This window comes from Hyaena hyaena, unplaced genomic scaffold (genome assembly GCF_003009895.1).
Source record: "Hyaena hyaena isolate Hyena2069 unplaced genomic scaffold, ASM300989v1 scaffold_228, whole genome shotgun sequence".
NCBI classification, from domain to species: domain Eukaryota; kingdom Metazoa; phylum Chordata; class Mammalia; order Carnivora; family Hyaenidae; genus Hyaena; species Hyaena hyaena.
In genome coordinates, this window is record NW_024080860.1 from 2,057,688 (window position 1) to 2,128,336 (window position 70,649).

Consider the following 70,649-nt stretch of genomic DNA (forward strand, 5'->3'; position numbering starts at 1 on the left):
AGCCAAACACAATGAGTGGCCCTTATTTGGAGCCTGGTTTGAACACACCCGTTGTAAAAACACTTCTAAGCCCATCAGGGAAATTTGATTATGAGCTGGATAGTGGACGATATTAAGGAATCGTTGTTCATTTTATTAGGTATGATAATGACATGGCAGTTATGTGGGGGTTTTTCTCATCCCTGATCTGTTAAACATATGTATGTACCGGTGAGATGATATGATGTCTGGCATTTGCTTTAAAATACTCCAGAAAAAGAAAATGACTGTAGATAAAATGAGATTGAAAATGGCTGATAATTATTGAAGCAGATTATGGGTATATATTTTACACTGTCCATTTTTTTTTAAATGTTTTATTTATTTCTAGGAGAGAGAGAGAGACAGCGTGAGCAGGGGAGGGTCAGAGAGAGAGGGAGTCACAGACTGAAACAGGCTCCAGGCTCTGAGCTGGCAGTCAGCACAGAGCCCGACGCGGGGCTCGAACCCACGAACCGCAAGATCATGACCTAAGCGAAAGTCGGACGCTTAACCGACTAAGCCACCCAGGTGCCCCTACACTGTCCATTTTAACAAGTTAAGAAGAAGAAGGGAGAGGAAGGAGGGAAAGAAAAAGGAGGAGAGGTCTGTGTGTTTCCTTCCCTGTTAAAGGGTTTAGAGGCTCCCCTCTGGGATGGAATATTCTGGTCACCAGCTTGCTTTGTTTCCTTGATCAAGATTCACTGGGAAGCCACCAAGTGACATACTTTTCACCTTCACGATGGCCCCACCAAGGCAGTGGTTCAGAGTTGAGTCCTGGCATCACTCAGCCTCCATTCAAATCCTGGAGGGACTCATACAAGTTAGACTCTATGCCTTGGCTCTACCTTCCATAAAGGAGAAATGAAAGTGTTAAGGGTACCTACCAAGTAGGTTTATATATACAATATATAATATATTATGTATTAGACTTATATATCACATATATTTGATCATATATATCATATCATAATATATTATATATGTATATATAGTTGAGGGAGAGAGTGTGCCCTCATGCACACACACACATGCAGAGAAGGGACAGAGGAAGGGAGAACATGAGATCATGACCTGAGCTGAAATCAAGAGTCCGACAGTTAACCGACTGAGCCACCCAGGCCCCCCAAAAAGATCTCTTTTCAAATCACAATTCACCAAACCTCTCCGGCCTTTATCTAATAACTGGCTGATGACAGGGGAGCTGTGGAGTTGACCCTTTCTGTCTCGTTTCCTGGGGACCTCGCGTCTGCCTGTCCCATGGCACTGGGTGGCTTCTCCTGCCGTCCACATAGTAGAGAGCACGCGTTTGATTAAGATCCGCTCCGCTGTCCTGTGGCCTGGCTTCCCATCCAGACTGCAGCCCAGCTCCACCACCACCCAGAGCTCGTGAGGGACATTTAAAAGAATGGTTTCCTGACCCAGGAATCTTCACACATGCGCACTTGTTTACTGCGGGACAGGTATTGAGCCAATCGGCTCACATGTGATGGCACTATACGGCATGATCAAGCCACGCTGCAGCTCCCCCATGGCTCTGATTTGCAGTGCTCTTAATGCTCTTCTTTGCCATCTGGCATGCCCATGGAGAAGGACTGGGCCACGGAACAGTGCTACACTGGAGTTGGGCCAGGTTTGCCCATGTACAAAGTCTGACAGGGATGGAGCCCTGCTGGGACGGCAGGAACTGAGCAGAGCCCCTTGGGTGAGTTAGCACGTCTGTCCTCATAAGACTTCTACAGCTCAAGTCCTATTACTGTGGCCATTTTATGGGCAAGAAAACTGATGCACAAGGCAGTTCAGTAACTGGCCCAAGGTCCCCATCTGGGAAGCGGTGGAGCTGAGCTCTGAACTCGGGCCATCTGGCCAGAGAGCACAGCACATCCATCTCTGCCTCGCACAGCTGGGGACAGCAGCGCTCCAGTGGAATGTTCTCCTGATGACCACTGAACTGATAGCATCCAATACACACTGTCGTTGTTGATAATGATGATGCTGTTTGTTTGCTCGTCGGGTTTGTTGATCTGTCACTTGGTCTGTCTGCCGGTTGGTCAGTTGGTCGTTTGGCCCGAATAAATTCATGTCCAACTACGATGTCGGCCTGTGAATTAATGTCAAGCAACTTCATGTTCACGATCTCATTTTATCTTTCCAGTAACCCCCGACATCAGATCACTATTCCTATTTTATAAAGTTTCAGACAAGACTCGCCCACATTTCTAAGGTTTAGGCAGAGTCCAGAAAGCCTAGGTTGCCAATGGCTACAGAGGAAGCCTTTGGCTCACAGACTAAGGAAACATGACTGCTGGCCCCAGGCATCCACCAAGAGATCCAAAGACAGAAGATGGGAACCAAAGTGAGCGGGGATCTCCCAGAGGCGCCGAAGGGATGAAAGCCACGGGCAACCTGCCTGTACCCTTGTCTCATTGCCTCGCACTATCCTGACCTGCAGGCACCATGACATGAGGAAGACCATCTTCCCCTTCCCAAACTAGCTGTGACGTTTGATTAGACAATGGTGGTAAAGTGCTTTGAAGAGATGATGTAGGAAATACTGTGTTTGCCTCTAGATTAATTCACCAGGGGACTTCAGAAGAGATTAGGGCCAACAGAATGGGTCTGCTCAGGTCTCTGGGCTGCTTTGTGTGAGATGGAATTGTTTCCGCAAAACCAATCTCCCAGAAGGGCTGTCAAAACCGCTCAGCTCTGTTCCACACCCAAGCATCTCCTCTTTCTCTCTGGCCGGTCACCCAAGGTACAGGTCAGGTCGATCAGACTGGTGCGAGAAATGTGGACACGTACTTTGACATCAAAGTGTGCCTTTGGGCAAAAACAATTACCAAACATTTTAGAACATGATTCCAGGGGCGCCTGGGTGGCATGGCTCAGTCGGTTAAGCGTCTAACTTGGGTTCAAGTCATGATCTCGTGGTTTGTGGGTTCGAGCCCCGCCTCAGGTTCTGCGCTGGCAGCTCAGAGCCTGGAGCCTGTTTCAGACTCTGTGTCTCCCTCTCTCTCTGCCCCTCTCCCACTCATGCTCTGTCTCTCTGTCTCAAAAATAAATAAACTATTAAAAAAATACAATAAAAATAGAACGTGATTCCAGTACGTAAGTTGTATTGAGAGGAAAGAAGAAAATGAGATTAATAGAGGAAAACTTTCATCGAACCAGACAATCAGGAGGAAAGGAACATCTCAGGGCATTCTGTCCAACCCATCCACAGTCAAGTCCATGCCTCCCCTCCCAGACTATCTTCCTAATGAGGTTGAGTGGTCAGCCAATGTCTCAACACCTGTACCTGCTTGTCAGTCAGGTTCTGTGTGAATTACCAGCTGATGAGTAAGAGTAGAAACACATCATAGAGGTTAGCCAACGTTTTTAGCATCAACATCCCTATCCCAAGCCACAGGTATTGATTTGGAAACAACTTTGAAAGTGAATTTTATGATATACACTGCTGATGAGGCATAGGGAAACAGGGACTTTCATGCATCACTGGAAGTACAAAATAGCACAGTCAAGTCAGAGGGCAGAGTAGCTCTACTTATTCATATAAAAGATGCATAAACCCAGGGGCGCCTGCAGGGCTCAGTCAGTTGAGCTTCCGACTTTGGTCCAGGTCCAGATCTCACAGTTTGTGAGTTCGAGCTCCACGTCAGGCTCACTGCTGTCAGCATGGAGCCTGCTTCAGATCCTCTGTCCCCCTCTCTCTCCGCCCCTCCCCTGCTCACACTCTGCCTCTCAAAAATAAGTAAGACTTTTTTTTTTTAAAAAAACGCACATGCCCTTTGATCCAAGAATCTCATTTCTGGGAACTTACCCTACGGATGCGCCAGCACAAATTGGAAATGAGATCCACAGCGTGTTCTTCGTGGCAGCACGGTTTGCAAGGGTATTGTGGGAGGCCACAAGGGCTCCATCAAAACGAATGTGGTTGATTAAGTGTGGTACATCCACACAGTGGAACACTAGACAGCAGTGCAAAAGGAGCGGAAAGCTCTCCCTGGGCTGATATGAAAAGATTCCTGGGTTTTTTAAAATTTTTTGAGAAAGAGAGAGAGCACACAGGAGAGGGGCAGAGAAAGGGGGAGACGGAAGAGCCGAAGTGGGCTCCGTTTTGATACCATAGAGCCCCATGTGGGGCCCGAGCTCAGGAACCGCAAGATCACCACCTGAGCCAAAGTCGGACGCTTAGTCAACCGAGCCACCAGGTGCCCCTAACCGTGTGTTTCTGATGTTTTGACATCTAAGGTCTCGCTGACCCTGGAGAGACTCCCCCTGCCAGCACTGGCTAATTCTTAGAAACAGGAAACTATTAGTCGGCTGAGCGTGCCTTTCATATCCAAGCCAACCAATCCAGAACCTATATCCCAGCCAAGCCCTTTATTGGACACTCACACTCTGAACCACTGTCCCTCCCCCAAACACCCCAGGGTTAAGTGCCAGACCACTAGGGACAGCCCCTACACCCCAAAGGCTGCTGAAGTTATTCAAACTAGCTAGCCTAATCCCCTTTACCTTGTCATACACATTAATTCCTGCAGAAACCACAATAAAAATTCTTTTTTTTAATTTAATTTAATTTTTTATTTTTTTTCATAAATATTCATTTATTAGATTTATTTATTTATTTTTTACAAATAGTTTATTGTCAAATTAGTTTCCACATAACACTCAGTGCTCATCCCCACAAGTGTCCTCCTCCATGCCCATCCCCCCCTTCCCCCCCACATCCATCAGTCCTTAGTTTTTGTCAGCATTCAAGAGTCTCTCATGGTTTGCCTCTCTCCCTTTCCCCCACCATTTCCCCCTTCTTCTCCCCCTTGTTCCTCAGTTAAGTTTCCCCAATCCTCCTATACATGCGAACATATGATATTTGTCCTTCTCTGCCTGACTTATTTTGCTCAGCATAACACCCTCAAGGTCCATCCATGTTGCTACACATGGCCAGATTTCATTCTTTCTCATTGCCGTAGAGTATTCCATGGTATAGATAAACCACATCTTCTTGATCCATTCATCCATTGATGGACACTTAGGCTCTTTCCATGTTTTAGCTATTGTGGAGAGTGCTGCTGTGAACATTGGGGTACATGTGCTCCTATGCATCAGCAACAATAAAAATTCTTGTCCACATGTTCCCCTCAACCCCTCTGCCTCATAGCTGCTGCTTATCATCCTGGAGCTTCCCTATAGCCCACCCACCTTGGGGGATAGATGTGCACTGTAACAAACCATCTTTACTTTTTTTCTTATTTTAATTTTTTAGAGAGAGACAGAGACAGAGAGAGAATCTCAAGCAGGCTCCATACTCAGCATGGAGACTGACGTGGGGCTCCATCTCATGACCCTGGGATCATGGCCTGAGCAGAAATCAAGTGGTAGTGGCTCAATGGACTGAGCCACCCAGGCGCCCCACGAAACATCTTTTCTTTTCTTTCTTTTTTTTTTTAATGTTTTATTTATTTCTGAGAGAGAGAGAGAGAAACATGAGCAGGGGAGGGTCGAGAGAGAGGAGACACAGAATCTGAAACAGGCTCCAGGCTCCGAGCTAGCTGTCAGCACAGAGCCCGACATGGGGCTCGAACCCATGAACCGTGAGATCATGACCTGAGCTGAAGTCGGACTCTCAACCAACTGAGCCACCCAGGTGCCCCACGAAGCATCTTTTCAATGACAGTCCTCTTCTAATCTGTTGGCCTCACCATACGTGAGTAATAACAAAGCTTACTTTACATGAGGGTGGCATTTATTCAGAATCATCTTGGTTAAATTTCAGAGTAAAGCCTGGCCCAAGAAAAGAGAATGCACCCAATTTGAAACTGCATTAGGAAAGTAAGACTTTCTGTGAGTGCATAATGTTTACACAGGCCACATGCAGAACTTCTAAGGGGCCCACGGTTGTGGGGCGCCGGGGTGGCTCAGTAGGTTAAGCATCAGACTTTGGCTCAGGTCATGATCTCACTGCTCATGAGTTTGAGCCCCATGTCAGGCTCTGTGCTGACAGCTAGCCGGAGCCTGCTTTGGATTCTGTGTCTGCCTCTTTCTCTGCCCCTCTCCTGATCACACTCTGTCTCTCAAAAATGAATAGATGTTAAATTTTTTTTTCTTTCAATGTTTTAAGGGGTCCAGGGATGAGTCATGGTCACCCCCAGTCATCGTCCCCTACAGTGTCACCTGCCTCCATGATCTGATTTGCTCTTCAATGTAAACAGAGCGTGGAAGGGATGTAAATGAAGGCCTCATTAAGTGGTAAACGCAGTTGGAATTTGCAGCTGTTGTTTGCACATACAGCAGCCTTTATTTTAAGAAACCACAACAGGGGCGCCTGGGTGGCTTAATCGGTTAAGCGTCCGACTTTCGCTTAGGTCATGATCTCACGGTTCGTGGGTTCGAGCCCCGCGTCGGGCTCTGTGCTGACTGCCAGCTCAGAGCCTGGAGCCTGTTTCAGTCTGTGACTCCCTCTCTCTCTGACCCTCCCCTGCTCACGCTGTCTCTCTCTCTCTCTCTCTCTCTCCTAGAAATAAATAAAAAATATTAAAAAAAATAAAATAAAATCTTTAAGAAACCACAACATACTGTGCAGAATTCGGAGCACACTAAGTCGAAAAAGCAGGAAAGGAGCTAACTTGAGCAGGAGTGAAATAGCTGTCTATTAAGAAGTTACGGCAGGAATACATGGTGTGTTAGAGGCATTAATGTATCTGTGATAGAGTGAACATCTAAGTGATCCTTCCTTGCAGAGGTGGGGGGAAGACCACAAAGTTTTAGTGCCCAAAAGGTACACTGGGTGTAGTGGGAGAACACTTGTGGATCAGCAGCATGGAGAGGGCCAGTCCAAAGCATCACAGAAGTGTGACAGAGACCACTAGAAATCAATCACCTACTGTGCACCAAGAATTGCACTGATTGCTCCTCCGTCTCATCCCATTCCATCCTTTCGACAACCGGAGAGGATGGGTGTGCGCCCCTTTTCAGTGGCTGGGAGACTAAGGCTCTGCATTAGTTATCTATCACCACCCATAACAAATCCCCCCCTCCCCCGAACTTAGCAACTTACAGAGACAGCAAACAACTGCTCTCTCATACAGTTTCCGTGGGTCAGGGATGTGGGCGGAGCTGGGCAGTTCTGGCTCAGGATCTCATATGAGATTGCAGTCAAGACGTTGGCCTGGGGCTGCGGTCATCTGAAGGCTTCACTAGACCAGGTGGACCCGCTTCCAAGATGGCTCACTCACACGGCTGTCGGTTGATGCCAGTGTGGGGGCCGGAGGCAGCTTTTCACCACATGGAGCTCTCCACTGGACTGCCTTTGTCCTCAACACTTGGCAGCTGGCGTGCCCCAGAATAAGTGACCAAAGAGCATCGAAGGCAGAAGCTACAATGTCTTTGTATGACCCAGCTTCAGAAGTCACACATCCCTCCATAACTGGTTACGCAGGTCAGCCCTGTTCAGGGCAAGAGAGCTCATGTACCAGGAGGTCAGGAGCACAGAGGCCATTTTGGATATGGGCTTCCACTGGACCCAAGAGTATAAGTGATTTTCTTTTCCTTCCTTCTTCTCTTTTTAGTGTTTATTTATTTTTGAGAGAGAGAGAGAGAGAGAGAGAGAGAGAGAGGCAGAGAGAGGAAGACACCGGATCTGAAGCAGACTCCAGACTCTGAGCTGTCAGCACAGAGCCCGACCACGCGGGGCTCAAACCCATGGACCGTGAGATCATGACCTGAGCCGAAGTCAGACATTTAACCAGCTGAGGCATGTAGGCGCCCCCTAGAAGTGATTTTCTTAAGATCACTGATCTCATTTCAAATTCTACCTTACTCCAAAATCAGCACTCTTTCCACCACACAACCTCCTCTCCAAAGCCCACATGTAGGTCACCCCCGAAGGAAGACAGAGGAACAGAGGATCCTGGTTAAGCCACATCCTGTTGCAGTTTTTGCCAAAAGTTTTATCTTTAGTTCACTAGGAATTTCTTTTTTATGTTAGAGCATAGCTCAGGCTTTCTAAAGGGAATTGATGAAAAATATTTTTTTCTTTATTGATTTTGCCCCAAACCAAACTTGCTGAACCTATAACAATAATAGTAGGGGATGCCTGCAATAATAGAGAACAGAAAATGTCCAGGTTGCAAACCATGGTGTGATCATTCCTGTCTTTGAGAGTTGAACGCAATGTACGTTCAGATCTCTGTATTGTATGAGGAGGTGATTGAAGGGCATTTTTATTCCCTTGAATAACAGGAAATCCACCATTTATTCTTCGGTAATAAAAACTACATGTGTAAGAATTGTGACCATGAAAGTTCAACTCAAATTAAAGATTTTATGACTAGCGGTTATATTAAATCTTTTCAACAATTTATAGAAAGGATTTGAAATATGTCAAATGTGTTCCTTTATGTTTTTTCAAGGGAAAGATTTTATGGCATCAAGTCACAGAGTCAGGAGAGAAATTACTCTTAGATCATCCAGTCCTGGCCCTGCCAGTGGCATATTGCTCCCTTCAGAACCAAAGGCTGGGTATTAAGCCATCTGAGGTCAACCTCTTCTAATTAAAATGAAAGTCATAAAGCAAAGTATTTCAATAATCCGCAGTAATAATAACCGCAAATTTAAACAGTGCGTATATCCAAGAAACGTAAAGTAGTGCACATTTTTTATATCTCTCACCTGGAAACAAAAACTGAAGCCCCATGGCAAGTGCAAGGGAACATTCATTAACTTAAATATTTATAGAGTAAGGGCGCCTGGGTGGCTCAGTTGGTTGAGCATCTGACTCTTGATTTTGGCTGGGGTCGTGATCTCTGGCCATGGGATCATGCCCCGTGGTGGGCTCTGTGCTGACAGCTAGCTCAGAGCCTAGAGTCTGTTTCAGATTCTGTGTCTCCCTCTCTTTCTGACCCTCCCCTACTCATGCTGTCTCTCTCTCTCTCTCTCAGAAATAAATAAAACATTAAAAAATTTTTAAAAAACTAAAATAAAAATCTCTAAAAAATGTTTTTTAAAAAGCAGCAGCAGGCGGCAGGAGGAATGTGAAATCCCCCCCTGGCCAATTTTTCTTTCTTTTAAAAAATGTTTAATATTTATTTATTTTTGAGAGAGAGAGAGAGAGACAGAGCACAAACAAGGGAGGGACAGAGAGAGAGGGAGACACAGAATCCGAAGCAGGCTCCCAGCACTGAGCTGTCAGCATAGAGCCCGATGCAGGGCTTGAACCCACAAGCGATCATGACCTGAGCAGAAGTCAGACCCCCAACTGACTGAACCATCCAGGTGCCCCCCTCTCCTGGCCAATTGTTTCAGGTGTGAAAGGAACAGTGCTGTTTGAGTTTCCTTGGACTTTTGAAACCTTTAATTTTTAAAATAAATACAAAAGAACGTGTACATATTTTATGGCTTTGAAGTGATACTAATGAAATGACCACCTGAGTGGTGCCTGGGCGGCTCACTCGGTTAAGTGTCTGACTTCAGTTCAGGTTATGATCTCACAGTTTGTGAGTTTGAGCCCCGCATCGGGCTCTCTGCTGTCAGCACGGAGCCTGCTTCAGATCCTCTGTCTCCTTCTCTCTGCCCCTCCCCTGCTTGCACTCTGTCTCTCTCAAAATAAATAAATAAACTTAAAACACACACACACACACCTGGGAACATGTAGAAACATGTAACAATGCCACAAAGTAAAGAGCTCCCAGAAAGATTTCAAAAGGACACAGAAATCAGCTTGAGGGGGCTCCCAATGGCCAAACCAAGGACTATTTAAGCATCAAATAAATAGTGATGGTGATAGATTATAACCAAGTAGATAAAACAGGAAGTCAGAAAGCAGGAGTGTGTGTGTGTGTGTGTGTGTGTGTGTGTATGATATAGAGATAGAGATATAGATACACTGATACATACAGATATAGACAGATAGTCACATGACCCAGCAATTCCACTCCTAGGTATTTACCCAAGAGAAATTAAAACATGTCCACACAGTTTTATTTCTAGCAGTTGTGTTTATCATAGCCCCAAAGCTATAGACAGCCCAAACACATGACCATCAACAGGTGGACAGATAAACAAATAATTGTATATTCATACATGGACTATGATTCAGCAATAAAAAAGGAATAAACTATCGATACACACAACATGTGTAAATATCAAAAACAGTACCCTGAGTAAAGGAAGTATGATTCTATTTATATGAAATTCTACAACAGACAAAACTAGCATCTAGGGACAGAAAGTACAACAGAGGTTTCCGGGGACCAGGGGCGGGAGGGAGTTGACTGTGAAGGAATGTGAGGGAACTTTGTGGGGGATGGAAATACTCAGTGTTGTAGGGAAGATGATGGTCTATACATTTTTCAAAATTAGAAGATACTTAAAATAGGTACACTTTAATATACGTTTATGTTTAAATTTACATTTAAATTTAGTAATCAACTATATAATACTGATTTTTTTTTTTTTTTAAAGGACAGACTCTAGAAGGGGGTGCCTGGCTGGCTCAGACCTTAGAGCATGAGACTCTTGATCTCAGGGTTGTGAGTTCAAGCCCCACATTGGTGTGGAGCATACTTTGGAAAAAAAAAAAAAAAACCATGATGGACTTTAAGGCAAAGTATTTGTTGTTCCTTAGTCTTTCCTTAATTGCAGACGTGATGGCTGGAGGCACGGCAGCTACCTTGTGACTATAAGGTAAATTAAACCAAAAGACAGCAGAGAAAAAAGGCATAAAGAAGCTGGTGCCTGAGGCCATTTTTGAGCTGCCAAGGACTCCCTAGACTGTCATTCTCCAGACCGTCTTGTCATTGCAAGAGTTTTGTTATTTCAGTCAAATTACTTCCCAACCAAAATACAAAGTCCTTCCATCCAAATTATTCCCACTCCATCTTCATTTTTCAGCAGCTGGGAATGCATCCCTTCTCCTCCTCCTTCTCCTTCAGAACCCCAAACCAAGAATTCAAGCACATAATCTGTACATTTTGAAATTGGCAGATACAAAGTTAATTATGGCCAGAGGCATCTGGGAGCATTCAAAGGGGTCAAAAGGAGTTGAGAAAACAGGCCGAGAAAGAGCACAGAAGTCTTAAGAGGCACGGAGAAGATGGAGGGAAGAACCCACAGGAGATGTGGATGGGAAGAAACTGGATGGGAAGGTGGAAACCAATTTATGCAGGGGTTTCAAGCATCATGTGTGTCCAGTGTCACAGGCTAAGGAGCCCTGTGCCTGGTATTTTAGGCAGCATCACTGATTAGTGGACATTAACATTTCAATAAGCCATGTCACATTGGGGTTACCAACTATTTTTTAATATGCGATGTTTTCACTTCTCTTAGCTTGTAAATTATACTCTTTCATAATCCTTTAAAATTAAAAAAAAAAAGCATGCATTCTTAACTTATCAAAGTCTAAACTTCCCTGGGATCCTTACTCTTTTCCTAAATATTGCAAGGCGTTTAGAACACTTTAACCCTGGGGCTCCTGAGTGAGTTCAAGACCTGCATTGGGCTCCTCCCCCTGCTTTGAGATTCTCTATGCCCTCCCCTGCTCTCTTGCTCTCTCTCCAAATAAATAAATAAACTTAAAAAAATTAGGACACTTTAATCCTATTTCCCTAGCTTCTGACTTATGCTTAATATTTATATACGCTGTATTACAGTATATGTAACCTATTCATTTTATAACATATATAACATATACATGATAGAATACATTTGTTTATATGGCATATACATCTGAATATGAAATATAATATGTATTTTTAAACACAATAGGACATTATTTTTTCCAACATTATTATTGTTATATTACACAGTCAGTATTTATTTGTTTTAAATGACAGGACTTTTTTTTTAACGTTTTATTTATTTTGTGAGAGAGAGAGCATGAGCAGGAGAGGGGCAGAGAGAGAGAGAGGAAGGGAGAGAATCCAAAGCAGGCTCCATCCTGACAGGCTGTCAGCATCGAGCCTGATGTGGGGCTTGAACTGTGAGATCATGACCTGGGCCAAAGTTGGTAACTTAACCAACTGAGCCACCCAGGTGCCCGTCTCTGGCTACTTTAAAATCTTTTCTGTGAATTTGATTTTCAGAGGTTGTACTCGGTTCATGCTAAGCTATAATTTTCTTTTTGATTTATCTTGCTTGGATGTTAATCAGGCTTCTTTAATCTGCGGCTTGATGTCTTCCATCAGTTTTAGAAAAATCTCGGCCACGAGTTCTTCAGATATATCTCTGCATTCTTTCTCCCTTCTCCTTCTGAGGCTCCAACTAAACAGGTGTCACAGCCTTTCACTGAATCTTCCATATCTTTTATCCGCTCTTTTAATTTTTCTATCCTTTTTTCTCTCTGTGCTTCAGTCTGGATACTTTTTTCTGACCCATCTCCTTTGTCACTAATTCTCTCTTTTGCCTTTCTAATTTGCTGTTAAATTCATTTTTAACCTTTGTTTTTCTATTTGTTTAAGTTATGGAATGTCTACATGTTTTCTTTATTCATAAATATACATAAATATAAAGATGTAATTGTATAGTTTTGGGTTTTCTGCTAAACTGTTCACTCTTACTTTTATCTCCTCATTTGATCTTCCTATTTTGTTTATGTTTATTTATTTTTGAGAGAGACAGAGTTCAAGTGGGCAAGAGGCAGAGAGAGAGGGAGATACAAAATCTGAAGCAGGCTCCAGGCTCTGAGCTGCCAGCACAGAGCCTGATTAGGGGCTTGAATCCATGAACACCAAGATCAAGACCTGAGCTGAAGTTGGATGCTTAACCAACTGAGCCACCCAGATGCCACAATCTTCCTATTTTTTACTTAAAAATTCTAATGTTTTATCTCCTAGTCTAAAGATAGAACATCTGTATCTGATAATTCAATAATCTGAGCTCCTTCTTGGTATGTTTCTATTATGTGTTGTTCATGGTTTTTCCTTTTGTGTCGCTTTGTCTTTCATGTGTCTGATTATCTTTATTATGTACTGGACATGGTACGTCCAAAACTGTATAAATAATTTATGGCCCAAGATGATGTATCTTCCTCCTGAAAGGATCTGTTTCCTTCTCCCAGGTACCTGGGACACTAGCACTTCTGGGTCACCTTCACATAAATACAAGAATAATGAAGATCTGAGGCCAAGCCAACATCTCTGTGAGGACTTGTCTACTTCCATTTTATCTTGATCCTGGGGTGACCCCCCAAACGGGGGGAGGTTCATCAGTGCCCCGTTTCACTTGGCAGAACTTAGCCTTCATTCCATGGCCCCAAGTCCCAGGAGTTCTATTGTTGAGCCTTTCAGCTGCTTGGCTGTCCCCTCTGAAATATGCAAACACAAGAAGGGGAAGTCCAGCCCCAAACATGGGGCTCATCTCCACAGGCCTCCATCCACCTTTGATCCTGGGACTTCTTCACTAGCCTGTTCTTTTCCTGGTACCTCCAGGCAAATGATTTTCTATTTTGTGAGCTTTATAATTTATTCCACAGTGGAAGAATTGGTCCAAATTATCTAGACTGCCTTTACAGGAAGGCACAAAGTCCTCTCGTAATCAATAAATACATTTAAGATGGCAGGGTTTCTTTAGGAAAGCTATTATTAAGTGGATGGTGTTTTAGAATCAGCATCTTACACTCACCTCCTGTCACAGGCAGCCTCTAAGATGGCCCCAAATGATACATACATCTTGGTATTCACACCCTTATGTAATTCCTGCCATTTGAGTGTAGGCTGGACTTAGTGATTTGCTTCTAAGGAATAAAATACAGAAAATGTGACAGGATATCAGTTATAGGCTTAGGTTATAAAGGGACTGTGGCTTCCCTCTCACCTACCCTCTCTTATTCTCTCACTTGCTCACTCTCAGAGAAGCCAGCTGTCATATTAAAAGCCACCCTATGGAGAAACCCACATAACAAGTAAGGGAGGGAGGTCTCTGGCAACAGTCAATAAGGAGCTGAGGCTCTCAGACCAACAGTCCACAGGCACTGGATCCTGCCAATAGCCAATTAAGTGGTCTTAGAAGTGAATCTCTACCCATACCCCCATCAAGCCTTGAGGTGGCTGCAGCCCCAGCCACCATCTTGAATGATGCACAGTGAGAAATCCCAAGACAGAGGCACTACTGGGTCAGGCTCAGATTTGGATCCACAGAAATTGTGAGATATGAATGTCTATTATTTTAAGCCGCTACATTTTGGAGTAAATTGTTACATCACGATGGTAACCATTAGACATCCAATTCTCTTTTTAACCTACTCTGGTCCTGTTTTCTTCTTCGTCACTCCACTGGGACCACTTGTCAAGATTACCAACTCTCATGACAATACGTATTATTGACAAAAATCAATACTGGAGGAACATTAAGCACTAAACCAAGTGGCCAGGTAATCTGGCAACAGCTGTTACTATCTAAAATACATATATCCCTGGGAGCCTAGGTGGCTCAGTCAGTTAAGCATCTGACTCTTGATTTCAGCTCAGGCCATCATCTCATGATTCATGGGTTCGACTCCTATGTGAGGCTTCTGTAATCCAAGCAGTGGAGCCTTGGGATTCTCACTCTCTGCCCCTCCCCCACGATATAAATAAATATTTTTTTAAATGAATAAAATAAAATAAAGTTAAATTAAATTAAAAATCAAATAAAATACACATATCTGGGGTGCCTGGGTGACTCAGTTGGTTGAACATCTGACTCTTGATTTCAGCTCAGCTCATGATCCCAGGGTTGTCCCTCTCTCTCTTTTTTTTTATCTCTCTCTCAAAAAACAAAAAAACTCTCAAAAAAAATTAAATACACATTTCCCTTAACCCTGCAATCCTTTCTGTTCCATAGATTCCATAGAAGTGAGAGTACCAGTCTGTAAAGCCATACATTCAAAATCATTATTGCAGGAATGTTTTTAGTGTCCTTAAAGTGGAACCATGTTGAATGCCCATTAAGAACACATCAGACTAACTGTGGTAAATTCAGTTTCAGGCCCTGAAATAGCCTACAACCTTTAAAAATATATATATATAATAGAACTACAACAAATGACTGAGCAATTTCTGCAAGATATTGTTGAATAAAGAAAACAAAATATGGAATACGACTTAGGATGGGATCCCATTTTTGTAAAACAATGCCCTCCCAAATACTGTGTGTGTGTGTGATAAACTAGTGCCTCAAATGAGCCAAACTTGATAATACTTATTTATTCAAGCAACTTTATTCTTTCTCGCTGCTGTTTCCTTCAAGCTCTCTCCTTAGACTAATTCATTCTTCCCACCCCCCCCTTAGATGATATCTCAGGCACTTTCCAGAACTTATTAGTCAATCCCAGGTAACGGTGAGATATAATCCAGCACTGGTGCCCTCTGGAAGTAGCAGATGTCGCATGCGAATGTGTTACCCACTGGAGAGCTTTGGGGGGGTCCTGGGACATGAAGGCTCTGACTGTGTCCTCCCTTCAGGCATCCAGTAGCCCACCTCCCAGGGGGTTCTCACAGGCAAGATCCAAAATGACTCAAGGTCAACTCTTTCCCACCTCAGGTCCCCAGGAAAATTTCCCATATCCTTTGTAATTCCCAATGCCTCCTCTTTCTTTCCCTACCCTCTTGCCTTGGACTAGATGCCATGGCTCCCCACACCCCAATTCCAGGGGACACAGGTTCTCTGAAGCTGCATCTGTCACTTGACCAAGGTGAGCAAACAGCATGCTCTCCAAAGAAATTCTCTCTCTCTCTCTCTCTCTTAGCTCTTTGATAATTTCCAGGTGATGTGCTAGGTTCTCCAGAAATGAACTAAAATCTGGAACACACTTAAAACCTATTGTCAGCCTTTACAGCCTCTGCCAAAACTGGGATAGTCATGTCTTAGCAGCCTGTTACAGACCAATATGCACATCGAGCTATGCTGAATGGGAGTGTTTAAACGTGTGAAGAAAAATACTGAAGGACACACCCCAGGTTGTTATAAGAGACTCCTTGCTGGGAGTTTACTCCTTAACTCTTCACTGGAACAAAAACTACAAGATAAAGATAAAGAGGGAAGAGGAGAGGTCAAGGGTGAGGTAAGGGCACCAAGCCAAAGGAAAAAAAAGAGAGGAAAAGAGAGATTTCACCAAAAGAGAGCAAGTGCATGATCATATTTAGCCATTGTTACAAAACTACATATATGTGTGGACATATGGGTTTTTTTTTTAATATTTTTAATGTTTTCTTTATTTCTGAGAGAGAAAGAGACAGCATGAGCAGGGGAGGGTCAGAGAGAGAAGGAGACACAGAATCTGAAATGGGCTCCAGGCTGTGAGCTGGCTGTTAGCACAGAGCCCGAACCCATGAACCGTGAGATCATGACCTGAGCTGAAGTCGGACGCTTAACCAACTAAGCGACCCAGGTGCCCTTGCCTGTAGTTATCCTTACTCATTCCCATCCAGTCTGTGCTTTAAAGGTGCTTTAAAGGCACCTCATATGCTGATATCTCCTCCGGTTTATAGCCCTGACCTCTCCCATCATGTACAGAATCTTAGTCCATTTTGCCCTTAACATCAAACAAGTCTCTCATAACTAACAGAACCAAAACAGGACTCTTTATCTCCCACCCCTAAGCCTGTTGCTTCCCCAGCCTTCTCAAGTCTGGAAATGGCAAAACATTCACAAAACCATAGAAGCCAACATCCTGGGAGTCATCCTTACCTCCTCCTTCCCTCCCCCGGGCATGGGATCCATCAGCAACTGCTGCGGGCCCCACCTTCACACTATGTCTCTGATCTAGCTTCAACTGCTGCACCGGCATCCCTCTCTAAGCTGACCGGCACCCTCCAAACTGCCATCTGTAGGTTCACTTTTGTCCCCTTTGTTCCAGATGCTCAGCAACGATGGCTCACTTTAAAAATCTTAAGTCAGATCAGGCCAATTCCCTGCTCAAAACACGCCGTACTGACTTTTCAACTAGCTCGTTTCCTAGCAATCATCGACCTTCCCCTCCCCCACGCCTGCTTCTTGGGAAAAGTAATGTGCAAAACTAGAATCTATGGTTCCCAGATTCCCTTGAAGTTAGGGAGGCCACGTGATCCAGTTCTAGCCAATGAGACATAAGGAGAAATCACTGGATAGGGATTCTGAGAAAGCCACTGTTTTCCTGAGAAAAAGGGAGAATGTAAAGCCATATGTGTTTTGACCCTGTTTTCCTTTGTTCCTGACTGGAAAGCAAGTACCCACAGACAGACCAGCCATGTCAAAGATGTCAGGACAGGAAGGGAGAAGGGATCAAGTTTCTATTGCAAGTAGCCAGATACAATTTCTGGCACAAGCTTCTCAATGCTTTTAGAAAAATTCCCAGTCTTACAAGATCTCTCCAACGGCATACCCTACCATTCTCTCTTAGTCTTCCTGCACCAGCCTCATAGACCCTCTGGGCTGTTTTTGGTACATGCCAAGTTCATTGCTGCCTCAACGTCTTTGCCCTTGCTCTTTGGCTGACATGCTCTTCCCGGAGATCTTGAGATCTCTCACATGGCTTCCTTGAGCCCCTCCCCTCCTCCCTCACTCAGCGTTCTGCGTTAATGTCAGCTCTGGACCAAGAACTTGCCTTGACTATTCCATCCAAAATTGGTTCCTTCATACTCCTTAACTCTTTAGTAATTTATCTTTTTTTTCATAGCACTTACCACTAACTAAAATTGTCTCTGCCTGAGAATATGGTACTTATCTTCTCACTTATTTAATGTCCATCTATTCCACCGGAATGAAAGCTTCAAGGGGTACAGGTATATCCCCAATTCCTGGAAGAGTGCGTGGTATGAAGTAGGCATTCAAAAGGTATTCGTTAAATCAATCCATCAATTCATGACATCCTGCAATTGAGATGCACTCTACCTTACACTTCACTCAGCAGTTCTTTGTAATAAAAAGACCATGTACTATCCTACTAAAAGCTAAAGAGGTGGTGTTGGGTTTACTTTTGGTATTTTTGTCAAGCCAGCACTTTTTCGGGCTAGCAAATCTTGAATCGGCACTCTGGACACATAGACATTTTCATGGCCTCACCTGAAATTCTGGATCGGCTCCGCAATTTAAGTCTGACCTAATGACTGAATTTTGCAGTAGCGCGTCCAGACATCTGCACGGACACTGAACAACGCCGGCCATTGTCCTTTTGCTTTCTCCCAGATCACCCAAAGGACGGTGAGTTGGTGAATCCATTCAGAAACCAAAGACTCCGTTTTTTCCCTCGGACTTTCCCTAGACTGGGCCAGGGCCGTGATCACAATGTGGACAGTATCATGCCAGAATGATAAAGGCGTCAGGAGGCCTGGTCCTACCCAACACCAGTTCACCAGTTACATGGCCAGTCTGGGTTCGCGGGGTCCCAGAGAGGAACACCCATCGGGGCCCCTGAAACCAGCCGCCTCCCTATAAAGAGAGCGACGGGACGTGAGAGCTCTGCGGTCCTCCCGGCTTAGAAGGGAATCTGGATCCAAGTTTTTTGTTTCCCTTCCATCCTCCGCGTAGCCTTGCATGCCCACTAGCAGCACAGAGCGAGGCCTGTGGCGCAAGCCTTTCAACCAGCCCTTCCGCGCGCCCGGCGGCTAGCGCCGCGGACACGCCCACTCCCGTCGGCCCCCGCGGGCCGCTCCCGTCGCCGTGGAAACGAAGGCAGCCAATCGGCGCGGCGGCTTCCGCTCCTCCGCGCAGCCGAGGACTCCGACCGACCGCGATGCTGAAGGCCAAGATCCTGTTCGTGGGGCCCTGCGAGGTGAGGCCAGGCCGGCGGGGGCGGCGGGCGGGGCCCCGGCGGGCGCGGTGACGACCCCGGGCAGTGCCTGGCGCCGGGAGCCCCCCAGGAGGCGGGATCCCTGTCGCACCGCGCCCACCCGGTATGCGCCGCTGGCCTCAGTGGGAGCTCGGCGTCCCCAGACATTGACCCCGTTTTCGTGAGGCCTGAAAGTCGTGAGTAGCATTTTGGAAGCGGAGTCTAGGTCCCACGACTGTCCTTTGCCAGTGAGATTGGCCCTAAGGAACATGCCTGTGGGACAAGAAACGTAGAGAGAGGAAAGTCTGTTACATGGTCTTTGAACCGTTCGCTCATAGTGTGTGTATGGTAGTGGTAGTAGGAATTAAATCTACGTTTGGACGTCAAACACAGGAATAAGATTCCCTTGAACTAAAGCTAAATGTGGAAAACAACAACAACGTGGAAATAGTGAATATTCACCATCTCCTGCACGCATCACAATTGGCCAGTCCTGTCCCACTGTTTTGATTCAGTGGGTGTGGGAGGGGTCTCAGAATCTGCCTTTTACTGACACTGTTCGTCCAGGGACTCCACGTTGAAAATCACTGTAGTATGTGCGTATTCGGAGAGATGTTATTCATCTTGAGACAAGGAAAGTCACCTCAAGCACAACACAAAAATGAGGAAGCCTTAAAAGAAATGACAACGAAGTTAACCCTGGGGAGAGTATCTGCAAAATACATTACAAAGAAAGAATAGGTAGAAAGCAGAGGGAAGTTTCCAAATCAGTAACGAGAACTCAATAGAAAATCGAGCAAAGTCTGTGCACACAAGTACAGCTGGCCAATAAGTATAAGAGCTATTCAGCCTCACGGTCAACAAGAGCACAAATTAAAACAAGAAGATGACTCTAATTTGCCCCCCGTTGGTGCGGAATAAAAAAGGTTAGAACACTGGTAACATGAAGCATGAGGATGCTTGTAGGGAAATGAGTACTTTAGGATTCCGTTGACGGGGCCTTGATAACAGCTTTTTTGGCAATCCAATTATTAAACCTTAAAATGTGCTTAGCTTGCAGGGCACCTGAGTGGCTCAGTTGGTTAAGTGTTCGACTTTGGCTCAGGTCATGAACTCCTGGTTCACGGGTTCGAGCCCCACATGGGGGCTCTGTGCTGTCAGCTGAAGCTTGGAGCCTTCTTCAGATTCTGTCTCCCTCCCTCTCTGCCTCTCCCCAGCTTGCACTCTGTCTCTCTCTCAAAAACAAACACATTTAAAATAAATGTGCATAAGGGGTGCCTGAGTGGCTCAATCGGCTAAGTGTCCAACTTCTGCTCAGGTCATGATCTCACGATTCGTGGGTTCGAGCCCCGCATTGGGCTCTGCGCTGACAGCTAGCTCAGAGCCTAGAGCCTGTTTTGGATTCTGTGTCTCCCTCTCTCTCTGACCCTCCCCCGCTCATGCTGTCTCTCTCTCTCAGAAATAAATGAAACATTAAAAAATTTTTTTAATAAAAAATAAAAACAAATGTGCATAGTTATTAGTGCAGCAATTACATTTCTCAAAACCTACAGTAGCTATGTTCCCTTCCCCTGTCTACCTACTTATGTTCCCCAGAGGCCATGTACGGTATTGAACAGTTGGAAACACCCTAGGTGCCTATTTAGTTCTAAATAAACTAAGGGACTTCTTACTGGGGAAGACTCCAGCAGTTAAAAGGAGGCAAATCTGTGTGGAGTGACATAGAGAAGTCACCAAGACATAAGCTAGTGAGTGAAATAGACAAGTAATCACAATATGCACAGAATTATGAAAAGTAAACCAAGCATATATATCTTCTATTTTTTTTTAATTGGAAATTCTCAAATATATACAAAGGGAGAAAAAACAATGAGCTCCTGGTACTCATCACCCAGCTTCAACCACAAAGTATATATCCACATAGGCACATCCCTCTCTACCCCAATACTCTGCAGATTTGCGAACCTTTCTAGTCCTTTAACATGCTGCGCCCATTCCTGCTTGGTGTCATCCATCTAGTTATTTTCTCTCCTTGGAAGCCTCGGTTGACTGCTTGTCATTCAAATCTCAGTTTAAACTTTCCCCATTCAGGACCGCCTGGGTGGGCTAAGCCTCTGACTTCAGCTCAGGTTATGATCTCACAGTTCATGGGTCTGAGCCCGCGTCAGGCTCTGTGCTGACAGCTCAGAGCCTGGAGCCTGCTTTGGATTCTGTGTCTCTCTCTGCCCCTGCCCCGCTCATACTCTGTCTCTCTCTTTCAAAAATAAATGAACATTTTAAAAAATAATAAATAAAAAAGTAAACTTCACCCATTCCAGCCTTCCTTGACCACCCAGTTCAAAGTCCCCATGGCATTATCCTGTTTGATTTTTAATTTTTTTTCAAAGCTTATCTCTTTTGAGAGAGTGAGTGGGGAGGGTCGGGTGGGGGGGGGAATGAGAGAGAATCCTATGCAGGCTGCCGTCATGGAGCCTGATGTGGGGCTCAAACCCACAAACCCTGAGATCATGCCCTGAACTGAAACCAAGAGTCAGGGACGTAACTGACTGAGCCACTCAGGCACCCCTATCCTGTTTGATTTTTATCATAGTCCTTAGGACTACTTTATCGTATGTGTTCAACAGCACCTGGCAAGGTAGACACTTAATCCCTTAAGTACTTCACAGGCAGCTTCTTCATTTTCCCAGAAGAACCCTTCCCCTCAATCAATTGGTTTTGCCTGACATATATGTTTAAACTTTAAGGGCATAGATGAAATATATCAATACACTTTTAGAATGTTTTATGTATACATTTAAAGGAACATTAAGATATATATTAATTTGGAAATGCTGTTTTATTCCATAGTTGCATTTCATGATAGTTTTTTTTTTTTGTTTTTTTAGTTTTATGTATCCATTTTGAGAGAGAGGGAGAGAGCATTCACCATGTGCAGAGGAGGGGCAGAGAGAGAGAGAAAATCCCAAGCGCAGAGCCCCACTTGGGGCTTGAACTCATGAACCATGAGATAGACCTGAGCGAAAACCAAGAGTTGGATGCTTCACCAACTGAGCCATCCAGGTGCCCCTCATGACACAGTTTTAAAATTCAAGTCACCCCCCCCCAAAAAAATTCAAGCCCCTCTCCTGCACCTTTGACACCCAAGTTAAGTTTATGACTAGAGCCACTTTTAAACGACAATGACAAAGCACATTATCTGAGTAGTTTAGGACATAAGTACTTTTGAATCTGAGTAGGACCCTGTTCCTGGAAATGTATTCTAGCTGGAAGAACCATTCCTATAATATCAGGCCATTTGCTTAATGGTAGACATTATCTACCATCTATAAGTGTTTATCCTATAAATATTCATGATCTCCCCAAACATGACCACTCAACCATGTTATTTTTAAGTGACATTTAATTTGTGAGGCCATAGGCTCGGGAAAAATTCTTAGCACAGTATTAAGCCCCCCACTCTCTGATTCTTTCAAGTGACCTCTACAAGCCCCCAAAACCGGTATTGATCGAAAGTGTTCTAGTTAAGCAGTTGTTCAAAATCAAACACTCGAGAGAGAGCAGGGCATAATTTCAGAGATTTTTACAAGGACTCAAGTGTAAGAGATTCCCTTCTGGCGAATAATTTGGGGGAAGAAAAATCCCTTATCTTATATCTAAGCATATACAATATTTGTCAAATGAATGGCACAAATGTACCAAAAATACCTGAAAAGAGATCATAGTCATTACCTTTGGGGAGGGAATAGAGGGGACAGACAGATGGGTATTTGGGGTGGAGGGCCCAGGAGGGCTGTTTTGTTACTGGGAATGTGTAGGACTCGTATTATCTAGAAGGAGAAGCGGCCCTGTGTGAGAGTGTGGCAGGGCCAGCCACTGGGACGCAGCTCTGACTTTGAACTTCTCTGTGACCTTGAGGAACTTCCTTCCCCTTTCTGGCTTCGTATCTGTGGCAGACTGGTTTCTTGAAGTGGAGAGGAGCGTGGCAGGAGAGAGACTCACACTAACAGCTCCTCTCTGTTCTCAGACAAGTTAACGGAGAGCCAGCCAGGGAAATCAGTGTGGGTAAGGTCACCCGGTGGCAGAGAGAGCATGAGGACCCCAGGTCCCGGACCAGGCCACACCCACCACATACAGAAAGGCAATGAGGTCCTCCCAGCCAGAGAGAGCCTTCTTGGTGATGCCATTGCAGCCATCACACTGGGCCCCAAGCCAGCTATTGGAGGGCCCACTCAGGGTTCACTTCTCTGCTCTGCAGCGGGGCCCTTTTCTTATCTTCATTTCCACAGAGTGGAAAAACCGTTTTGGCCAACTTCCTGACAGAATCATCTGACATCACTGAATACAACCCGACCCAAGGAGTAAGGTGAGCCCTGACAAATCTGTCTCCCCGAGATCGCCGCCCCCCATGCTTAATGGTGGCAATGCCATGAGTATAACATGTCCGAAGGAGAGGTGCTGCTTTTGTTTTATTAGGATCCTGGAATTTGAGAACCCACATGTTACCAGCAACAACAAAGGCACGGCGTGTGAATTTGAGCTATGGGATTGTGGCGGTGACCCCAAGTATGTACGTTTCCTTTCAAGAGGGTTTGCTTCATCAAATGACTCTAAACCCCAGCTGCCCACCAAGCACCTTGGACCAGGGCCCAGCACACTTCCTAGAATGTATTAGGGGCTTGATCAATTATTTGAAAACTTTAAGGATTGGGTTATGACACAATGAGAGTTCATCTGTCAATTAACACTAAGACATTTTTATACATTTTTTTAATGTTTATTTCTAAGAGACAGAGTGTGAGCAGGGGAGGGGCAGAGAGAGGGGGAGACACGGAATCCGAAGCAGGCTCCAGGCTCTTAGCTGTCAGCATAGGGCCCGACATGGGGCTTGAACTCCTGAATTGCGAGATCATGATATGAGCCGCAGTCAGGCGCTAACCTGACTGAGCCACCCGGGCACCCCAAGATGTTATTTTTAAAGTCCAACAGTTGGAAGCCAGAAGCACCTAACATCTACTCTGAATCCCTTGCAGGTTCGAGTCTTGCTGGCCAGCCCTGATGAAGGACTCGCACGGAGTGGTGATCGTCTTCAATGCCGACACACCGAGCCACCTGAAGGAAATCGACATGTGGCACTCCTGCTTCGTCCAGCAGCAGCTCCTGCAGGATGCTCAGTGTCTGTTAATCGCGCACCACAAACCCGGCTCCGGAAGTGATAAAGGGAGCCTGTCTCTGTGTAAGCACACCGGAATTCTCCTTCCCACTCTTGTCTTGAACATTCTGATCATTTGAAACCAGCTGCTGCGTACAATTATTTGGCACCTACGGTGTCCTAGGCATTAGTTTTTCCTGCCATGTAAACTAGAATCACCTGGTCGGAAGACCTGTCTGCTGTAGCATCCAGGCCAGGAAAGAGACACTTTAAAAGCAGGCAGACACCAAGAGGGGAAGAAACCTGGTTTTAGCCACTCCTCAGTACTATTACGGACATTCTTTCTTTTTTTTTTTTTAATTTTATTTAGAGACAGAGAAAGACAGAGCATGAGCAGGGGAGGGGCAGAGAGAGGGGGAAACACAGAATCCAAAGCAGGCTCCAGGCTCTGATCTGTCAGCACAGAGCCTGACGCGGGGCCCAAACTCACATGAGATCATGACCTGAGCCGAAGTCAGACACTCAACCGACTGAGCCCCCCAGGTGTCCCAGGGACCTTCTTTTCTGACTGGTCTTTTTTCCAGAAAAACTCCTATTAGTATGTAACACACACTGCCACAGAGGTGACAAAGTGCTCATGGAAAATGACTCACGATGTTCAGAAATCTCTTCCTTTCTGGTGTAAGAACAAAGAGGACCTGGAAGTGGCCGGTGGAGCTGTTAGTCTATGGCCAGGTGGCAGTGTGGTGGCACTATTTATTGAGCATCCATTGTATGCCAAGCACTATGCTGAGTGCATCAGCAGAAGCCCGTGGTTGAACCTGCATCTGTTAAATCATGTCAGGAAAGACACAACTTTATTTTTGGACCCTAGAAAACTAAACCAATTGGCTTCTGTAAGACTCGGCTCAGCAGGAGCTAGAAATGGCACCTGGTTAAAAGCTCATGCCTCATTATGTTGTTTCCCTTTTTAAGCACCCCCCTTGAACAAGCTGAAGCTGTTGCACTCGAATCTTGAGGACGACCCCGAAGAGATCAGGATGGAGTTCATAAAGTACTTAAAAAGCGTCATCAACTCAGTGTCTGAAAGCCGAGACCGGGAAGAAATGTCGATTATCACCTGACCAGCCTTCATCCGGACTCTTCCACATCATGGAGGGGGTGAGGTCATTTCCCAGGCAGATCTCAAACCTTGTCCAACTGCTGATGCATCCTCCCCATGGCCTTGGAAGAGATTTTCCTTGTCTGCTCTGCGGTACCGTCAGCCAGGGAGTTGACTCCTACCGTTTGTTCTCTGTCCTTCGTTCCGTTGAGAAAATGCTGTTACTGAGTTCTGATTCCTTTGCCCCAGACCTCTCCCAGAGCTGGAAAACTGAGGTGTTTTTCTTTCCTCTTCATAGACATCAAGTTATGAAAATTGTGGAATTGTAAACTGTCCGAACCAAATGATACAATCCTTAATTCACTCAACAAATACTGATGTGTCCTGTTACGCTGTTCTAGCCACCGACTATGGACAGCAGGAGTGAAACGTACAAATCTCCGAACTCACAGAGCTGCCCTTCCGCTCCTCTAGATCATAGTGCGGTTGAGTTCCAAAATTAAGTTTTACACCTTAGATACGGGGGCAAGTTATAGATTCTGCATTTTCTGTAATTGGTCTAAATCCCATGCTCCCATCCTCCTAGATAATGGGGACACCTGGACCACACGTGAGGCCAAATAAAGGTACACTTTATCCTCATTCCTGGGTTCTACATTCGCAAACTTGCCTACCGGCTGAAACGTACTTGTAACCCCCAGACCAGCCCTCAAAGTGCTTTCACTGATACTCAGAGTGGCAAAAAATGTGAACCCCCAGATACACGCATTTCCAGCTGAGGCTGAGCAAGGCCACACTCTGCCTTCTTGTTCCAGCTGTCATACGATAAACAAATGTGCCTGTCACAGCCTGTTTAGCACCGTGACACATTTTTGTGCTATTCGTTAGTGGTTTCGCTGTTTAAAATGACCCCAAATGTGGTGCGGAAGTACTGGCTAGTGTTCCTAAGCACAGAAAGGATGTGACATGCCTTACGGAGAAAAACAAGTGCTTTAGATAAGCCTCATCCCAGCATGAGTGCTGGCTGTAAGTTCGATGTGGATGAATCAACAACATATATTAAATATGGTGTCTTTAAACAGAAGCGTCCACGGGCACCTAGATGGCTGAGTTGGTTGAGTGTCCAACTCTTGATTTCCACGCAGTCATGATTGCAGAGTGGTGGGATCAAGCCCCACATCGGGCTCCACGATGAGATTCTCTGTCTCTCCGCCCCTCCCTCCCTACTCACATGCTCTCACACTCTCTTTCTCTCTAAAATAAAAAAATAAATAGGTTTGCCTGGGTGGCTCAGTCAGCTAAGGGCCTGACTTCAGCTCAGGCCATGATCTCAATGCTTATGAGTTCAAGCCCCGCATTGGGCTCTGTGCTGACAGTGTGGAGCCCGCTTCAGTTCTTATCTCCCTCTCTCTCTACCCCTCCACAGCTCATGCTTTCTGTCTCAAAAATAAATAAAAACTTTGGGCGCCTGTCTGGCTCAGTCGGTTAAGAGTCCAACTTCGGCTCAGGTCATGATCTTGCAGTCCGTGGGTTCGAGCCCCGCATCGGGCTCGGTCCTGACAGCTCAGAGCCTGGAGCCTGCTTCAGATTCTGTGTCTCCCTCTCTCTCTGCCCCTCCCCTGCTTGCTCTCTGTCTCTGTCTCTCAAAATAAAGACATAAAAAAATTTTTTTAATTAAAAAAATAAAAACATCAAAAAAAAAAAACCTTTTAAATAAAAAATAAAGTTAAAAAATGTAAACGGAGTGCCTGGGTGGCTCAGTCAGTTGAGCATCCAACTTCAGCTCAGGTCATGATCTCATGGTTCGTGGGTTTGAGCCCTGCGTCAGGCTGTGTGCTGACAGCCAGCTCAGAGCCTGGAGCCTGCTTCAGATTCTGTGTCTCCCTCTCTCTCTGACCCTCGCCTGCTCACGCTGTGTCTCTCTCTCTCAGAAATAAATAAAACATTAAAAAAAATTTTTTTAATGTAAACAGATGAGTTAAAAAAGATACTCATTAAAAAAGATACTCATAAAAAAAGATCTGCTTGTACACTTAAGAAAATTATGCTGAATTGGGGCACCAATGGCCCAACTGGTTAAGTTGGATGGCTCACTGGTTAAGCGTCCAGCTCCGGCTCAGGTCATGATCTCACAGTTCTATGGGTTCAAGACCCACGTCAGACTCTGTGCTAACAGCTCAGAGCCTGGAGCCTGCTTTGGATTCTGTGTCTCCCTTTCTATTTGCCCCTCCCCTGCTTGCACTCTGTCTTTCTCTCTCTCTCAAAAATAAATAAACATTAAAAAAAATTTTAAGAAAATTATGCTGAAATATGTCTTCTATGTCTAGGTCTTGACTTTAGCTTTCCCCACCTGATGGTTGAGAATATCTTAGCTTTGGCTGATACCTTCTCAACAAATGTATTCTTTCCTCAAGCAACAAGTGACGACTCCCTGTTTTAAAAACCAGCCCAAAGACATTAAATTAGTGAGGAGGGAGGAAACTGTTTTTGAAATAGTAACAGGTTACATATTTTTGATGTGACTTCAAAACTGCTTTATCAGTTAAATAATTCTCTACATTTATGATACTGGCCATTCTTCCTACCAGTTAAAAGCCAATGGAAATGTTGTGTCTGCCAAGTATTCCCACTTCAAAAGGAAAGTTCTCAGTGCTTTGATGTGAGCAACACCTCATCTGTCTTCCTGCACTCTACGGTTCATTCCTATCTAGGCTTTCTGATAGCTTTAAAAATATGCCTCCTTTCTTGAAAGCCTCAGTACAGATTCACCCCCAAAGGCTCAGGTCTTTGGATGGGAGCAGAATTCTAGCTCTTAGACATTCAAAGTGCAAAATAAAAACAACTCACTTAGGGGCTCCTGGGTGGCTTAGTCGGTTAAGCGTCAGACTTTTGCTTAGGTCATGATCTCGCGGTTCGTGGGTTCGAGCCCTGCGTTGGGCTCTGTGCTGACTGCCAGCTCAAAGCCTGGAGCCTGTTTCAGTCTGTGACTCCCTCTCTCTCTGACCCTCCCCTGCTCACGCTGTCTCTCTCTCTCTCTCTCCTAGAAGTAAATAAAACATTAAAAAAAATAACTCACTTACTTTGCATTATTGTCTAACTGGAGTTTTGTGACAAGCACTTTATACAAGAACCATCCTTTCTTCCCTCTTTTGTTTGAATTTACGAAGCCTGGAAAACACCTACATGTGTGTTACCCATATCATGTAATGAAATATTTTGTCCAGAGGAATAAAATTATAATTTTATCAGTATTTAGTGACTTGGTTTCTACTTAAAGAAACCTATTTCAAGTACATTTCAAGAATATTTTGCAAATCTATACTTGGAATTTATCACCCTTTTTTGGGGGGGGTGCAACGGTTAAAAGCAGAAAGTTGTGCTTTGCATTAAAAATACAGTGATGGGGTGCCTGGGTGACTCTGTTAAAACTCCAATTCTTGGTTTCCGCTCAAGTCATGGTCTAATGGTTCGTGGGTTCGCGCCTTGCGTCCAGCTCCACGCTAACAGCTCAGAGCCTGCTTAGGATTCTCTCTCCCTCTCTCTCTCAAAACATATAAGTAAACTTAAAAAAAAAAAAGTGACAATGGTTTTAAAGTATCAATCACAAATTAGATGAACATTTTAAATAGAATGGTCCTTTTTTTGAGAGAGAGCGAGAGGGTGAGTAGGGGAGAAGGGCAGAAGGAGAAAGAATCTTAAGCAGGCTCCCACAATGGACTCGATCCTATGATCCTAGGATCATGACGTGAACTGAAATCAAGAATTGGAGGCTAAACAGACTGAGCCACCCAGGTGCCCTCTAAAAAGAATGGTTCTTATGTATGAGGAAACTAGCGCAAAGCAGTTAGTTAGGTCAAACGTATATGTCGGTTAAGGAGCGTGGGCCTGGACTTGATTATATTAGCCGCTGAAGAGCCCTAAACAGAATAGGGACAATTACTTCGGTGGCCGCGTAGGGGAACACGACTGGGGGCAGGTTGTCTAGGAAATGCAGGGTGTCTGAAATAGAGCATCGAAAACAGGACAAGTTCTGTAACAACGTAGGGAGTAAAATTTGTGTTTGGGTGGACTAGAAAGAAGGCGGCGAGTTTAATCCCCTATCTTCGGCGCGCCTGGTTTTTCGCAGGTGCTCAAGGGAGTGACAGTTAATCAATGACTACATTTCCCATAGTCCTTAGGGCAGCGTCGTCTGCATTTCCCGGAGGGCTGTGCGATGCTCCCTTCGACCCTGAGCGTCCGTGGAAAAGGTAAACAGACGGGGATGTGCTGCTTACAGTTGCTTCATAACCAGATTTCCCATTCTCCTTTCCTCCTCTATCCCTCTTTTCTGTGTCTCGCTCCTCATTTCACAGGCTTCAGGAGCCCAAATACTCGGGACTTGTCTCCTTTAGCAACAGGTCGGTGTTACTGGTTCTGTGCCGCGCAACCAGAACGGAGTGCGCCCGGGACCCTCTGGGAAATGTAGTTCCGTCTTCCCGTGGCCTCTGTTAGGCGTAAGGGTCCCGTCTCCTCGGACCCCAGAACCAAGGCCTGGGTGTCAGGGACACGTGACCTGTCCGTTTGGAAGCTGTGGGGACTGTTCCTCAGGCCCAGGCCACTGACGGTTGCAGAACCCACGAGCCCGGCCGGTCTCCGCGGTGACCGGCTCGCCGAAGAGGCCTCTGGGAATTGTAGTTGGGTGGGAGCCGGGCCAGTGCGCTGAGGTCGGAGTTCCGACAGTTACTCGCCCCCGCGGTTGGAGAACGCTCGGGAGTCGCAGCCAGACCCGCCCTTCCGACAGAGATGGCTTTGCCTCGGCTTTCGGGAGCTCAGGCAGGAGGGCAGCTTCCGGGAAAGGCGGGGTGTCGGCCCCGGCTCCGGGGAAGGTAGCTGGCAGGCGTGGTGCGGAGGCTAGCACAGTGGGCACAGTGGGTGGTAGCGATGAGAGCGGCATCAGAGCGGGGCCTCGAGGGAGCAGTTAGTCCGGTCTCTTCTGCTAGAGAAGGGGGGCGGGGGGGCGAAGCCCAGAGAGAGTCCGTGATCTACCCCAGAGAGAGGGTCAGGCCCTTGTCTGTGTGCTCACGCCTCTCTCCACATCACGGAGCACCGTGCCTGGCACAGAACTGGCTCCCAAATGTCTCTTAAGTGTCACTTCGTTCTAACAGGCAGCTGAAGCACTTCTAACAAATTACAAGATATTTAAAAAATTATTCTTTTTTTAAACGAGGGAAGTGGACCTATAGATTAATCAGCCAAAAGCATCCCTGTAAACTGTTTTCAGATCATGGGTCTAATAACCAATTGTGCAATTTTTAAAAATCAGGGAAATGTGAGCGTTGATGGGTGAAACCAGTTACTGTTTAAAAAGTTTAGTTGAGGGGCGCCTGGGTGGCTTAGTCGGTTAAGCGTCCGACTTTCGCTTAGGTCATGATCTCGCGGTTCGTGGGTTCGAGCCCCGCGTCGGGCTCTGTGCTGACTGCCAGCTCAGAGCCTGGAGCCTGTTTCAGTCTGTGACTCCCTCTCTCCCTGATCCTCCCCTGCTCACGCTGTCTCTCTCTCTCCTAGAAATAAATAAAACATTTAAAAAAAAATTAAAAAAAAAAGTTTAGTTGTGATAAGGCTGTTAGGATTATGCTTTAAAAAGGAAACGTGTCTTAGAGACATCTACAACAGATTTTACGGGTGAAATGATGTCTGAGATTCGCTTGTGTGGCCAGAGGGGAGAAAACAGCAGGAAATGAAAACTGAGTGAGGGATGCCAGAGAGTGCATTGTACTCTTTTATTCTCTGTAGTGATATTGAAAAGGACCATAATCAAGGGGTTTTTGGTTCATTCTGTTGTGTTTCAGAAAGTTTCTGAAATAAGACGTTCAGGAAGAGTTTCTCTGAAACGAACCCTCCCACTGCATAAGCGAGCCTCCTTGAGGACTTCTTCAGGCAAGAATGACCACAGCAGTGAGGAGGGCTGTGTCCCAACACCCCCGGATCCTTCAGAAGCAGGACAGGATTTTGACCATGAACGTGGAAGCAGAGGACCAGTCATAGGGGAAAGAGACCATGGCTGCCAGGTAATCAGCTTCCCAGAAAGCCAGCCAGTCCACACTTCAGAGAGTTCTAAGACCTGGAAGCCCTGAACCTCACCAGGTTCTAAGCTGGCTCCAGGAGCCCCCGCCAGTGGCTGAGGGCACAGGGATGGTCTGCAAGTTGTCCATCCCGGAGCTGCTGGTGCTCAAGCAGTTCACAGCCATCCTGCTCAGAGGCAGTAGGGCTGGGGCAGGGAGGGCACCCCCACCCCCACCCCCAGGCGATGGAAAGGAGGTAGGAGCCATGCTGGAGGGCTCGAGTGAGTAAATGAACCAGGTCAGCAGGTAGAGGAGAGAACTAACTTCTGGAGATAGGGAGGGGTAGGTCTTCCAAAGAAAATGAGGGTCACGTTGGTTTTGACCCAACACCATGTCTCCGTGTTCCTCTTCTCTCTTCCCTGGTGCCTTTGGGGATCAAATTCGATCATTTGATGGAATGAAACATAGGATCATCTCCTAGGTTGATTTGTTTCCTGACATTCTGATTCTCAGTTTTACCACAATGTGCTTCATTTAAGTCATTACTTAAGCCACTGAAATGTAAACCGTACTCTGAAAGACACATTCTTCTATCACATGAGTCGGTTTCACATTTCTGGCTGAGCTGCCCAGTCCTGGGTCTCCTTAGTCGCTGTGTTCTTGACTTCACTGTATCTCTTCTTGCTGAAAGGCCAGCGGAGGCTGTTTTTAGAAAACTTGTTATTTCTGGAGACAACAAATGCAAAGTTTGGAAAAATTCTCCAGCTCAGCAGACACCTTGGCCTCACCTTCGTAAGAGACCAGGAATGAGAACTGCCCGGCTCAGCTAGAAGCCACTGGGAAGAGGTTAGGTTGGATTCAGAAAAACTGAGACTTCTGGGGCGAGCGCCGGGGTGGCTCAGTCAGTGAAGTGTCCACCTTTGGCTCAGGTCACGATCTTGCGGTTCGTGAGTTCAAGCCCCGCGTCAGGCTCTGTGCTGACAGCTCAGAGCCTGGAGCCTGCTTCAGATTCTGTGTCTCCCTCTCTCTGCCCCTTGCCTGCGCTCGCTCTCTCTCTCTCTCTCTCTCTCTCAAAAATAAACATTTAAAAACATTTTTTTTAAAGAAAAAAGAAAACTGGAACTTTGGGGTTGTTCTGATGGCTTCGGAGGACAACCAGACAGAATATTTGAAACTATGACATTGAGGGAAAAGTTCCAGAAGTACAGTCATATCAGTAGATACAAGTTACACTTAATATAACTGAGTTATTTCATTTTTAAAATAACTTCTCAAAACTTGAATCAAAGTAGGGGCACCTGAGTGGCTCACTTGGTTAGGCATCCATCACTTCATTTCGGCTTAGGTCATATCTCAAGGTTCATGCGATTGAGCCCCAAATCAGGCTCCATGCTGATAGCTCGAAGCCTGCTTGGGATTCTCTTTGCCCCTCTCTCTCTCCCTGCCCCACCTGCCTTTTTGTCTCTCTCTCACACTCTCTCAAAATAAATAATCTTAAAACCACCTTGAATCAAAATCACTCAAGTTCTGCACCTTACATGTATACATTTTTTAAATTCTCAACTATACCTTGGTACAGCTGGGGGACTTTCTTTTTAATAAGATAAAAATTTAAAAATGTACATGATCTCTGAGAAATAAGATTATGAAGGGCTTTCTCTTTGAACGTTTTTATTAAGTATGTAACATTTCATTTTTTGCAGTGAACGGGTATCTGTGGTCAGGAAAGACTAGTTTTTAAAGAAATACACTGGGGGGAAGGGGCGACTGGCTGGCTCAGTCAGAAGAGCATGTGGCTCTTGATCTCAGCATTGTAAGTTCGAGCCCTACATTAGGCATGGAGATTACTTGAATAAGATCTTTTTTAAAAAATACACTGGCCAGGGGCGCCTGGGTGTTGTTTAAGCGACTGACCTCGGCTCAGGTCATGATCTCACGGTTCGTGGGTTCAAGCCCCGCGTCGGGCCTGTGCTGACAGCCAGCTCAGAGCCTGGAGCCTGTTTTGGATTCTGTGTCTCCCTCTCTCTCTGACCCTCCCCTGCTCACGCTGTCTCTATCTCTCTCTCCAAAATAAATAAAACATTTAAAAAATAAAAAATAAATAAAAAATACACCAGCAGGAAAGCTCTAACAAGACATTCTCTTAGAAACAAAAAAAAGCACGTAACTACCTTGATCGCCTCTAGAGCTCCCAATATTCATACTGGTCTCCAGGACAAGAAGTTTGCTGGGAGGGAGGCGGCTTCCCACCCCTGCTCGAATCCACCCCCGCAGGAATCACCACATGTCACCAGCTTCAGCCACTTGAGCCACAGTTCGAGTACAGATCTTGGGAGCTCCACACCGGCGGCAGGACGAGGCATGCCCTAGGGAGCAGGTCAGGGTCTTCAACCCTTTTTTCTGGGCACTCCTGTGTTAAAAAAGCAAGATGGGACATACAGCGTATGGCCCTGTGCTGGGAGTTGAGTGTGATCATCAAACTGGCCTGAGACCTTAAGTCCAGAACTCAGTAAGGTCATTGGAGCACAGCAGAGACTCAGGTCATCCACCAGCGCCCCAGCCACTGCTGAGTGGCCTTCGGTCCCTGAAGAGTTACGTTGGACACACTATCGGGCTGTTTTGAATTCTGGCATGGGAGCTTTGTAGCTACACCGCGCTCCATGGTGTGGCTCACGGGGACCTTTACTGACTGTAATCACACCTTTCTTCTTTTCGTCACGTATCCTCTACTCCACATTTGAAGGGAACCCGGGAGACCCAGCCACCCTGGGTATACAGATGGAAGCATGCCCCGGGGAAAGGCAGGCAGTTGGGAATCAAAGAGAACGATCCAACAAAGCATCCATCCCAGCCCGAAGGAGGAGTAGGCAGGGTGGAGGGACTGGACACACTCCTGTCTCTTACTTCAGAGAACAGTCATTACATCACTGTTCGTTTGCCCTGAATCCTCCGAATTCAATACACTGCTTTGTAATGGGCCTGTAAGGGCTCATTGCAAAGCCAAGTGCCACTGCTAGGGGGCTGCTGCCTTAGATCAGCAGCGCCCCCTGATCTTTGCCTGAGTCTGAGAAACCAAGAGCAGACTTTACAGATTTGGACATGTTCCTGGATGCCCACATCAGGAGAACATCATACCCCCTCCTGTGGAAGTGTGGTTTGATTGAAACGCTCCCACACTGAAATAAGTGACACACTGGACAGCTTCTAGAGTCTCCTGTCACCATTGGGATCTGTGGGACACAGAATTAGGGGAGGCCAGACGCCAGCATGACATTCATCTGGTGCCCACTGGAATGGATGGATGGGTTGTTAAAGTATTGAAATGCTTCTGGACTGGTTGGTAAGTCCAGCTGCTGCTGTGTGTCCCCAGGTGACCTCCCAGCCTCCTTGGCCACCCCAGCGACTCCTCCCTGACCCTTGGGACCTTTCTAGGGTCTGGCATCTAATGGCTATCACCTGCTTGCACCAGAGACCCCTAGACCTCAGATGAGACCAGCATCTCCAGGAGAGATCATGCCCTGAGCCAAAGTCGGACGCTTAACCAACTGAGCCCTCCATGCACCCCTCATTACCATGCATGAAAAAATGCATGATTGGGGCCCCTAGGTGGCTCCGTAAGCTGAGCATCCAACTTTGGCCCAGTTTATGATCTTACGTGATTCGTGAGTTCGAGCCCCATATAGGGCTCTCTGCTGTCAGCATAGAGCCCCCTTTGAATCCCCTGTTCCCCTCTCTATTCCTCCCCTGCTCATGCTCTCTCTCAAAAATAAAACATAAAAAAATGAAAAATATAGGGGCACCTGGGTGGCTCAGTCGGTTAAGCATCCAATTTCGGCTCAGTCATGATCTCGCAGTTCACGGGTTCAAGCCCCGCATTGGGCTCTCTGCTGACAGAGAGCCTGCTTCGGATTCTGTGTCTCCCTCTCTCTCTGTCCCTCCCTCTTTGGGCTCTATCTCTCAAAAATAAACATTAGGGCGCCTGGATGGCTCAGTCGCTTGAGTGCCCGACTTCAGCTCAGGTCGTGATCTCACGGTTCGTGGGTTCAAGCCTCGCATTCAGGCTCTGTGCTGAACGTTTGCTCAGAGCCTGGAGCCTGCTTAAGATCCTGTGTCTCCTTCTCTCTCTGCCCCTCGTCCCCTCTCACTCTGTCTCTCAAAAGTAAATAAATGTTAAGTAAATAAACATTAAAGAAAAATTTAAATTTAAAATATAAAGTATGAATTTAAATAAAAAGTTGGAAGAAAAAAATGTATGGTTAGTAAATTTCTATTATACGTCATCATTTATTCAGTCCATCCCCCTGGCAGATGTGCATTTTACTTCCATGGCCTTTCTTTGCGGAGCAAACAGGTAATATTTGGATTTTCCACATATGATCACAGATGGTGGCCCGAAGAGTAAGGACGAGGTGTTCGGCTCAGGTCAGGAACTTGCTGGAAGAAGATCCCACGGTGACTCTTCACAGGTACCAGAGCTGGGAGACGCCTCAGAATGCTCCAGTACCTTAGATCAGCATTAGGGAACCTCCAGATGGGAGGCCAAGCAGCTGCCCTGCCCAAGAGAAGAGTTTCAAGCAGGAGAGAGAAGTAGCAGCCATGACAGTGATGAAAGTGACCCAAACTGGAGGCCAGGTGAGTGCTTTGTTCCGAGTCAGAAACGTGCAGACACAGACCCCATGTACAGGGAACACGCGAGCTCACCGTTTCTGGGCAGACCCAGCCCTCATTCGGCATCAGCCCACATGGGAGAGGGTCCCCGACCACTCGAGGTCACTCAACCTGGCAGGCTGGACATCAGGGAAGACTCCTTCAGGAGGCCCTGTCCCCAGACACGGGCCTCGGTGTGGCCCTGCAGCTGGCCGGGTTCGTGCTCCCCAGGCATGGAAGGGCACAGGGAGCTGGCCTGGGCAGCGGCTCATCACCAAGCTGTTCCACTGCCACCTCAGCCACCCGGTCTCCACTTTAGTCCCCTCTTGGGCCACTTTTCTGTCATTCTGCCTTAAAAAAAAGGTAATACACTTACTTATAAACAAATGTAGTACATGTCTATAGCAGGAAATTTTTATTTTTATTTAATTTTTATTTTTTAATGTTTATTTTTGAGAGAGAGTGATCGGGCGAGGGGCGGAGAGAGAGGCAGACATAGAATCTGAAGCAGGCTCCAGGCTCTGAGCTGTCAGCACAGAGCCTGACACGGGGCTCAAACATACAAACCCTGAGATCATGACCCGAGCCCAAGTCAGACGCTCAACTGACAGACGCCCCTGCGACAGAAAACTTTACACACGTCTGCACAAAATGAAAAAAAAAAATAAGTCATCTGCAACATTGACTGTCCTTCTAGCACTTGTTCCTAAGCCTCCATATACATTTTGTCCAGTGTTCAGATGTCTCACAGGCGGGGAACCCCCTGGGGTCCACACCCACCTCCAGCAGGGCAGCAGGGACCGCGGCCTTTCAAGTTGGGACTGAGACGTCCCCCTCCTCCCCCCCACCCCCCCACCCCCCCCACCCCCGCAACCGGTATGCGAACACGGTGGCAATACCTCTCTCAGCCGCAAGAGGGGGATGCTTGCTCATGCACATCCGACGCTTCCTGCTTGGGGCCTGAACCAGAGGCTCCCAGCTCCAGTCCTGCTCAGTGCATTTCTTGGAAACCTTGTTGGTTCACGAGGGGGAAGACAGAAATCACTGCCTGAATCCTTGGACAGCTCTCGCCTCGCTGTTGCAGCCTGGGGCTTCCCAGGGAGGGGCTGAACCTCCAGCCTGCTGGGGTCATCTCCAGGCTTAAGGGTCACAGTTTCCCGGCTTTCTTGGGGCCCATTCTGAACCACCCACCTCCCCGCCCGCACTGTCACCTTGCACTGGCCATCTTGGTGCCCCTTTCCCTCTGCGCCTCACACAGCACACCTTCCCACACGTCCTCTCTGCACCCCAGGCTGGTGCTTCCTCTTTGGGTCTTAGCCGGCACGTTACCCCTTCCCAGAAGTCACTCTCAGCCCTGCGAGTCTGGGCTACGTGACTGTCCACTGTGCTTCCGCATAACCCATAGCCTGCTGGATCATCTGCCACCCCCCAGAATGGAAGCCCCGTGAGGGCAAGGCCATGTGAATCTCACTCACATCCCCAGCACCCAGAGCTCCGCGGGGTTCCATACAGATATGCTGAATGGAAGAAGGGGTGAGCGAGTGTGCCTGTCCCTATTCCCTGAAGTGGAGCCTGCAGAAGCCAGTCCACGCCCCACCTTCCATCCCCTCTCCCCAGGTCACCAGGTGCCTCTTGCTGTCCCCTGTGCCTCTGGAAACGCAGCCCGAGGAAGCTGCAGTGCTGAAGGGCAGTTGTCTGCCTGTGGCGGTGGGGAGACAGAGGCCTGAGGAGTGGAACACCCCTAGCGTCAAGCCCTGGCTCTGCCACTTCCTAGCTGTGCCTGTGCCTCAGTTTCCTTATTTACAGGGCGGAGCTGTTGGGTACCAGGCTTGCAGGGTTGCTCAGAGAACTTGTGTGCTAGCCTGACGGGCAGCAGACAGTCGTGAGGTCAGACCTCTGCCTCCCTCCATCTGTCCCCAGCACGCTCTCCCAAGACCCCTCCTGAAGCCAGGGAACACAGACTGTCCTGTGGTCTCAGAGGTGCTACCATTGTCCTGAGGTCACCCACACCACTTGTCACTGATGCCTCCTCCCCCACCTGTCCTTTGTCCGCAGCACGGATAATAGCACCAGGCACGGCACAGAGATGTGGAGAGAGTGCCTGTTGAGTGGATGACCAGTCACAGCAGCGCCTCTGGGGAGCGTTCTCCAGTGGTGGAACATGTCACAGCTGTCACCAGCAGACGAGTGGTCTCCTGCGTGCGGGACAACACCGGGACAGGTGGGGCATATGTGAAGGCACGGGGACCTGCCACAGCCTCGTGAGGCCACAGCAAGAACAGAAAAGGTGACACCACACTTGACAAGGAAGGAGGAGGGGCGATGAAGAAATACCGTAGCCCCGTGGAAAGGCCCAGAAACACGGAACCCCAGAGCCTTGGTTTTTCTCTTCCGCTCAGTGCTGTGGACCCCAAGGACAATACATGGCATGACAGTCCTGAGCAAACACTCCTGTAGAGCGTCTGCATCCCTTACAGACAGTCTGTACTACTTATTTATTTTGGAGAAAGAGCACAAGCAGGGAAGAAGCAGAGAGAGAGGGAGACACAGAATCCGAAGCAGGCTCCAGGCTCTGAGCTGTCAGCACAGAGCCCGATGCGGGGCTCGAAACCCCAAACCGTGAGATCATGACCTGAGCTGAAGTCAGAAGCTCAACCTACTGAGCCCCCCAGACGCCCCTCTAGGTTCCTTTCATGGTGCTTTTCTCTGATACAAACGTCTTCTGCGCGGCAGCCCCCTGCGGGCCCCCGGGAGTTCCCTCATTCCCAGGAGCACTAGCCATCTCCGCAGTTAGGATCTTAGGGGGTGAATAAGGGCTGGTTTCTCCTCAGATGATCACGGCCTTTGATTCATTGCATTTTAAAGCTTTAGCTCCTGAATGGCCCATCTGCTGTAGGGTGAGGTCTGTGCTTCCTCAGAGCATCGCTCCTCGGCTCACAGAAGAGGTCGGTTTCTCCCGTGTGGCACTCGGGAGGTTTGGGCTGACGTGGCTTGGGCTCTCCGTGCCCCGTGTGCCGCTCCCCTGTGACTTTCTCATCTCTGGGAGCAGCTTGCCACCTCCTGAGGGTTTTCCTCCGTCGCTGCCATTCACAAGGCCTCTCCCTAGGATGGATTAGGAAACGAATGGAAATTTTCTCTTACTCATAATACTCAAAAGTTTCCTCTGTATGCATTCTTTGCTATCCTACCAGAATTCTGCCCAGATGTGCGGCCACATGTATCTTCCCCAGCAGAGCGAGGTTTGGGCTTCGAGTCTGTAGTTGCCCAAAGTGGTGCCTTTATCAGCATAAAGTCTCCCGATCCTGGTCTCTAAGGAGCAGCCCGCAGCCCCCCCTCCGGCCCCTTCGAGGGTTGCCCCGTGGTTCTGTTCTGGTCAGCAGGCTGAGTGTTGGTGTCAACAGGATCGGCCCCTTCGAGGGTTGCCCCGTGGTTCTGTTCTGGTCAGCAGGCTGAGTGTTGGTGTCAACAGGATGTCCTCAGTCCTGGCCTCACACTGTGATGACACCATAGGAAATGAAACTGTCACAAGTCCCCATTTCCATGGGGCGGGCGCCTGGGTGGCTCAGTCGGTTAAGTGTCTTGATTCTTGGTTTCAGCTTAGGTCGTGAGTTCACCGTTTTGTGAGAGCCCCGTGTTGGGCTCCGTGCTGACAGTGAGGAGCCCGCTTGGGCTTCTCTGTCCCTGCCCCACTCATGCTGTCTCTCTCAAAATAAACTTAAAAAGAAAAAAACCAAACAAACAGAAAACCCCACCAAGTCCCCATTCCCAAGAAACGACACACTGTGACTGCGCCAACGCACCAGGCCCCGCCCGCCACCACTGGTGACAGCTCCAGGGGTGGGGGAGTGGGGGAGGGGAAGGCATTGCAGGTTGAAGCCTTTCTTTCATCAGGAAGAGCCACAGCTGTGTTCTGAATGCCTGCCGTCACTGCCCGTGTCACAGGTCCCCCTGGAAGACGGGCCCACCACTGCTCCAAATTTGCCCACCCTCCTGGCGGGGCCCAAAGCCCGCCCCTTCCCTGAAGCCTTCCCGGGGCTCCGCAGGCCTTCCATGAGACGTCCCGGCCACAAGGCCCCCTGGCCAGCACTCACGCCATGTTCTAGGTCTTCATGACCTCTCTCCGCCTTCTCCTTCTCAACCAGACTTGAGGAGGCTCTGTGAGGAAGAAGCTCGTCCCATCCTCGGTATTCTCCGTGGCTCCTCCGAGCGCTGCAGGACTTGGGGTGGAGGCTGGCCGTGGCTGCGGACACCGCGGGTCCAGGCGGAAGGACAAGCGCTTCAGCGCAGCTGCGGCCGGAGACGTGCCTGTGACTGAAGACGGGGCCTGCCTTCTCCCGGACGGCTGCCCGCCGTGCCTTCCGGCTCATGAAGGAGGAAGGTGATCTCGTCCTTGCTGCCACCCCTTCCCCCTGACCCACCCCCCCCCCAACACCAGGCAGCCTCGCCAGATTCGCCCTGATACCAGAGGCTGGCAACAACCTCCTCCCCACTGTGTCAGCTGCCGCCTGGCGGTGCCGTTGGGGAGGGCGAGGCAGGGAGCAAGCAAGGGATAGGTACTGTTGCAGGGCTGTCCACGCACGTCCTGGCTGATGTAGGGACCACCCTTCCCATGAACTTGAGGCTCTTGGAGGGCAGGGCCTATGTCTGAAGCATCTCTGTGTTCACAGTGCCTGGCTTAGCACCTGGCGTGGAGCAGGGGGTGCTCCCGTAGTTACCGGCAGCCAGGGAGTTCACGGAGGTAACGGGGAGAACGGGTGTTGGTGACCGACCTGAAGTACCCGTCCCTGTCCCCCAGCCCTGTTTGGCGTATGGCAAAGGCCTGGGTTCTGAGGACAGAACGCATACGGCGCCCCTTGCCTTTCGTTATCCACAGAGTCCCCGTCTCCCCCGTGAACAAGGGACAAACCTCATGTATGCAGGGTTTTGCATAGCTGTGGAGGTGGTCTCTGCTTTCTTTTAAAGCTAATAAGTTAGAAATGGTGTTGGCCAGATCGTGAGAGCTAGTCCCGATGCTGGCAGCGCCCCGGGACCCACGCCTCCTGGGAGCTGGGGGCTGCTTCTAGACTGCTGAACCCTGAAGCCGGTGGAGATGCGAGCATGTCCCTGAGGGTTAAGGAGAGAAGGCAAAAGAAAGCTAGGGCCCTTGGCAGCTGCCTCTTTATCTGCTTGCCGAGGGCCTCTGGGCTCACGCAATGATCTCTGGGCAGGAGTGCAGCTGACCCCAGGGGTCTCTGCTCCAGGCTTGGAAGCTTGGAAAGTCATTTTCAGTATTTACAGTGGGTCTCTGGAATACTCTCTCACAGTGCTCCCCTGATGGCCATCCCAACACCCCACTGAATAGAAATTCGTACAGACAGGTAGAAGGCGTGGAAATGGCTAATCAAGTGAAGGCGTTGGGGGAACAGGGCGCTGGAGGGGCAGCCTCTGAGCTCGGCACTCCTAGCCAACTGGCAAGGCTGCTCCAGAAGCTTCTAGAAAACGGCTCAAGAAATCAGGTCTGGAAGGAAAGCCGTAAAGGGCTTCGTGATATATAAAGGCACCCCCTTTCCCTGCTGCCTCCCACCCTGTGCAGGACACCCATAGAGCCCTGCTTCTAGAAAGGCCAACCCAGGCCCTCGGTTGCTCGCTCAGCACCGGTTCTCCCCATTGGGGCCCTGAGCCTCTCTGCCCGTGTGTGATGCTCTCACCGTAGCAGCAGCCATGCTGCCAAGGGCTTCAGGCCCATCTCATGACCCCCCCCTACAGCCCTGGAAAATAGGATGCTCCTGTCCTGGTGCTAGAATGATTAAAGGAACTTGGGTTAAATAACTCACCCAACAGCATGCAGCTGCCAAGCGGAGGCGCAGGGGCTCAGTGCTGGAAGGTTTCGTGTGGCCCATCGCGGGATTGTTCCTTGCGTCGCCGGAATTGCCAGCCCACTTTCTGCCTCTGTTGTGTGGCTGCGTCAAAGTGGCCTCCTTCCACAATCCCTTCTGCAGCCTGTCATAGCTACAAAATAGTTTCTAAGAGACCAAGTCTAGTAGGCACCGAACCTCCCGATGCCGGTGATGGTCACGTTCATGAGAGACCTCCCGCTTCCTGCCAGCAGCCACTGGAATTTCTGTTGTGGCAACTCGGGGAGCCGCTCAAGTCACGGCAGATGCAGAAATCTATGATTCTGCTCGCGATCCTGCAAGTCAGGGAAGTGGGTCGAGTGGAACAGGAACGAGTTAGGTCTGCTGCGCCGTGTCTGGGCCTCAGCTGGAGTGGCCCAGGGGCTGGATTTGGCTAAGATGGTTGGACTGTGGCCAGAGTTCAGGGCCTTGGTTCTATGTGCCAGCTGGCTTCCTCCACTTCATGGGGCATCTGCTGAAATGGGGCTGAGATGCCCAAAACGGCTTTTACACTCATGTGTCCGGTGCTTCCGTGTTCTCCCGGTGGCCTCTCTCTTCACAGAGTGACTTAATCTGATCCGTGCTCTTTGTTGCCACAGAACGTGCCTTGCCCCAAGCCCCTACTGCAGGGATGCTGCCGCTGGGGGCTGTGTTGTACCACATGACCCTGCGTCCTCCCCCCTCCCTCCCCCCAGGAGGACCAGGACCCAGTAGAGCTGCCCAATCACTTTTGAAGTCCCCTGGCTGGCTCAAAAATTCGAGGGATGCCAGTCAGACCAGTCAGATTCCCCTTTGAGGCCATTTGAACCAAAAAATCAGACAGCGGCACAGCGCATGACAGGATGTCGTGAGGGCCAGTAGGGCCCGGATGGACCAGTCTGCTGGCCAGGATTAAACTGAAGAAGAAACTCAGGAGATAGAAGAGAAACAGGCCATGAAGTGAGAGAACATACTGAGCGAGGAGGGAACCGTGAGCCTTTTACTGGCAAGGGGAGAAAGGAGGGAATGGCGAGAGCAGAGCTGAGGCCTGTAAGAGGCCGAGGAGGAAGCCAGTCCCGGGGCCCAGCCTGGCCATGGGTGTCATGGCAGCAAGCCTGTTTATTCCCTTGGCTGTCAGGTGGCTTTGAAGTGGGCATGTGACCTGGTCCTAAGAATACAAATTATAACAAAGTGGCTCGAGAACCTTCTGGGAAGAGCTTTGCTTTTTGATTAAAGGGAGGAGGCCTGTCCCTCCATCCGGCTTTGAACATGGATGTCGGAGGACATGATATTTAAGACTGTAGCCACCATCTTGAGACCTAGAGGCAACCAGACCCAAGGAAAAAGCCAACATACCAAGGTTGGCCTAGAGGACAGACAGAGCCTGGGTCCCTGATGATATCGTTGAGCCACTATACCTATCCTGGAACCACCAATTTCCAGTCTTATTGATATATTAATTAGATGCCCTTATTTTCTAAGCAGATTTCTGCTATTTGAAACTAAGGCATTCTTAACCAATATGGCATTCTTCTGAACCTGCCCATCATCAACTCCTTAGAGCCCCATAGTTGAGATACAAATGGAAACCTACCCCAAACTTAGCCAGTGGAAATCTTAATTTCCATGGTAGGAAATACAGGTCAAGATTTCTCACAGCCTACAGAGCAGTTCCAGCACTTCGTCCCAAATCCCAGGGCCTGTTGGACACAAATGAGGAAAGATAGACTCAGGAAAGTTCTAGATACATGGAGACGAGTCTTCTAAAATGGGGCTCAGTGATGAATTTGTGGATGAACAAGTTCAGTGGAGGGGGAGGGGGAGAGCCTAAGCATGGGCCAGGAAGCCATGGAAAGCACACGGAGCAGCGAGCTGGAACGGGCAGATGGTGGAGGGTCAGATGGCTTCTGCAGGAGACCATGGTGCACAGCAGGGTTTTCTAAGTGCCGGGCACTAGCTGGGAGGGGCTATGGCAACTGGAGCTAAACCGGGGAAACTAGGCTTTAGTGAACCCTCCAGCTACTCCTAGAGGCATTTTAGATCCTCTGAGGAACAAGGTGGCCTGAATTGTGGCCGTTCGCCCTCTGTGCAGGCGCCCCCCTAACCACCACACTCTTCACTCTCTCTTCTCCACCTGTCCCTTTTTCTCCACCACTTCTTCCTGTCTTCTCAGCAAAGCCAGGAGCCAGAAATGCACAAGGTCTGAATCTCTTCTGCCTCAGCTGGAGAGTAAAGAAAGCGGAAGGCAATGTCTTTAGGAAACACTGAAGCCTCGTCTGGGGATAATCCGGGTTAGCCCAGGAGAAAGGCAGCAGTGGGCTGCTAAGGACTAGATGAAGCCCCAGCCCTGATCAAGCTGTGGGGACAGGGACGGGGGCGGGGCGTGCTTCTTCAGTAACACCACAGAAAATGTGTGGTCCTTCCTTCCCTCATGAAATGAGAAGTTAAACTCAAGAACTCTTGGCCTTCCTCTTTCGATTTCCGGTTTCAGACACACAACAAAGATACACTGGCACCCTCCTCCCACAGTCAGAACTTGAGAGAAGTCACCCACAGGTCATCAGTAGTAAAGATTGGCCCCTGGAAGGCCATCAAATGAGTGGGGCGCAAACACAGATATGTTGCAATGACATTCGAATTGGTGACCAGCAGATTCTGCCACTAAGCCTCGTGCCCTCTGCGTGTTGCAGGGGTCCTCCCTGCCCAGGGGCCCAAACCAAGCCAACCCTTTTGTTTGCCTGCTGGGTTACTTCATTTTGCAGAAGTGTATAGAATACCTTGTAGAATTATAAGCCAAGCATATAAAAGCCATGATACTATTAGGAAGATAAGTCACTAAAGACAAAAGCAAAACAAAACAAAATTCCTGACATAGAGAAAAGAATGAAAGTGCTAGGGTGGATGAAGCAAAAAGTTTAACCTCCTCCTTTGATGTGATTGCTGCTTCAATGTGATATACTTAGTAAGCCCTGGCTCCTCCCCCCTCCCCCAAGTTGTCCCATACATTGCAAGGGTTTCTCTGAATCCAATAAGGAAGAGAACCAAAGGCTTTTCTTCTCTCTTGGTAATCAAGGTTTTTTTCTTCAGTATGAATTAGCCTGATTACAGATTAAACACTCTCCCACAGTCTGTGCGACACGAGAGTGTCTTTCCCGTGAATTCTCCAGTGACGAGAAAAGGCTGCACGATCCCCAAGCGATTTTCCACATTGATTATACTCACCGGCTTCTCCCGAGGATGAGTGATCTTGTGTTCAATACGCTCCAAGCTTTGCCCTAGTCATTGCACGTGACTGGCTCATGTCCCCACTAAGTTAGCTGACGTTGTCTAAGGCTGGAACCCGGGCTGAAGGCTCTCCCTCACCAATTATGCCCACAGAGCACCTCCCTGCTCTGAGATCCCAGATGTCTAATTAGCTCTGAGCACCGTCAAAGCATTTTCACAGCCATTATATGCATGTGGTTTTTCTCCAGTGTGAATTCTCTGACGTTGAATGAGCTCTGCTTCCCTGAAAGCCCTCACATTTATTGCATCTGTAGAGTTCCTGTTCCTTGTGAATGAGCTGATTCCGTGTGGTACTAAAATGCTGGCAGATGCCCCCCCAAATCAGGATTCTCTGTAAGAGGAATGTTCCAGTGTTTAGTAGGACGGGAGCCCCGCCCCTGTACCTCGCCCCCCGTAAAAATTGCCTGTATTCATAACATGTTCTCTCTAATACAGATACTGTATTACTGAATAAATTCTGACCTCTGTTCTAAGATTTGGCCACATTTATTTATTTTGGGGTTTTCTCACTTCTAAAAGATACAGGCAGGGGGTACCTGGGTGGGTCAGTCGGTTAAATGTCCAACTTTGGCTCAGGGCATTATCTCGCAGACTGTGAGCTTGAGCCCCGCGTCTGGCTCTGTGCTGACAGCTCAGAGCCTGGAGCCTGCTTTGGATGCTGTGTCTCCCTCTCTCACTGCCCCTCCCCCGCTCACATTCTGTCTGTGTGTCTCAAAAATAAACATTAAAAAAATTTTTTTAAGATACAGGCAGAATTGCAAACTTACCCCCATATTACTCCCACTCATGGGATGGGGTCGCTGATGCTTCTGTGGGAGGTCTCCATATTCCCAGACCTTTGCACACTCGGGGACGGGGTCACCCTCCCACGGTGCCTCTCCCTGCATTCACCTGCGAGTCTGCTGCTGCAGAAAGTCCCTGCTTCAGGGCCACAGCACATGTAAATGCCAGCTGTCCTCTCTTAAAGAACCAGAACATGTCTTGGACTGAGAATGAAAGTTTTGGGGAGAAGATCGAAGGGTAAAAGTGGCCTTTGGGTAAATTTATAAAATGATGGGTGTGACAGGCAGCTGGTTACTTATATTCTCCTTCTCTTTTTTAATGAACCCTATTTTGGTCCCACTGAGAATGTACCCATTAAAAATACCTGCTAGGGGAGCTTGGGTGGTGCTTGAGTTAAGCATCCAACTCTTGGTTTTGGCTCAGGTCATGAACTCACAGTTCGTGAGTTTGAGCCAGGACTCTTGATGACAGCCGGAGCCTGCTTGGGACTCTCTCTCTCTCTCTTCCTCTCTCTCTCTCTCTTTCTGCCCCTCCCCATACCCACATGTGCGTGCTCTCACTCACTCCCTCTCTCTCTCTCTCTCTCTCAGAATAAATTTAAAAAGAATACCTTCTCTAGTGACCCAAGGAAGCACGTGAGGACTTGTAAGGAGGCTGTGCCCATTCTGTTCCTTGAGCCGGATGCTGGTCAAATGGATGTGTTCACTGTGTGAAGAACCATAAGAAGTGAGCTTAGGAGTCACACATTTTCTACGAGGAAAAGTTAAAAGTAGGGACGCCTGGGGTGGCTCAGTCAGTTAAGCGCTGACTTCAGCTCAGGTCATGATCTCACAGTCGTGGATTTGAGCCCTTCGTGGGGCTCTGTGCTGACAGCCAGCTCAGAGCCTGGAGCCTGCTTCAGATTCTGTGTCTCTCTCTCTCTCTCTCTGACCCTCCCCTGCTCACGCTGTCTCTCTCTGTCTCTCAAAAATAAATTTAAAAACATTTTTTTTTTATTTTAGAAAAGTTAAAAGTAACCCCTGAGCAGCTAGCAAATGAGCTATAGACCGAACTGGGCTTCCATGAAAACTTGTTCAAGGATTGGGAGGAAGGGGACCCTGGAGCAGAAACCTTTTGCCTTTTCCCTGACTGCCCAGCCCCCCACCCCCACCCCTTCTTCTCACAGATCCTGGAGGTGCAGCTGCCATCCTGGGAGCGCATGGAGGAGGGTCACGGATGAAAGATGGCACACCAGCCTCGGGAAGGTGCCCGGTCCGTGTGGCCTTGATGTCTCACCTCTGGAATTTTCACTTTTTTCAGCCTTGTGGGTGAGAAGTGACTGACACTTAGTTTAGGCATCTTTCCCTGTGTTAACTGTCTCTCGCATTCCATTCTCTTCGTCTTTCTGGGGTTTTTTGTTTTGTTTTTTTTAATGTTTTTTAATGTTTTATTTACTTCTGAGAGAGAGACAGCGTGAGCAGAGGAGGGTCAGAGAGAGAGGGAGACACAGAATCTGAAGCAGGCTCCAGGCTCTGAGCTAGCTGTCAGCATAGAGCCCAACATGGGGCTCAAACTCATGAACCGTGAGATCATGACCTGAGCCGAAGTCGGAGGCTTAACTGACTGAGCCACCCAGGCGCTGCTCATCTTTCCCTTTGTCCCTTTGCGAAAGTTCTGTGTTCATTGAAGCTATTCTCCCTTTGTGTGTCAGACGTGATGTAGACATCCTTCAAATTCCTTCCAGACTGGTCATTTGTCTCTTGAGTTTGCGTTACTACCCAGTGAAGATTACTACATTTTTACTTTATAGCTTCTGAATTTTGTACATTTTGGCTCCGCCTTTTATGATAAAATCTTGGGTCCACGTGGAATTTCCTGTGAGGTAAGGACCTCTGGAGATAAAGGTCTGGCTCTTCCCTCCCCCATCATCTCTCAGCACAAAACAGCCTTGTCTCAGCTATTTTGAAATGCTACCTTCGTTAAGGGTTCAATTCCCATTTGAATGTAGGTCTTTTTCTTGAATTTCTATTTCATGTCTACACCTCCAATACATAATTATTTTAGCTCTTTTTCTTTTTAATTAAAAAAATTGGGGGGCGCCTGGGTGGCTCAGTCGGTTAAGCATCCGGCTTTGGCTCAGGTCATGATCTCGCAGTTCGTGGGTTTGAGCCCTGCATCAGGCTCTGGGCTGACAGCTAGCTCAGAGCCTGAAGCCTGTCTTCGGATCCTGTGTCTCACTCTCTTTCTGTCCCTCTCCTTCTCTTTCTCTCTCTCTCTCTCTCTCTCTCTCTCCCTCTTTCTGTCAAAAATAAATGAAATATTTTAAAAAATTTAATAAACAATTTTAATATTTATTTTTGAGAGCAAGAAACAGAGTGTGAATGGAGGAAGGACAGAAAGAGAGGGAGACAGAATCCGAGGAAGGTTCCAGGCTCTGAGCTGTCAGCACAAAGCCTGACTCAGGGCTCAAACTCACAAACCACAAGATCATGACCTGAGCCGAAGTTGGACGCTTAACCGACTAAGCCACTCAGGCAGTTTTTCTTTATAAGTTGTTTTCCTATCTGCTAAGGCTACTGCCTCACTGCAGTGGATAAGTGGGAGTTGGTGATAGTCACTCCGAGATTACCATGATGTCGAGGACTCTTCAATACAGATAATATTCTAACAATAACCTCATCTTAGACAGCCCTCCCCCCTTTACTCTGCGATGTATTCCTGGAGCCATTTGGTAAGCAAAAGTCATATTTCTCCTTAGTAATGACGTCCAGAAACCCAACATCACAGATCTGATAAATATGTCATAAAAGCAAACCATAAACCTGAGGGTGGACTCTAGGAATGTAAAAGGGCAGCATTATGCTTCAGGTCCTATGGTGTGGACATACGGGGACTCCAGATGACAATGTCAGAGGCCTCCATGTGCTTTGTGAAGTTAACACAAAGCCCAGACTGTTCTGCTGTCCTGTGCAGTCTGAAAATAGCCCTCTCCATGTCAAAAGGACAAATGCAACGCGAACAATTGTGTTTCCCTTTTTGGAATTTAGGAGATTCATGAGGAAGTTATGTGTAAGATCCAAGTTTATTTTTAAAATAAACTTTCCAGGGGCACCTGGGTGGCTCTGTCCAACTTTGGCTCTTCCAACTTATGGTCACTTGAAAACAGCACAATGCAACTAGATACTGTAGATAAGAAACTCACTTCAGATATAAAGATATGTGTAGATTGAAAGTAAAAGGATAAAGGTACACTATGCAGACATCAGTCAGTAGAAAGCAGGAATGGCTATGTTAATATCAGGTGAAGTAAACTTCAGAGCAATGAAAATTGCGAAGGATAGAGAAGGACGTCACATACTGGTAAAAGGATTTATCCACCAAGAAAGCATAGCGGTCCTAAATGAGTATGGACCAAACACCAGAATTCTAATATACATGAAGCAAAGTTGATAGAACTGAAAAAGAGAAACAGACCAATCCACAATTGTACCTGAGGACTTTTAATACCACTGTCTCAACAGTAGAATTACTAGTGAGAAAACCAGCAAGGATATAGAACAACACTGTCATTCAAAAGGACCTAATTGATATTTATAGAACCACTCCACCCAAGAACAGCAGAATACTCATTCTTTTCAAGTGCACCTGGGGCATTCACAAAGATAGACTATGTCCTGGGTCATAAAACAAATTTCAGCAAATTCAAAAGAATTGAAGTCATACAGCATGTGACCTTTGGTCGCATAGGAATCAAACTAGAAATCAGTAACAGAAAGATAGCAGGAAATTCCCCCAACACATGGACACGGACAATAATCCACGTGTCGAAGAGGAAGCCTCACAGGAATAAATTACATTGCACTGAATGAAAATGGGACATACCAAACTTATGGGACACGGCCAAAGCAGTCGGAGACGGACTCCTCCAGAGACCATTGGTGAGGATGATGCGCCACACCCAAAATTCAACTCCGATCTGCCAGTAGAAGTGGCTAGACATGTAGCCAGAGACATGGCAGGTCAGGACAAACACTTACCCGGCGTGGAGGGAATGGCCTGGTGCCCAGCAGCACCACAATTTCATGCCTGTAGAGGAGCAGCACAAAGCCTGCGTTAGGTCTCACCTGCCCTTCTTCTGCTACATTGCAGAGGAATCTTCCAGACCCTTTCTTCCAGACCCAACACCTGCAGCAAAGCAATTTCCCGCAATTCTGTTGTCCAAAAACCCCAAAATAGAATACACTCGTCTTCCCTACAGCCAACCCACCCCTTTGGTCTCCCCCGCCCCACACCTTCAAAAGAAGAGATCGGCAAACCTTTTCCAAACAGAGGATCTACTTAGTTCTACCCCTCGAGAAACCCCTGATTAACTCATCACCTCACTGGCGCCAAAGGTCAGGAACTGGGCACCCATGCTGAGCACAGCACAGAGCAGACTGAGGCCTGGAGGGAAGAGGAGGGCATCCGCACGGATGTTTTTCCAGCCATTGTCACCCTGGTCAAAACCATCACCAGAAACTCCAGAGGTCACCTCCTCACCCAAGTTGTACCCACTGAGGTCATCCCAAAGCCCACACATGAGACTAACAGCCACAAGCCCCACCTGTGAGAACATAGGCACCTGGAGTTGATGATGGACAACCAATAGATTTCCAGTGCTTAGGGCAAGAAGCCACCGCCATCAGCACCACAACACCTGCCACCCCCAACATTCTGCTGAAATCTTAGACCAGCACGCTCTGCAAGTGTGGACGAGGCTGTCACCCAGCTAGAGTGTGGGGCTTGACAGCCGACGCTGAGACATTGGCAGAATAATTCCATCTCCATAGATTCAATGTGAAAACCCAAAGGGATCTAGAGTCCTACTTTGTGGCCATGTGGCAGGAATCTGCTGTCCTCCTTGTAGCCACAAAGCCACGGATTGGCAAGTCATCCACCACAAACTCAAAGTATTACAGCCTTGGTGGCCTGGCGTAACTGCACCACATACACAGAGCAGTCAGGAATCAGAGGAGGCCTGCCTGGGCAAAGGATGAGAGCAGGGTTCCCAACCTTGGCACTGCTGACATTTGGACCAGATCATTCTTTGTTCTGGGCAGGGCAGTCTTGACACGGGTGGGCTATTTAGCAGCATCTCTGGCCTCTTCCCACTAGATGCTGGTAGTGACGATCAAAACACATCTCTAGGGGTGCCTGGGTGGCTCAGTCTGTTGAATGACCGGCTTCAGCTCAGGTCACGATCTCTCAGTTTGTGAGTTCAAGCCCTGCATCAGACTTTGTGCCGACAGCTCAGAGCCTGGAGCCTGCTTCGGATTCTGTGTCTCCCCCTCAGTCTGCCCCTCCCCTGCTCGTGCTCTGTCTTTCCTTCTCTCTCAAAAATAAATCAACATTAAAAAAAAATTTTTTTAAAGATAAGATTCAATCAAGAAAAAGCATGACCAGGGAAAGTTAGGTGGAGAGTAAAGGAGCCAGTTAAGAAAGAGCCGAGAGGTAGGGATGGAAGGCAACAGAATTATGTGGGAGTGATGGTTGGGACCTTATTACCAAAAGGGAAGCTTGGAGTCTGGAGCCCTGGGCTCTAATATCAGCTTTGCAATTTTCTGTCCACGTGGTCCTGAAACAGGCACTTCCGAGCAGGCATGTTTCTTTGTCAACTAAATGCAGATAATAATGCCTGCCCTGCCTGCCACACAGGGTTGTAGTTAGAAATCACAACAGATAATTTCCATGAAGATGCTCTGAAAGCAAAGCACCAAAAAGAATAAAATATTGGCCATTCCCACAGACTCCAAAGACTAATAATTGGAGTAATAGGATAATAAGGGAACACGTAAACAACCATACCTGTATAAATTCAACAACTTGGATGAAATGGACCAATTCCTTGAAAGCTACAAACTACCAAAATTGCTCGCTTATGAAATAGATGATTTTAGAAGTCTTATAACTGTTTAAAAAACTGAATTCTTGGGGTGACTCAGTTAAGCATTCAACTCTTGATTTCAGCTCAGATCATGATCTCACAGTTGTGGGATCAAGCCCCACATCGGGCTCTGTGCTGACAGCATGAATCCTGCTTGGGATTCTCTCTCTCCTTGTCTCTCTGCCCCTCTGCCACTTACACATGTATATGTTCTCTCTCTCTCTCTCTTGCTCTCTCTCTCAAATAAAAAACATTAAAAAAACTGGGGTGCCTGCGTGGTCCAGTAGGTTAAGCATCTGACTTTTGCTCAGGTCATGATCTCGTGGTTCATGAGTTCAAGCCCCACATCAGGTTCTGTGCTGACAGCTCAGAGCCTAGAGCCTGCTTTGGATTCTGTGTCCCCCGCCCCCTCAAAAATAAATAAACATTAAAAAAATTAGGTGTGCCTGGGTGGTTCAGCTAGTTAGGTGTTGGACTTCGGTTCAGGTCATGATCTCTGTGGTTTGTGAGTTTGAGCCCCGTGTCGGGCTCCATGCTGACAGCTCAGAGCCCGGAGCCTGCTTCAGATTCTGTGTCTCCCTCTCTCTCTGCCCCTCCCCCACTCACACTCTCTCTCCTTCTTTCTCTCTCTCTCTCTCTCAAAAAATAAACATTTAAAAAGTTTTTAATTTAGGGGCGCCTGGGTGGCTTAGTCGGTTAAGCGTCCGACTTTCGCTTAGGTCATGATCTCGCGGTTCGTGGGTTCGAGCCCCGCGTCGGGCTCTGTGCTGACTGCCAGCTCAGAGCCTGGAGCCTGTTTCAGTCTGTGACTCCCTCTCTCTCTGACCCTCCCCTGCTCACACTCTCTCTCTCTCTCTCTCTCTCTCTCTCCTAGAAATAAATAAAACATAAAAAAAAATTAAAAAAAAGTTTTTAATTTAAAAACCAAACAAACTTAATTCTTAGTTCTAGAGAAAACAACCCCTGTCCCACAACTAGTCTGGTGACACCCTGGCAGTGCCCACGGGACTCCACATCAAGTTAAACTTGAGGTTAAGATTTATTACAGCAAAGAATACAATGCAGGAACAGCAGGAAAAAGATATTTATAAGCAAAGGCTGGAGAGGTCAAATGCCTGCTTTCTTATCTCTCTGTGGGGATGGCAGCACAAACACGCCTGCTCCATGTGCAAACAGCAGGAACATATGTGAGATGTCCTGGCCCAGGAAATACTGCTGGAGTCTTGGGGGCTGAAGTTCTTTTTAATAAACTTTTTTTTTAAACATTTATTTATTTTTGAGAGAGAGGAAGGGAAAGAGTGCAAGCGGGGGAGGGGCAGAGAGAGAGAGGGAGACACAGAATCTGAAGCACGTTCCAGGCTCCAAGTTGTCAACACAGAGCCCAACACGGAGCTCAAACTCACACAAACCATGAGATCATGACCTGAGCCGAAGTCAGACACTTAACCAACTGAGCCACCCAGGTGCCCCGATCCTTACGTTTAACAACCTGGCTCTTCTCAAACCCCTGCTTTGGTCATAAAGAATAACATGTCCCCCGTGGCTGTGCGAATGTTCCAGGAGTTTTGTTCTCAGAGTCTGCCCAAGGGTCATTACCATGGTTACACAGATAAGTGAGAAATGGGTGACACAGAGCTGCTGTGTTCACTTTTAGCTCACATTCTCAGAACTGAGAAAACTGAGTTTTGAGGGCCCTTGGTCTAAACAAAAAGTTCTTAGACCTGACACAGGAAGCAGGATCCACCAAGGAAAAAAATCGATAGATTTAAATTGTATCAAAATTAAATTTTTTGCTCCGCAAAAGACACTCAAGAGGTTGAAAAGACTAGTTACAGACTGGAACAAAACATTTGTAAAGCGCATATCTGGCGAAGGACTTGTATCTCAAAAATACTCAGCAGTAAACACACAAGCAAACAAAGCACCCCAGATAATCCAGTTCAAAAATGGGCGAAATACATGAACAGGTGTTGCACGAGAGGTTATAAAATGGTCAACATCCTTAGCCGTTAGGGAAATGCAAATAATACCCTTAACCATTTATGATGCAGACAAAATGACAAATACTGGTAATAGCAAGTACTGGCAAGAATGCAGAAAAATCGGATCTCTTCTGTATTTCCAAAGGGACATTCGCTTTTGCCAGATTCCTGGGGCGCCATCAAAACCAGCACCACTTTCAGCTAAATTCCTACTTCCGAACCACCCCTGAGAAGTGAATTGAGCGTTATATTCCTCAGGAAGCCTGGGCTTACTGCCTCCCAGCAATGTTTCCCCTTGTGCCAAAAGAGCATGCATGGGTTGAAGTCTGGTGTCCCCTTACCCTGAGTATGTGTGATGGGCGGAGGGTTGTTGTGTCCCTTGGACTTACACTTCTGATCTTCCCAAACAGCGAGGCCAGTGAGCAGATCTATGGCTCTATTTCATGGCAGCAAATAGAGGGCAAAGGCAGTTCTAAGAGTTTATTTATACCCCCAAAACAAAGCAACTACACCCAACTAAAAAGCCTCTGCACAACCAAGGAAACCATCAACAAAATGAAAAGGCAACCTATGGAGTGAGAGAGATTTGCAAATCATATTTCTTTTTTTATTAATTTTTTAATGTTTTTTATTTATTTCTGAGAGAGAGAGAGAGACAGCATGAGCAGGGGAGGGTCAGAGAGAGAGGGAGATACAGAATCGGAAGCAGGCTCCAGGCTCTGAGCTAGTTGTCAGCACAGAGCCCGACATGGGGCCTGCAGTTGAGCCGAAGTTGGACACTCAACTGACTGAGCCACCCAGGAGCCCCGTACAAATAATATTTCTGATAAGGGGTTAATATCCAAAATATATAGGGAACTCCTAAAACTCAATGGCAAAAAAATAAATAACCCAATGAAAAATGGCAAAGGGATCATTTGCAACTACATGGATGGAACTAGAGTGTGTGATGCTAAGCGAAATTAGCCAGAGAAAGACAAATATCATATGACTTCACTCATATTTATATGGAATTCAAGATACAAAACAGATAAATATAAGAGAAGGGAAGCAAAAATAACATGAAAACAGGGAGGGGGACAAAACATAAGAGACTCTTAAATATGGAGAACAAACTGAGGGTTGCTGGAGGGGCTGTGAGGCGGGGGGATGGGCTAAATAGATAAGGAGCACTGAGGAGGACACTCGTTGGGCTGAGCACTGAGTGCTGTACACAGGGGGTGAATCACCGGATTCTACTCCTGAAATCATTATTGCACTAGATGCTAACTTACTTAAATGTAAATTAAAATAAATAAAATAAAATTTTAAAAAGGCAAAGGGATCTGAATAGCCCTTTTTCCAACAGGATTGAAAAGGTGCTCAGGAAACCTCAGTCAGGTAAGCGTCAGACTTTGGCTCAGGCCATGATTTCACGATTCAGGGATTCAAGCCCCGCGTTGGGCTCTGTGCTGAGAGCTAGCTCAGAGCCTGGAGCCTGCTTCTGATTCTGTGTCTCCCTCTCTCTCTGCCCCTCACCTGCTCATGCTCTGTCTCTCTCTCTCTCTCTCTCTCAAAAATAAGCATTAAAACAAAATTTTTTAAGGCGCTCAACAGTACTAATCATTTGGGAAATGCAAACCCCAACCGCAGTGAGATATCACCTCACACCTGTTTGGATGGTTATTATCAAAAAAGACTAGAGATAACGAGCATCGGCGAGGATGTGGAGAAAGAGAACCCTAAGCTCCCTCCTTCTCACCCTGCAGTCCAAGGGGACAACTGCTTTCTTGCCGCTCCTGAGTCTGATGTGTTTCAGATGCTCATGTCCCACACAAGGTAGGCTCCCAACTCTGAAGCCTTTCTGTCCCCAACATGCGGGCATCTGCTCTTCTGAAACACATCCTTTTCCCTGCCTCTCTGCACCTGTCTTGGCCATCTCTGGTATTGGTCTCCGTCCCCCAGACTTAATCCAGACTCCCCCTAAGGTAGCCCTCACCAGGACCAATGCACATCCACTGGTTCCCTCCCATCATCCTCCCAGATGCTGCCAGAGTGATACTGCTAAGATGTCAGTCTGATCATGCTCTTCTGCCTACAACTTTCAGTGGCTCTCCATGGCATACAGGGTGAAGTCCTAGCTTCTTTAACTTAGCACACAGGGCCCACATCACCAGGACCTTGCTGCCTCTTTAGCCTCATCCCTGCCATTCCCCTATTTATGTAATGAGTCCGTTGTTTCATTCCTTAGACACCCTTTATGATTTATTGAGCATCTACATTTCTTCTCCCAGGCAATATGCATTATTTCATTTGATCCTCAAAATAATATGAGGTGGTTATTTCCCTTTATAGAGATGATACAACTGAGGCTAAGAGATGTCGAGAAACTTGCTCAAAGTCATTTTGCTCTTAGATACTGGACCTGGATGCAGGAATATGACTCCAAGTTCCCGTTCTTTTTTTTTTTTTAAGTTTTATTTATTTATTCTGAGAGAGAGAGAGCGCGCGCACGCTCATGAGCAGGGGACAGGCAGAGAGAGAGGGAGAAAGAGGATCCCAAGCAGGCTCCTCACTGTCAACGCAGAGCCTGATGCGGGGCTAGAACTCATAAGCTGTGACATCATGACCTGAGCCGAAATCGCTCAGAACCTGGAGCCCACCTTGGATTCTGTGTCTCCCTCTCTCTCTGCCGCTCCCCAACTTGAGCGGGCTCTCTCTCTCTCAAAAATAAGTAAATAAACTAAAAAAAAAAAAAAAAAAAAAGACTAAGACGCTTAAATGATTGAGTCATCCAGGCGTCCCCAGGTCCCATTCTTCACCTTTGCAATAAGCCACTTGCTCCTTTTCCACGCCTGGCCAGCAAGACTCAGCTCTGCGATCACCCCCTCCAAACATTTCTTTAGCTTCAGAGCCTGGCATTGGAGACCCCTCCCCGCCATGTCCTCATCACGGGTGTCACTGAATAGGAACACTTGGCCCATCATATCATCATAATCGCTTTTCTGAACCATTTTCTCTCACCCGGCGGGTTTGTGTTGAGCCGCGTCTGGGTTTTTCTTTAGTGCTCGAGTTTCCGCACCTAACACAGTACCAGGCATGCGGTGTGTCCTGAATAAAGGTTTACTCTGTGGAATTTCTGGCCCTGCTACTTGCTGGCATATGGTGTAAACCTGGGAGGAGTTAGGCCACCTCTTTATGCCTCAGTGTTCCCATCTGAACCCATGTCCTTATCTGTAAAGTGGGTCGAATAATAGCCACTATGGAGCGTCGCCCCAGGCTGGCATACAGTAAGTGCTCAGTAAGTGGTATTTGTTATTAGGTTGTAATATACAACTTCACAAAGGCTGGCCTCTCCGCCCTTCAGGCTAAATATCTTTTCTTATTATATCTTTAAGTTTATTTACTTATTTTCAGAGAGACAGGGACAGCATGAGCAGAGGAAGAAGGGGGAGAGAGAAAGAGGAAGGGAGAGAGAGAGAATCCCAAGCAGGCTGCTCTGCATTGTCAGTCCCAAGCCCGATGTGGGGCTCAAACTCATGAAACTGTGAGATCATGACCTGGGCCAAAACTGAGAGTCTGACATTTAATTGACTGAGCCACCCAGGCGCCCCCTAAATATCTTTTTTTTTTTTTTTAATACTTATTTGTTTTTGAGAGAGAGAGCACGAATGGGGGAAGAGGCAGAGAGAGAGTGGGGGACAGAGGGTCCAAAGTGGGCTCCACGCTGACAGCAGTGAGCCCGATGTGGGGCTCGAGCTCAGGAAACCATGAGATCATGACCTGAGCCGAAGACCAACGTTCAACGGACTGAGCCACCCAGGTGCCCCAGGCTAAATATCTTTATGACCATTTTCTCAGAGGCCACCGGGACGGGGCTCCTGCCCCACCAATGAGGCTGCAGGAGGTGAGGCCAGAACAGAGACCCCCTCCCCACATCCAAATCCCCCTACTGGGTTGGCAGGGCTGACACTGCCAGCTGGGGAGGCTTCTCTGGATGTCAAAAGCTGAGGGGAAGTGAGGTGACCCCAGGCTGGCCAGAGCAGGGAGGAAAGCTCCCAGGTCTCCAGTCTCACTCCTCCAGCGCTTCTGAAGCCCAGCCCTGTGCCCCTCTCTCCGGCCCCTGCAGCCTCACTGAGGGAGGGAGTCCCCACAAATCCCTGCGGCAGAACATGAGTAGGGTTCTGGGAATGGTAAGGGGCCGGCAGAGTGCTGTCCAGGGCCTCAGTGATCGCAAGGAGATAGGACACTGTCGCCTTAGTCCTTTGGGAGTTAAGTGACAGTATCTGTAAAACTGCATTCCACACTCAGAGTGAATGGCAGAAGCAGAGAGGCCAGGAACACACACGGCTTGTGTGGGAATCAGATCCAGAAAGCTCTGGAATGGAGACACCGAGTCAAGGGAGAAGTGCTTCGTGCATCACCAATACTTCGAAAAGAACGTTTCCGTAGAATTATACGAAGAAGTCAGTCACCTCATGCAAATTGATGTTGGCATGTTGTCCGTCGTAACAAAATACCGCAGACCGTGTAGCTTAAAAACCAGAAATTTCTTTTTTTCACAGTTCTGGAGGCTCGAAGTCCTAGGTCAGGTCAACACGGTGGGCTTCTGGGCATCTCCCTGTGTCCTGACTGCATCTGTCCTCTGTGTGTATCTGTGTCCTAATTTCTTCTTATAAGGCCACTCATATTGGACTATGGGCCACCTCAATGACCTTCTTTTAACTCAATTATCTCTTCAAAGACCCTGTCTCCAGACACAGCCATTGTGACATACTGGAGATTAGGATTTCAACACACAAAGTGGCACAAGGGGCACCAGTCAGCCCCACAATACATGCAAGTTTCAGACACTTCACCACCGAACAAAGCCCTTTTGAGCACATAAAACATTTATCTAAGTTACAGATTTCTTCACGCCTTTTCTACCGCTTTCATTCCCTCTCAGCTGTTAAATCAATAAAAGTCCCAACATTTTAAAAATAGCTGAATGATTCTGACATTCAGGAAGGTTCAGTGCCTTCTCAGCCTCTTAGATTTGCCCAGCTGGATATGACCTCGTGTTTCAGAGGAAGCCGCCTCTATTCAGCGTTTGGTCACAGCTGGCCTTCTGGAATGTCCTTCCTCACATCTGAACACGTCCAAGTGGTGGGAGGGGGTGTTTTTTTAGACTGGAGCATTTTATTATTTTTTTTAAATGTTTTTTATTTATTTCTGAGAGAGAGAGACAGTGTGAGCAGGGGAGGGTCAGAGAGAGAGAGAGACACAGAATCTGAAGCAGGCTCCAGGCTCTGAGCTGTCAGCCCAGAGCCCGATGCGGGGCTCGAACCCACGAACTGTGAGATCATGACCTGAGCCGAAGTCGGACGCTTAACCAACTGAACCACCAGGCATCACTAGACTGGAGCATTTTAAGGAACCCAACTCAGGCAAACGTTCTTCCTCTTGAATGACTGAGCTACCTGCCTTTTTACCAGAAACAGATGATTTTGCATCAGAATTCCTTTCGTTAAAAAGTTGCCCCACCACGTATCAGAAGAGATAATAGTACATTGAAAAACTGCCAAGGACTGAGAGCTAGGAGACACAGGGATTTTGAGAAAATCATTTCACCTCCTTAATCCTTTTTTTTTTTTCCTCACGTGAAACATGAGGGGGTGAGTTCAACGCCTTCATGTCTTTCTTGGTATAAAATTCTAAAACTTCAATATAGAACAAACACACAGCTTTCATCACACTGCCGTCCCCCTAATTTATGCTTAAAATAACAGTTTATTCCAATAAATCTAGACCTTACGCATAATTACCCCGTTATTACCCATCTCAGATATTCCATAGCCCATATACCATGGAGCCCGTGGGGGCTAGCAGTCTGGAGGGCTCAGCCGCTAACGTTGCTCTCGTGATATTAACCAGCCGCCACAATTCTGCTACCTGACCCCCATCTCATTCAAATAGATTCTTCTGATGGGCCTCAAGTTCCCTCCGTGTCTCATGGCGTTCACTCCCATGACTTAGAAAGGTCCTTGCTCTCCTGTACTTGTAATTTGAAGTATCTAATGAAACTTACAAACCCCTCTTTCCCCCAAACATAAATGTGTATGTGTGTATATATTACGGCGTTATGCAGTTCAAGAACTTTTTCAGGGCCATCCATAGATAGTCACCCTCCCACCCCCACCCCCAGGTCAAGGACCCTGGATGTCTGCTGGACTGGCAGGGAGTCAAGTGGATTGTGTGTTCAGTGACTGACTTTGTTCTACCCTTAGGAAAATGGAGCTTGGGTATTTTAACTGGTAGAAGCATGGCTATTTTTTGTCAAGCAACTTATGGGATTTTTTTTTAAGTTTGGTTTTTAAACTATTGTACTTGTGATAAGTATATATGATCTACTTCCCCTTCTTCCTATCACCCCCAGTTAATCTGACATTGATGGTGCACTCTGACCGTGCACAACAGATTTTGATGAGGAAACAAAGACAAGAGAAATACAGCTTGGATAAAATCTCCTTACAGCTCACTGCCCACTTGATAGACACCTACAACATGCAGAGTGTGACCTTGCTCAAGGAACTCATAGCTGTCTTACTTTCTTAATGTTTTTGTTTTATTAAGACTAAAAGTAACCTTATCTTAACAGTAGCTAGCCCCTCCAGGTCCTGAAAGCCCTGCTTTCAAATTCCTTAGAGAGTCACACTATCCCCTAATCCTCACTAACGTAAAAGTGTATATGTAAGCAGTCACTCCTTACAACTCCAGTGTGGCTCTTTCTGCCCACAGGTCCTGTCCTTTTAATAAAATCACCTTTTTGCACCAAAGACATCTCAAGAATTCTTTCTTAGCTGTTAGCTCAAGAACCCTATCAGATTTCAAGGGCATCATTAAATTACTCGAGCAAGCTGACAATTTCCAAGAATCTCTGTCATATCGGTTTATCTGCAAATAGGTGATGTTTTAATAGAGAACATTTCTATCACAGATTGACCCTCAAGGGCTCTCAGTAATTAATACTAGCCTCGGTCAACATACTGTACTTGGTAGTGAAACTATGCCCTTTTAAGAGAAAAGGGGGCATCTAGGTGGCTCAGTTGGTTAAGCATCTGACTTTGGGTCAGGTCATGATCTCATGGTTCAGAAGTTCGAGCCCCAAGTTGGGCTCTGTGCTGACAGTTTGGAGCCTGCTTGGGATTCTCTCTTTCTCCCTCTCTGCCCCTCCCCTGCTCGTGCTTGAGCACTCTCTCTCTCTCTCTGTCTCTCTCAAAGTAAACAAAATAAAAATAAAAGAGAAAAAGAAATCCACAATTTTTAGTGCAAGATTTACCATGGGGACATGGCGTTAATATTGCTGTGGTTCAATATTACTCTTCTCACACACTGGTTAGTCTGAATTCATGTGTGAAGTTAAAGTGTGCTACCAGAAAAATAAAGCAATGTAAATGAGATATTGGAAGAGTAATCTAGAGTATTAAATAATCCAAGTTATTTTTAATATTATGCCAGTACTGTAAAATAATAGAAAAAATATACATATTGGTCTTGGGGCTTCTGGGTGGCTCAGTCAGTTAAGCGTCTGGCTTCAGCTCAGGTCATGATCTCACAGTTCATGGGTTCAAGCCTCATATCAGGCTCTGTGCTGACAGCTCAGAGCCTGGAGCCTGCTTCGGATTCTGTGTCTCCCTCTCTCTCTGCCCTTCCCTGCTCACCCTCTGTGTGTGTGTGTGTGTGTGTGTGTGTGTGTGTGTACGCGCCTTGAAAATAAACATTTTTAAAAATTAAAAAAAAGAAAAAGGGCCCAAAGAACATCTTTTGTTCTAATGATAAGTGTTACTGCCCTGGTCCCTGAGGCAGAGCTCCTAAATCCCTGGGAATGTTCTGGGTGTTGGGAGTATCTTTTGTTCTAATGAGATAATACTCAGCAGGCTCCTGTTTGGGGGCTGGTCACCAGAAAGACCACGCCATGAGTAGAAGCTTAGAATTTTCTGTTCAACAACCCCCTCCCCATTTTCCAGATGGGAGAACCCGGAGAAAACCACCTGCGTAGTTTTTATCTTCTGGTTACTTCTCCTTCTGGCAATAGTAGGCTAGGTGATTCAGCCCATCTCTCCTGTTGAGGAGACTAAAAGTCAGAATATAAAAAAACATCCCCTTGAAGGCATCAGGGAGCTAACAAAAGAGTGAAGAATTACCAGCCCCAAATCCAGGAAAAGACAGAGGCTCTGTAACGTGAGCCTGGCTGGGAGGGCTGCCTTTCTCCTGGGGACGTCCCCCAGTTCCAGAATTGTTGTTGGCCCGGAGGCCAATCAGCTTTTCTCTTTTTTTTTCACATTATATCGAAGTGAATCATACACCCTGAAATGTGCACAAACCAAAACTTTACAGCTCAATAAATTTGTGTAACTGAAGTATGATTAACACACAGTGTTACATTTGTTTCAGGTGTACAATATAGTGATTCAACAATTCTGTACATTATTCAGTGTTCACGGCAAGAGTAGTCACCATCTGTCACCAGACAACATTATTATCATCTTAATTTTTTATTTTTTTAATGTTTATTTATTTTTGAGAGAGAGAGTGTATGTGAGCAGGGGAGAGACAGAGAAAGAGGGAGACAGAGAATCCGAGGCAGGCTCCTGGCTCTGAGCTGTCAGCACAAAGCCTGACATGGGGCTTGAACTCACAAACCACAAGATCATGATCTGAGCTGAAGTCGGACATTTAACTGACTGAGCCACCCAAGCACCCCTGGATGAACAATTATTAAAAAGTAATGAAAGAAGACAAACTTTATTTAACACTCGAAGAAGTGGATGCTCTCAAAAAACTGCAAAATGGAGAGGAAGACAGAAAGATTTGATAAGATAAAGACTAAAGAACAGGGAAGAGAAAGGTAGAAAATATCAGATTGGCTGGGGCCATGTAGGCAGCCTGGTTTGGGGTGAGAAGGCCCAGAGTTGGCCTGGCCTTAGGGGATTGGCTGCCTGCATAGACTGTGTTCTGGACAAGCAGAGCATTCACAGGGACATGAAAGCTAACTAAATTTCAGTGTGCTGACACAGCACTATGGGCAGAAAGGGCTCCATCTTGGGCCTAGAAAGTTATTTCAACATAATCTTATTACCAATAGACTCTAAAAGAGTTGGTGTTTGTGACTTCTGATCAGTTTACAGAATTAAATGGTCAATGATTTAATTTCTCTTAATCTAGCAATTTTTTAAAGTTTATTTATTTATTTTGAAAGAGAGAGAGAGATGCTAGCAGGGGAGGGGCAGAGAGGGAGAGAGGCAGAGAAAGAATCCCAAGCAGGCTCCATACCAGCAGCCCAGAGTCTGATTTGGGGCTTGAACTGACAGACCGTGAGATCATGACCTGAGCCCAAAACAAGAGTCCAATGCTTAACTGACGGAGCCACTGGGCAGCCCGGCAATGAATATGAACTACAACAAAAACGCAGAATCTGTACCCAGTAAACCCATGATGTTTTGGAAAAATGGGCACTGACCCTGGTCCAAGCAACTCCACTCATCTTTGGTGACATATACAGCCGCATTCTGGAAGGTCGGTGAGTCCTGAAAGAATTCCTAGAGTCAGTAACCCAGTCACTCAGGGTCGGACGAGGGCAGTACGAGGTTGGAGTCGAAGATGCTCTGTCTTCTCTTTCAGCAGCTTGAATTCACTGCTGGATGAAACGAATGAAAATTCACTGACCCAGAAAATTCTCTTGCCTCTTTCTGAACGTTCCTCCTTCTTCTCTTTCCCAAATCCTAAAACCAAAGGGTAAATGGCAAAGTTGATATTATTTCCAGACAAGTAGGAAAATCATATCTAAATAGTTTAATTGAAGGCACATCTGTTGCTTGGGGAAAAAAAAATCCCTCTTAGGGGCACCTAGGTGGCTGAGTGGTTGAGTGTCTGATTTCAGCTCAGGTCACTGTCTCTCAGTCCATAAGTTCGAGCCCCACATCAGGCCCATTGCTGTCAGCATGGAGCCTGCTTTGGATCCTCTGTCCCCCTTTCTCTGCCCCTCCCCTGCTTGCTCTCTCTCTCTCAAAAATAAATAAAAATTTAGGAAATGAAAAAAAATCCCTCTATGTCTATGTCATTGCTCTCCAAATTTGGAAGAGGTATTTCAAGTAAATGAAATGAAATCATTCAAAGTCAGTTCATTAACTGACTTTGTAGATATCGTTGACAGGTAATATTTTTGGAATCAGTACCATTGGAGCCCTGTCCTTTCCACTTTGGTGGAGCCAAAGAATTGTTTAAAGTTATTTTTCAGGGGTGCCTGGGTGGCCCAGTCAGTTGAGCATTCGACTTTGGCTCAGGTCATGATCTCGTGGTTCATGAGTTCTAGTCCCTCTGTGCTGACAGCTCGGAGCCTGGAGCTGCTTCGGATTATGTGTCTCCCTTTCTCTCTGGCCTTCCCCTGCTCGTTCTCTCCCTCTCTCTCTCTCTCTGTCAGAAATAAATAAACATTAAAAAATTTAAAAATAAATAAATAAAGAGCAGTTCACTCTTATACCAAGCTAGAAATCTAGAAGCATTCCCTCATCTTCCACATCCATTTGGCCACTGAGTTCTGTCCATTTTATCAGAGAAACTTCTACTATTTTCCTGTGACTTTCACTGCCAGTGCCTTAGCCCTAAGTCTTCATTGACTGTAGCCTGAGCTAACACCATCGCTTTCAAACCGGGCTCTCTGCCCCTCAGGACAGCCTCCCTTCTACAGTTGCAAGATTTGCCATTTCTAATAAATATGGAAGATCTTGTCCTTCTTGTAAAGCCATTTTCTCTGCCTAAAAAAAAGAAGTGTAAATATCACTGCGTGGCACACAAGATCTCTAGGATTTCTTCTGCAGCCGCCACTCTGGTAGCCCTCCGACAACACTTTCCCTCCCACACCTGGCCTCTTCCCTGGGTCTACCTAGAGTGCTCCCTGTTCCTACAATACCTTTTCCTAACTTCTCCACTTGGCATTCCCATCCTTTAAGACCCTGGTTCACATGTCAGTTCACATTTCTTCCCTGAAGACTTTCCTACCACCTCAGGCCAGGCGGATTATCTCCTCTCGAATTGCCCTTTGGTAGTCCACTTCAATGGTTACGGTAACTTATGATAGATGATTGTTCTGTGTGCCAAGTTCTTTATTTTCATCATCTCACATTTCCTTCTCATAACAGATTCCCTAGGAAGGCTTTAGTATTGTTATCCTGATTTTTCAGTGGAAGAAACTGAAGTTTAGCTGGATTAAGGCAAATTGACTACAGTTGGAAGTCTATAGACAGTTGAGGCTCAGTTTGGGTTTTCCACTGTCCACTGGTTCTCGAACTCCAGTGTGCATCAAAATTACCCATAGAATGGGCACCTGGGTGGCTCAGTCAGTTGAAAGGCTGAATGTCCAACTCTTGATTTTGGATCAGGTCATGATCCCAGGGTGGTGGGACCGAGAGCTGCTTTGGGCTTGCACTGCACCTGGAACCTGCTTAAGATTCTCTCTTCCTCTACCCCTCTCCCTCAGTCGCCCATACTCTCTCTAAAAGAAAAAAAAAATTACCCATAGGGCTTGTAGAAACATCAACTGTTAGCCCCACCAGCAGACTTTGTGATTCAGTGCATGTGGAGTGAAGTCCAATAACCTGCATTGTTTTTTAACCTTTATTTTTGAGAGAGAAAGCAAGCAAGTGGAAGTGGGCAGGGAGAGAGGGAGACAGAGGATCTAAAGTTGGCTCTTTGCTAAGACCAGAGAGCCTGATGACAGGCTTGAAACCACTAACTGTGAGATCATGACCTCACTGCTGAAGTAGGAAATTTAAACCACTGAGCCTCTGAGATTCTCAGATGACCTACATTTCTAAAGAATTCCCAGGTGAGTTTGTTGGTACAGGCACTGCACTTTGAGAAAGAGTTTCACACCTTTGCTCCTGAAAGTGTGTTGGAAAATGTACTGCATCAGCATCCTGTGGGAGCTTCTTAGCAGTACAACATCTTAGGCCTCATCCTAGCCCTGCTGTATCAGACTCCATTTTTAACAAGATTCCAGGCAATTCGTGTGCACATCGTTTGTGTGCGCAGGTTGTGTGTACCCATCACACACTTTTGAACCGAGACAGTGTCTGAAGGAGACAACACGTAAATTTTCATTTAGAGAGAAAGTCTTTGGGGCAACGATCAGCAGGGTGCACTTTGGTCACACCGGGGTCACAGAGGCAGAAATGAGCTTCCGGTACCACAGGCTTTGGCGCCCGCCGCCCAGCCTCCAAATCGCGCCGCGCTCCGCCTCTCTCTCGGAGCCGAGCCCGTTAATTGGCCATCAGAGTCCCTCCCCGCCCTACCCCGCGCTCGGCTCGGCCCCGCCTCCCCGGCGAGGCGGCTACTGCGCAGACGCCCCTGTAGTGCAGTCCCCCTGCCGCCTCGCGGGTCCTCCGGACCACCGAGCCCTCTTCCTAGAGCAGCCCGGGATAAGGCATCCGCTCCTCCCTTCCCCGGGAGCCAATTTAACCGCCACCAGGAAGTGGAGATAGCTTAGCGTCCTCCGTAGAGCGCCAGTCGTTACTCTTTCATTCACTCTACGAATGATGCTTCGATGCCTGGCCTTTGGCGGAAAGATGAACGAGACCCAGTCCCTGTCCACCTCAAGGACTGAAGGGCTGGGTGATAAACGCTGTACCTCCGAGCAGCTGGAGGCGCGGGGGCCGGATAGAAGAGAGCTGCCCCGGAGGCGTGACGGCCCTGGGGCTGGCAGTCGCCTGCCCTGTGGGCACTCCGGTGTTTGGTGAATGGAAAGCATTCCGGGTGGAAGAAAGGTGGCTGCCAGGAAAACGTCTCGGCGTGCAGGACTTGTGGGTGCCTGGAGATAAAGCTGGAAAGGTAAGCAGGGGCGACCCTGGAGGGCTTCGTGTGCGTGATTAGACACGTGATTAGATTCTGCGTAGCCCAGAAGGTATTTTAATCAGCTCTGATTTACACTTTAAAATACAACTGGCAGCCAGGCTGGGTTGGAGGAGGAAAAAGCCGAAGTGTGTGTGAATTATGGTGACAGAATGGAAGCGGCGGTGGACTGATATTCATTTATTCGTTAGCAGTCTTCTCTAACATTGAGATGGAACTTGTATGAGAGAACGACCGTGTCTGTTTCGTTCATTTCTCTTGCCCAGTACTCAGAAGACTGCTTGGCACACAGTAGGCCCTAAACTACTGTTTGTTGGATGGATGGATGGGTGGGTGGATGGGTGGATGGATGGATCAATTTGCGGTGGATAGGACTTTCTGATTGGATAGCAGATGAAAATGGGAAGTAGAGATGAGCGATCACTGAAGACGCAAGGAACACGAGTAGTGGAATCCTGTTTAGTGGCTGTTTGCTGTGCCCTTCTCCTGGGCTGTCCACTTAACAAGGAGCTTTAGGGCAAAAGACCAGAGCAGGCAACTAATGGTGTAGTTACAGGAGGCGGCCAGGGCCCAGAGTGTGCTAACAGGTACCAATTCTAGGTTTTAGTCCCACTAACAAAAAAATGTCAGTTTCCCTTGTTCCCACTTACAGGACCAAATTTGAGAAGTGCATACTTTTTTGTTTCGTTTTGAATATTACCATCCGCATCCAAAGATTCCAAATGACTATGACTTTAAGGCTGTGTGTTATTTCATTATACTGATGTATCATCAGTTAATAAAAACAATTCCCTGGAGCTTTTGTTGTTTGTTTATGTCCACAGATAATGCAGGAATGAATATCTTCATGGATTCCTTTTTTTTTTTTTTTTTTGCTTTTGTTGAATATTTCCACAGATTATCAGTCAAATAATATTACATCTTGTAGAGCTTTTACTACATACTCCCTTGTTGCTTTCAAAAGTTGATGATGGCAACTGCAGTATTTATTTACCCAGCAATTACAAAGGGAGCTTGGCATTCATCAGGTTATCACACAAGTGTATAATTATAAACTGACAAATAGTGTGACTTAAACATACTGGCCACTAGCCAAGACAGGGGAACCAGTATTTCAATTTCAGCAGCACTGGTGGGGTTTCATTTTTAATTTTCCAACTATACTACCTAACAAATGGTTTCTCAGGATTGCCTTGCCTTTTAGATTTTAAATTAAAGTGAATTGTTTCTAGCTCACCCTGGTGCTGAAGGGAAGTCCTCTATTGTAAACCAGCAAAAAAAAATTACAAATTTAGGCCTGAGGCTTTTATTTTTATTTTATTTTTTTGTCTTTATTTATTTGTCTTTATTTCTCTGCCAGCACAGAGCATGAAGCGGGGTTTGAACCCACGGACTGTGAGATCATGACCTGAGCCGAAGTCGGACGCTCAACCGACTGAGCCACCCAGGTGCCCCAAGGCCCGAGGTTTTTAAAGATGAACCGTTAGAGGGGCGCCTGGGTGGCTTAGTCGGTTGAGCGTCCGACTTTCGCTTAGGTCATGATCTCGCGGTTGTGGGTTCGAGCCCCGCGTTGGGCTCTGTACTGACTGCCAGCTCAGAGCCTGGAGCCTGTTTCAGAGTCTGTGACTCCCTCTCTCTCTGGCCCTCCCCTGCTCACGCTGTCTCTCTCTCTCTCTCTCCCCTAGAAATTAAAAAGAAAAACACAAACATTAAAGATGAACCGTTAGAGTGTACTTATGAACTTGTCCTACCCTCTCCTTTATCTTTTAATGGACTCCTCATATCAGTCATTTCAACTGTCAGAGCTAAGTAGAGAAGAATAATTCTTGCCTACCTGACTCACAAGGCTACTATGAGAATTAAGAAAATAATAATTAAAAGGGCTTTGCAGGGGCACCTGGGTGGCTTAGTCGGTTAAGCGTCGACTTTCGCTTAGGTAATGATCGCGCGGTTCATGGGTTCGAGCCCCACGTCGGGCTCTGTGCTGACTGCCAGCTCAGAGCCTGGAGCCTGTTTCAGAGTCTGTGTCTCCCTCTCTCTCTGACCCTCCCCTGATCAAGCTGTCTCTCTCTCTCCTAGAAATAAAATTAAATAAATAAAATAAATAAATAAATAAATAAATGGGCTTTGCAAACATGAAAGATGTTTGGATGATAATCCCCTGCGTCTGAACTGCCCTCTTACTTTTGTTCGCTGTATTTCCTATCTATTTAACAAACATTTATTGGACATTGATCTTGTGCCAGGTGCTGGAGATGCAACATTGAACAAGAGCCAGTCTCTGCCCTCATGGAACGTACACTGTAAGACCCATGTGCACTGGAGCAGTGTGGGTCAAGGTGAAAAGAATTTGAAAGTCACTACCTATGCAGTCCCATCACTGCACAGTACAGGAACCAGAGGAGTGAACATTTCCCTTTCCCACGTTTTGATTGCTCGTGGCTGCCTCTGACCCACGGCTGGTTTCCCCTCAGGCGCATCCGGAAGATGCTTTATCTAACTAAGTATTAAAAGATTGGACCCTCTCTGTAGACTAATGGGGAAACAACTTTAAATTCCCATTTAAAGATTTCCAGAGTATCCCCTATGCAGTCTCTGGGTGTATGTTAACAGGTCCAGTTGTCAGTCCTCTTGTAAGAGTCAGCAGAGGCCCTAAAAGCCTTGGTACCAGTTATGATTTTGTTACAGGTACCGAAATGTCATGGAGCTTCCAGGTTCCTAGACTTAGAGGGGGTGGGGCCGGAGGGGAGGAAGGTTTAGATCATGGTGGGTCCTCCAATTTCCTCTTTCTGCTGTTTCTCAGCCCAAGGGCTAGCTATCAAGACATACTTCCAGGGGCGCCTGGGTGGCTCAGGTTAGGCGTCCGACTTTGGCTCAGGTCATGATCTCGCGGTCCTTGGGTTCGAGACCCCCCATCGGGCTGTCTCTCTCTGTCTCAAAAATAAATAAATGTTAAAAAAAATTTTTTTTGAAGACATAGTTCCAAACTTTACTACGGCAGCCTCGGTGGAGGAAGGTGGCGATGAGTGTCTACCGGAGCTTGCGCATTAGTGCCCCGAAGCGTACGCAGAGGGCGCAGGAAGGATAGGGCGGGACGGCGGCGGGAGGAGGGCGGGCTCGGCGTCAGCTACGTGAGGTGATTGGCTCTGCTATGGGGAGGGGGCCCGCTTCCGCTGGACGACGGAAGTGGCTCTCCGGCCCTACGAGTGGGCCATGGAGACGGTGGCACAGTAGCGACCTGGGTGTGAGAATTGCAGGGGCGACGGCCATGGAGGCCGTACTGAACGACCTGGTGTCTGTGGACGACCTGCTGGTGAGGCCTGGCCCCGAGGGAGGGAGAGGGAGTATTCGGACGGGCGGGTCCAGAGGAAAGTCCGACTGGGGCCAGACCCTCTACCCAGCATCAGTTTTGCCTAAGGAGGCCGAACTACGGCTCCCGGCACCCTCTGCAGCGTCCGGCTCCTGCCCGGAGGCTCTACTTTGTCCCGGAGGCCAATGGGACTTGTAGTTTCTGGCACCACCACGCCCCAGAGTCGGGGCCGGGCGTCTGGTGTGGAAAGACTGACAAGTTCTGGGTGCGTGCAGGAGTTAGGAGGGCAGGGTGCGGACACCTGTGTTTGAGTGTGCCTTCAGTGGCAGGGTACTACGGCAACTACCATCAAGTTTCATATATTACTCACCGAAACCGGCACGGTGCTGAGTGCTTGCCAGTGATATCTCAATCTTTGTAACTCTAGGAGGTGGGCACTACTGTTATTCCCATTTAGCAGATAAGAAAAGGCTCAGACCCAGCAGGGTGGGGCTGCTTGGGAGAAGCAGCCACCAGCGAGGGACTGCGTGGGCTGTTGTTGAGCAGTTCTGACAGCATGTTTACTGTTAAGCCAGCCACTCGGGGTCAGCTGCTTTGCGAGCGGTGCCTGGAGCCGCCACCAGGTGGCATCTCCGCTCGGTACCACTAGGGGGGAGGGAAGCGTACAGGGGCAGTACCACTAGGGGGAGGGAAGCGTACAGGGGCAGTGTCGGCGGAGACACCCTCTGCTAAGAAGCGGGATACCGGCATCCCAGGGATGGAGATGGCGGAACCTGGGATGCTAGATGCCAAGACTCGCGGGGGGAAGGTGGCAGAGACTCGGGAAGATGTAGTGTAGCTGAGAAATGGACACCCGGGTCCTGGTAGAGAACGGTTCGCCCCTTCTTTTCTAAATAACTCCTCTCCTCTCCTATGGCAGAAGTTTGAAAAGAAATTTCAATCTGAGAAGGCAGGAGGCTCCGTGTCCAAGAGCACGCAGTTTGAGTA

General features: G+C 47.3%; 2 protein-coding genes and 2 long non-coding RNA genes across 7 annotated transcripts in view; 3 read left to right on the forward strand and 1 right to left on the reverse strand.

Annotated features, from left to right (window-relative positions):
* The first annotated feature begins 18,611 nt into the window (after positions 1-18,611).
* IFT22 (intraflagellar transport 22) lies at positions 18,612-25,635 on the forward strand. Its single transcript, XM_039243472.1, has 5 exons — positions 18,612-18,745; positions 23,029-23,105; positions 23,216-23,305; positions 23,773-23,975; positions 24,867-25,635. The coding sequence occupies exons 1-5, from the start codon at positions 18,707-18,709 to the stop codon at positions 25,013-25,015; spliced, it is 558 nt and encodes a 185-aa protein (XP_039099403.1). The 5' UTR covers positions 18,612-18,706; the 3' UTR covers positions 25,016-25,635.
* A 3,433-nt stretch (positions 25,636-29,068) lies between these two features.
* Positions 29,069-45,291, forward strand: LOC120239307. 4 transcript variants are annotated; one of them, XR_005530398.1, is made up of 4 exons: positions 29,069-29,240; positions 30,822-31,040; positions 35,418-35,666; positions 37,737-37,796. It is a non-coding gene; the product is annotated as an uncharacterized LOC120239307 (long non-coding RNA). The 4 variants fall into 4 exon arrangements; XR_005530399.1 differs by lacking the exons at positions 29,069-29,240; positions 37,737-37,796 and adding exons at positions 29,723-29,858; positions 39,824-45,291; XR_005530397.1 differs by lacking the exon at positions 29,069-29,240 and adding an exon at positions 29,723-29,858.
* On the reverse strand, positions 35,299-39,826 carry LOC120239306. The gene is made up of 4 exons (XR_005530396.1): positions 39,773-39,826; positions 37,720-37,876; positions 36,581-36,692; positions 35,299-35,586 (listed from the first exon to the last, which is right to left on the reverse strand). It is a non-coding gene; the product is annotated as an uncharacterized LOC120239306 (long non-coding RNA).
* Positions 45,292-69,524: 24,233 nt separating the features above from the next.
* The window catches only part of FIS1 (fission, mitochondrial 1), a 4,006-nt gene continuing 2,881 nt past the window's right edge, over positions 69,525-70,649 (forward strand). The window contains exons 1-2 of the mRNA XM_039243500.1: positions 69,525-69,665; positions 70,582-70,649. The exon at positions 70,582-70,649 is cut by the window's right edge and continues 65 nt beyond it. Coding sequence (XP_039099431.1) covers positions 69,621-69,665; positions 70,582-70,649 — 113 coding nt within the window. The 5' untranslated portion in view covers positions 69,525-69,620. The remainder of the gene's footprint in view (positions 69,666-70,581) is intronic.

Excerpts from the sequence above, each read along its gene's own strand:
- IFT22 (XM_039243472.1), top strand. The coding sequence starts at position 18,707 with ATGCTGAAGGCCAAGATCCTGTTCGTGGGGCCCTGCGAG. Across the intron at positions 18,746-23,028 it reads TGTTCGTGGGGCCCTGCGAG|AGTGGAAAAACCGTTTTGGC; the intron begins GTGAGGCCAGGC and ends TCATTTCCACAG. Across the intron at positions 23,306-23,772 it reads GATTGTGGCGGTGACCCCAA|GTTCGAGTCTTGCTGGCCAG; the intron begins GTATGTACGTTT and ends AATCCCTTGCAG.